General features: G+C 38.5%; 2 protein-coding genes and 1 gene segment (V, D, J or C); 2 read left to right on the plus strand and 1 right to left on the minus strand.

The window, feature by feature from the left end:
• The first annotated feature begins 6,165 nt into the window (after nt 1-6,165).
• LOC121399370 lies at nt 6,166-7,637 on the plus strand. The segment is given in 2 exon segments: nt 6,166-6,807; nt 6,884-7,637. Coding segments are annotated over 2 exon segments (393 nt in total).
• Nucleotides 7,638-28,352: 20,715 nt separating this feature from the next.
• Nucleotides 28,353-46,260, plus strand: XB5806080.S (immununoglobulin light chain S homeolog). The gene is given in 4 exon segments (NM_001094414.1): nt 28,353-28,414; nt 28,505-28,827; nt 42,906-42,942; nt 45,579-46,260. Coding segments are annotated over 4 exon segments (732 nt in total). The 5' UTR covers nt 28,353-28,368; the 3' UTR covers nt 45,905-46,260.
• Nucleotides 46,261-68,242: 21,982 nt separating this feature from the next.
• Nucleotides 68,243-72,089, minus strand: part of ndufa7.S (NADH:ubiquinone oxidoreductase subunit A7 S homeolog) — an 11,364-nt gene continuing 7,517 nt past the window's right edge. The window contains exon 4 of the mRNA XM_018243622.2: nt 68,243-68,566. Coding sequence (XP_018099111.1) covers nt 68,470-68,566 — 97 coding nt within the window. The 3' untranslated portion in view covers nt 68,243-68,469. The remainder of the gene's footprint in view (nt 68,567-72,089) is intronic.

The following is a 72,089-nucleotide window of genomic DNA, read 5'->3' on the forward strand; positions in this document are numbered from 1 at the left end:
TCCATGCCCAAGATACTGAATATATACCATTGGTACATGGCAGCTCAATTAGCATCAGCATTTAATAATCAGCCCTGTAGAATCAACGTATATGTTATATGACAGGCCAACCTTAGTTTCTGCTTAATGATTTGTGACAACCCCCAAGCTTAACTTCTCAACAGCTGCTCAGAGCCCACTGAGCATGTGCATCTCACAGACACTCCTAACAAAATCCAAGATGGGAAAGTCATTAGAAGGCCTAGATCATTACTACTGTAGAGACCCTGAACTTTAGGCTGATTTAATAAGTTCAGTACAGGTATATAAAATGTGGCATTATTGATCATATTCATTTTTAGGATTTAGTTTCCCTTTAAAAATGGACTGGATATATATGTAGGAAGCAATGTCTTTATATAATTTGGTGCCCATGCATTTTAAAAAATTGCTTATTTATACTATGAATGTGCAAACTTTTTTGCCATATTTTGCCATATCATCTTTTTTGTTATTCAGTTTTAAATTATTAAAGTATTATTTAAATGATTCAGGACTGTATTAGCAGCCACCACTGTGCTATGCATTAGTCAGCCACCTGTTCCTTTTGCTTCCTGATTGGTGAATGCACAATATAGTGTCTGTATATGCACCATTTGGAAGAGAGTTGTACCCCACATCTTTCTCAGCTCTACCACTAAATTTAGAGGCAAATGTCTGGCAGGACCCATATGAGCACCCAACAGCCACCACCCTAAAGCTGCCACCCAAGGTACAGGCCCACAGGTGCCTCAAAAAAAGAATGATAAGAAAGTTTCTGATATAAATGCAAATATGACTGATACTGTAACAGTTCAATACTCTGAAACTATGTAAATAAACTTTAAAAAAAAGACTTCCTGCCAATCAATAAATCTTGACATAAAGAACATTCCTTGCAAAACATATATTTATATCTTTCCAGAGTTGACATTAGGCAAATATTTAGACACATGAAGAATATGTATTCATTATTCCCTGTGACTTATTTGCATAGTTATCACATTTGCATTTCTGTTTTTCTTTATATGTAGGTTTAGCAAACCAATATTTCACTGAAAGAGAGCACGTTTTAAACCCCAGCAATGAGTTCAGTCCTGGTTACATATTGTTTATTGCTGTGGATTACATGTAAGTAGCAATAAAGTCCCTCTGTGTAGTATTTTATAACTTTATATCTGTTTGTTTCATGTTGTATTTCAATTCTTTCAGATGCAGAATCACAGACATTAAGTCTGACACCTTCAAATAATGCAGTTAATCTGGGAGAGAGGGCAACTTTCTCCTGTAATGTTGGAGCTAAGGATGGTGAAAGGGTACATCTTTTTAAGCAGATACCAGGGAATGCTCCACAGCTGATTTTATATAATCACCATTCATTCACCTCTCCTAGATATGGACCAGGGATATCTACTGACCGTTATACTGCCACCATTAATGCTGCAGCCACTGAGTATCAGTTTATTATTAAGAAGGCAGATACAGCAGACACTGCTCATTATTACTGTGTGAAATGGGTTGGCAGCATATCAGAATACCACAGTGATAAAGAGTTTGACAAGAACTGGCCACAAAAAGTGTTAAAAGAATACGGAACTGTTTAATGTCAGACTGCACATCTGTAGATACCGAAATGTAATCTGTCACTGATTTTCTGTGATGTTTCCCACTGAATACTCAACAAACCATTTGCATTTGAAACCAAAACATATCTTTTTTTTTACTTAGTGTTTTAGTGGCAGATATATATCGATTGAACTGAGGAATATAAAAAGATTCCCAGAAATTCAATGTAATTTACAATTTTTCAAAACCAACAGAATTTTTTTTACCAAGTTGACATGTTTATCAGAGCTACTTAGAGCAGTCAAAGACAATTCACTATGCTGGACATTGATGTTTTGGTGCCTTGGGCATATTGGGAACAATAGGTCACCTCATAAAGCACCCTCACATGGTGCAGAAAGCAATTTCTAAAATCGGATTTACCTTTTAACCTCTGGTCATCAAATGAGCGGATCGGTCCCCGATATGCCCACCTTGAAGTGGACGATATTGGGATGATCCAATTGTTCAGCCCTAGAATCACAACGGGCAGAATAGAGGCGGTCGGCTGCTTATATCTGCTTGTGTATGGGCACCTTAATGCTCTTAATGTTTCTTCTGCTTCTACTTTTCTATTTTCCTTTTCTATTTTCTTGCAGTTTTCTTTTTTACTGGAATGATATTTTACTCCTCACTATAACCAGTGGCAATTTGTACCTCCCCATCTCCCTTGGATGGCTTTCATGCTGCTGCCCTCTCCTTGCTCGCATCTTTCCAGGGGCTTCAGGGGGTCCACTTTGCTAGCGGACCCCCCAGAAACTCAGTTCTTACAGTTAGGGACAACAATCAGATCACAACGTGAATACAGAATACAGGTGGTCGGATCGAGGAACACATCAATGAACCGATGTGACCCTCGATCTGAAGGGATTTTTAAACCTGCCTGATCAACATCTGGTCTACTTTCGGCCAGGTATCGATCAGGGAAGCCCGTTGGAGGGCCCCCATGCACTGCCCAATAAGCTGTTGACTGGGATTATATTTTCCTTTTCTCTATGAACAGGGGAGATTTGTAGCTCCCCATCTCCCTGGGGCAGCTTTCATACTGCTGCCCTCTCCCTGCTTTCACCTTTCCAATGGTCCAGGGGGGATCCACTTTGCTAGTGGACCCCCCCAGAAATCCAGTTCTTACAGTTAAAAGAACAAGAAATTTGACTCTTAAGATTATCTGGAGTGGCTTTTTGCCAACCCTGGTAACTTGTGGAGTGCCCTCATTAGTGCAGTGCTATATCTATATCTACTGTCTACCTATGTCTATATCTACTTAGTTCTGGTTTCTTATTCCCATGCCTTTCCTTCTTCTTGTGAGGTACCATACTATCCTTATTTCCCTATATAGTATTCTTCCCTGTGTATTTCCTCTTTTTCTGCCAATTATTCCTGCTATTCTCTGTCATCGTTACTTGTTTTCAGTCTGCACTGGGGTACTTAGGGTTACTTATCATACCAGCTCTAACCTGCCGGTCACTCAATGGTGGCTAGACCTGACACGTCTGCAGATCTAGCTTGGTATTGTGTTCCTTCCTTTTCCATTATCGTCATTTTTGATAGACCCTGTTCCAATTATATTGGTTAAATTTACTATAAGGGTTAAACTTGTATAACATGCTTGATTTAGCCTACACAGAGTCCACCCACAGATTCATGCCCCCCTTCAGTAGTCGGTATGGTTCTAAGTTGCCCAGCAAGGACACAGTGAAGCGGTTATAAATTACCCTTCATGGATGTACCATGTAATAGTACTGTGTATGGTTTATTTATTTCACAGCTGTGGGGGCCACTAAGGGAGGCGCAACTCCTTTTGCCAATGTTCAAGGCTCAAAGCGGAAGGTACAGCTCCCACACCAATGTTTTTCTGCCATTTGCATACCTTTGTAGTAACGTGTGATGTAGAAGGGTATAAAATACCCCCTGTTCTTAATGGTGGAGAATACGGTCAGGCTCAAGTCGCTGACAGCACCCAACCACAGTGAGGGTCCAAAGAAGTAATGGGACAGGAGTGGCCACACGAGGTAAGGATACCTTGTTCTGTCCCCCCATCCTCTGCCGGGTCCACACAGACTAGGTGTTGCTGTGTGGGCAGTCTGACCTAGGAGATCACTCAAGGTATCTGTGTTTTGTCCTAACCATGTGTCCAGCATGAATGTGTGGATGAGTGGAAACTAAAAGAGAGGAGTGGTCGTTCTGCTCCCTTTTAGTTCCCACTCATCCGAACATTCATGCTGGACACATGGTTAGGACAAAACACAGATACCTTGAGTGATAGTCGCAGTGCGCAGGAATAGAAAATCGTCTTTTGGGATTGAATTTTCCTCGAGAGATAATCTATGAGAGCATATCCGTGGGCACTGATTCACCAAGCAAAATAGTTCCACCTTTGTTTCTTGCTGCTTCTAACACTTAGGACAAAGTTAACCCCAAAGGTACCACACAGTAGCCCAAGACAGCTCAGGACTTGAGGGAAAAGTGAACAGAGAGAAGTAATCTCACAGGGGCTGTTAGCCCCTTTGGGAGTCAGACTCTTCAGGAGAATCCTACCCTGCAGGGAAAGAAGCAGGCCTGGACTGGGAGTCAAAATAGGCCCTGCTATTCCAAATACACAGAGGCCCAAACAGCCACCTATCAGGCCCCTACCAGCCCACTAGATGGTAACTTTCTATGAAACTATACAGCAGCCCCTCTGGCATTTGCCAGAACCCACAGATTGCCAGTCCGGGCTGGAAGGAAGTGATTACTGGAGGTTCAGGACCTTCAACCGCTCACTGGTAGAGGTGATAGCAGAATCATAGGATAAGGACTTAGTGTCCTATGTGCCAAGGTGGCACTTGCTTACAAGTGGTAAGCCTTATCCCTTCAGAGGGTACTTGGGTTCATGAGACATGGTTAAAAGTTTCCAAAGACATATCTAAAATTGATCCAGATATAGAGAAAGTGGAAGCACTCGCCCTTGGGTAATTGAGGCCAGATACATTAACCCATCACAACCAGCCTCAGCCCCAACAGCACCACCATCTTATGCTATTATATATCCAATGACAACTAAGAGTAGGGGAGAACAATAATCTAAGGAAACAGCAGAGAAGGAAGAGAAAGACCAGGAAAATGGTTTAGAACCCCCCCGGATGGTTAATTGCCTTTACCAACCATCTGCTTACTAAAGTCGCAGTCCCTCCTAGAGTGCCTCTTTGGAGTATAGAATCCACGCTGCTTGTGCCAATAAACGTCAACTATTTACCTCCAGTGATCTCCTGCTTCATGTGAATTCCCATGACATAATAAAGAAAATGAAAGTGTTTTAAAGTAAAAAAATATATAATGTTCTGATACCCAGCATTGGTAAAATTGAGGTGTTTGTTTCAGAAAAAATACCCCCTTTTGGTCGTTAACTCATTCAGTTGAGATTACATATAAAATGGTACACAAACACTATCTGAACCCCCAAAATATTTTTTTACACAGATATACATAATTACTCAGATTGAAAGAAAACCAAAATACTCTGAACCCACATACTTAACTCCATCCCCCCTTAGCCTGCCAGAATTATTCAGAACTCCCTTTGCTTCCATTGTGAAATGATGGATTGTGGGAAGTGGGAAGTTATGGGACTTGAAATCCCTCTGATATCCATGGTGGGTGGTGTCAGGTCCAAGAATCCATCACTTCACAATGGAACAAGGTGAGCAAATAGCTTAACAACTCTGGCAGTCTAAAAGGGGGTTGTAAAGTCAAAAGTAGACAATTGTGGTTTCCTCCTAAATACAACAAATTGGGTATGTCTATGAAAAAACTATATAGATAGTGTTATGAACCTTTTTTTGTTTAAGATCCCGATTCAGTCAGCAGAGAAGCCTCAAATTGTGCACAAGGCCCTGGGCAGTATGTGTGCTACTCCACAGGAGTAGGAGGTCTCAGCAAACAAATTGGAGACCCCCAGTTTTATATGCTCAAAAACAATGAGCTCATAAACCACTTGGTTAATAACAGATCTCGTCTTCCATGCGCTCATCAAGAGCTGACCAGGCTCCCAAAAAGCACATTTGAAGCTGAGATCTTATAATTTTTTAATATTTGAGTAAATAAATATAATGAAGAAAGCTTCTATGAGTTCTTTCAGAAGTCAGAAACATATTAGGTCATTGATTAGTTGGGGGGTTCAATCGTTCTTTCCTTACAAAGCTTTCTAATACAAGACAATGGCTTCAACAGTTCTTTTCTACAAAGCTGTTTTATACAAGACATTTCTATAAAGGTATTACCCTGAGCCACCATTGTATAAATAAAAAACTCAACCAAAACCTCTCTCATTAAATAAGCTACCAGAAAAGTTATTTTATCTTTATTTTCAAATACAATTTTTCAGTATCAATATGAGTGAGTTCTGTCAGAATGCTTCATTGTCATCAATGTTTAATTATTAAAGCAGTTTTTATTTTTAATCCACATTTCAGTCCACCAGTCGAGCATGACTCCACACATTATTAAAAAGATTCATGGCTGTATTAGCAGCCAGGGCTACTCTAAGCATCAGCCAGCCCCATGTTCCTTTTACATCCCAAATCAGTGCATTTACAGTATTGTCTTTGTACATGAACCTCTCCCTCAGCTCCAACGCTGGATTTAGAGGCAAGTGTGTGGTGGGACCCATATAGGCACCCAATACCCACCTCTTTAAAACTGCCAGCCTTGGCCCCTCCAGTGCCTAAATGATAAATGTGCTCCTGAAAAACAATACATTTTTTGAAAAAATAAACAAGGAATGTAAAATTGATTAATACTGTAACCATTCCATGCTCTGGAATATACATATATTATATGCATATATATGTACATGAATATATACTATATGTAAATAAAGAATTCAAATAAAAATAGCTTTCTACCAATCAATTCACACTGGAGACCTTGACATAAAATCATTCTTTGAATAAATCAACTTGAGGGTTTGACATTAACATATTTATATCTTTCCAGAATTGACGATAATCTGCAAATATTTAGACATATGAAGAGTATGCATTCATTAATCCCCATAACTAATTTACATAAGTAAAGGATTACCATTTTTTTCTATCCTATATATGTAGGGTTAGCAAGCAAATACTTAACTGCAAAAGAGAAAGTTTTAAACCCCAGCAATGACTCTTATTCTTGCTACATGTTGTGTATTGCTATGGAATTCATGTAAGTAGTTATATGTTTTAAACAGAATTTTATAACTATACTGTTTTTATATCATGTTCAATTTCAATTCTTCCAGATGCAGAATCTCAGACATTGCTGACACCATCAAATAATGCAGTAAATCTGGGAGAGAGGGTAACTCTTACCTGTAATATTGGAGCTAAGGATGGTGACTTGGTAAACCTCCTAAAGCAAATACCAGGGAATCCTCCACAGCTGATTTTATATCATCACCATTCATTCACCTCTCCTAGATATGGACCAGGGATATCTACTGACCGTTATACTGCCACCATTAATGCCGCAGCCACTGAGTATCAGTTTATTATTAAGAAGGCAGAGACAGCAGACACTGCTCATTATTACTGTGTGAAATGGTTTTGGAGCCTTCCAGGGTTCCACAGTGATAAAGAGTCTGACTAGATCTGGTCACATAAAAAAGGAACTGGTTTATGGCAGACTGCACATCTACATTTACTCAGTCAGTTTTTACAGATATTCTGTGTTGTTTACCACTGAATACTGATAAACTGTTTGCACATGAACATATTACTTATCAATTTTTCAACTTAAGGGCAGATCAAATTTTCTAGATTAAACTGGGGAATTCAGAAAGATTCCCACAATGTATTTTGCAGTTTTTCCAGAACTATTAGCAGATCAATCAAACAACACTGATAGTGCCAGGCCTAGGTTTTTTGTTGCCCTAGGCATACCAGGCATAGCAGACCCCCTCCAAAAGCACCCCACTGGTGCATAAATCAATTTTCTGATTTGGTTAAAGAGGTTGTTTACCTTCCAAACACTTTCAGTTCAGTTATTTTCAGACTGTTCACCAGAAATAATTTTTCTTCCAAAATTCCAAATTTTCCAAAATTTAAAATGTAAAGGAAAAAAAATATTCCACGGCTTCTTCATCTAAAAAGAAGCATATTTTCAACATATTTCAGTTAGCAAATTAGTACCCTTTCTGAAAAGTAATCGATCTTCTGCAGCTCATTTAGGGAGCTAACACACGGGCAAATTCGGGGAGATTTATTCGCCTGGCGACTTATCGCCTCTTCTGAGGGGCGACAAACTAAGTCGCCCGAAGTTGCCTGACGTGGAAACTTGGGGCGACTTCGGGAATCGAAGTGCCTGGAGTGCATTGGCACTGGCATTTTGTCTTTATAGCAGAAGGCTAATCTTGATGAGAAACAATCCCCACGCTGCTTTCCTGCATTTCGGAATGCAGAGTATACAGTAGTTGATCGTTTCACACTACTATGGCCTGCCATGAAAGGATCTCAAAACAGCTTCCAGAGGGAGAGGAGAGAAACGGTGAATGAGGTCAAATATTTTACAGAAGGTGTATTGATTTGCTAAGTGAAGTATATTGAAAATCTACTTCTTTTTAGGTGAAAAAGCAGTAGATGGATTTTTTTTTTTTTTGCCTTTACATGCCCATTAATGATCCTGTCTCTGGTGTTTTAGACTAGCAGCTCAGTAATCCAGGTGCAGCATCTCAACTGTTACAATTTAATAGATCCATTTATCAGCAGCATCTGTGGAAATATTAGCAACTATTATATCAATTCTAACCGCTGTCTTTAATAAAACTCAGGGATTCTGCTCTGCAGGGCCAAAGATAAGAAATATATCAACTATAAATATAATGAACTTCAATACAACTGACTTGCACCTAGTTGTGCAATGCCATTTGTTTTTTAAAAGAACAGATTTTGAAAAAAAAATTTCGATTTAAGGCCACGTGACTTGTGTTCTGATAAACTTCAGTCACTCGTTACTGCTGCACTGCAAGTTGGAGTGATAGGCAATAGTGATGGGCGAATTTGCAGCGAAGTTCCACCGGCATCATCGGTTTTTTGACACCGGTGAGGGAATCGCCAGCGACAATTAATGGACGCCCATTGACTTATAATGGGTGCCGGGTGTCAACTATGAAGCTGGCGCCCATTTTGTCGAGTTTTGCGAATTTTTCGCTAATAGCCAATCATTAGATACATGATGGTTTGGTGCCCTCTAACCTCACGATAATTTGATGGATTTGTTGGATCGCACTAAAATTGGTCATAAGGGAGAAAAAAATCTTAATATCTGTAAGAGTGTAAGGTTTTCCTATACCCAAGGGAATGTGTTCGGTAGGTAGGCTGGGTCCTTAGTCCTTTTTCCCATAGGGGAAGGGGAGTAGTTTCCCAGAGGTTATAAAAAGGGATGTTGCCATGTGTTCTGCCTCTGTCCAGTGCACCCATTGGAAGTGGGGTGTTGCTGCTAGGGCCTGAGGTGGAGGTAGGCCTCAGTATAGGAGTAAGTCAGGTCAGAAACTATAATAGGTCATTATAGGAGTGACAGATCGGTTCAGGAAAGTTAGTGAGCAGCTAAGGCTCCAAAGAGTTTAGTGAAGGGTTAGCACCCTGCAGTGACAAATCCACCAGGTTAGGGACTCAAGTGGTTAAGCTCAGGGATAGAGAGATCCTTGGAGTGTAAAACCAGCTGTGAGGTACCTTCAATGGGGATTGTGCACCTAAGGCAGGAAAGGCGGCTCAATTCACAAGGCTGACTAATAAAGGATCAGACAGTATCCATGAGAAATAAAATTGTGTGTAGATGACCTGCTGCCACAACTTGCTTCGTGAAGTATACCATCTGAGCATACATCTTGAATATGTGACTGAGTATTGATAAGTGTACCACCAGTTCAATAAATTGTTGTTGTTGCTGTTTTAAAGAACCACTGACGCACAAAGTTTATTTGATCAAGAGTGAATACTGTATGTGCTTATATCAAGTGGTAATCCCTTCCTCCATACCATAAGCGGTGGCCCCTACCTGAGGATAAAGAGTCTAATTATATTAGGACTACCAGGGGTTGCTGGGATTTGAATCCCTTGCCCGGGTACCGAAACCAGTGGATAGTAACCCAAGGAAAGTTTTAGGAAGACCCTGACCCATTCACCTGTTATATTATGGCCACCTTTACCCATGGGGCAGCTTTCCTACTTAACAGCTGGAAGGGTATGCTGAATACTGTATATATCAAACCTCCACTTTTCCCCAAGCCAACTTAAGTTTTGTTACCTAAAAGGGTTCTCTCTTTAGAATTCTAATTTACTCTATTTGTATGTTTTTATTTATTTTTGGTGGAAGAAATGTATTACTTATAGAAATGCAGAAAAAAATCAGTTAAAATACATTTCCTGACATATGATTATGGCCACTGTTATGCAAATATTATAACATGGGATGAATAACTTGAGACTGTCATTAGTTTATTTGCATGTGTTAATAGTACTAGATTTATCCTTTCTGCTTTACTTTATATACTGATCTTGCAGATAATGATTTCACTGAAGGAGAGAAGAACAGAACATTAGCAATGAGTCTGGTCCTGCCAATCTACTTTATATTGCTCTGGATTTCATGTAAATATTAGAGCCTTTCTATACTTTATATAAATACTTTATAAGTGTAATACAATTTGTGTCTTACACAGGATTTACATTTTTCAGATTCAGCATCGCAGACATTATTTCTGACACCTTCAAGTAATGCAGTTAATCTGGGAGAGAGGGCAACTTTCAACTGTAATGTTGGAGTCAAGGATGGTTACAGGGTGCTGTTTCTAAAGCAGATACCAGGGAATGTTCCACAGATAATTATACATCATCACCATTCACTCAGCACTTTTGATTATGGACCAGGGATATCTACTGACCGTTATATTGCCACCATTAATGCTGCAGCTACTGAGTATCAGTTTATTATTAAGAAGGTAGAGACAGCAGATACTGCTCATTATTACTGTGCAAAGTGGTTTAACGGCATATCAGCATTCCACAGTGATAAAGAGTTTGACAAAAACAATGAGTAACAAGAATGAATCACATACATACAATATCAACGGAATGAAGGGCTGGGCATCATGTGTGAAATGGTTCTGTAAATTCCACAGCGATAAAGAACCTGACAAAAACACTGGGTAACAAAAATGCATTACACACGTAACAATTGGCTACCCAAGTTTTCAAGAAAGGTTGTGTAAATAATAATTTCTGTTTTATAATAAAGTTAATTTGTGTCACCGTCACAAATGACTGCACCAAACGAGGAAGGGGGCTGCATATTAAAACAGTTTCCAGAATTAAAAATACAGTATTGAGCCAGGGTGACTCAACTGTGGCAGCTATAACTTCTGCTTTACTAATTTGTTTGTTTTGGAGAATGATTTTATTTCATAGCATTAATACAACAGGTTTCTGAAATACTATGGGGAAGGACACATGTCGATTTTAAGGAAATGTTACCAATGTTTATTTGAAAATTGAGGACAGTGTGATTGTCATATACTTATCTAGAAATACTTTTTTACCATCCCTTTGTAATTCCAGCAGTTGTGAACATTGTGTGAGGTTTGTACAAAAAGTTTATTCAAGACATAACTTCCAAGAACAAATTAGAAATAGTGAAATAGCAAGAGAATGCTATAACCACAAAATAAAGAAGCCAAAATTAATGGAAGGGCCTCTATTAAACAGTATGATCTAGTTACTGTAATCTGTTTAACTCTATACCTCATTTAACCTATGTGAAAGGGTCATTTAACCTATGTGAAAGATTTTGATAAATAAGGTAAAATTGTGGCTTGGGGTTTGGTCAAAGTGCTTTTTATAAAACAATGAGAACATTTCAAAATGTTGTCCTGGTGAATGGCATTATGAGCAGCAATCAGCATGGCTTTAAGAAGGATAGGTCATGTCAGACTAATTTGATTACTTTTTATCATGAGGTAAGTAAGATGCTGGACAGGGGGGAGCAGTAGATGTGATCCATTTGGATTTTGTCAAAGCGTTTGATACAGTGCCCCACAAACGACTGCTTTCTAAACTAAGGTTTGTTGGGCTTAATGAAGTCATTTGCACATGGATAAGAAACTGGCTACAGGATCAGGTACAGAGGGTGGTTGTTAATGCTACATTCTCTGCTTGGAGTAAGTGGGTTCCTGGAGTAAGGTTTTCTGAATTTGGGTCCACTTTTATTTAACTTGTTCATTTATGACTTAGGGGATGGTATTGTAAGTAACGTATCAGTGTTTGCAGATGATACAAAATTATGCAGCCCAATTAATTCCATCCAGGATGCAGCATCCTTGCAACAGGATCTTGACAAACTGGCAATCTTGGCGGCTAATGAGATTCAATGTTGATAAATGTAAAGTAATGCACCTAGGATATAAAAATATCCAAGCCACTTATAACCTTAATGGGATTGCACTAGACAAATCCATAATGGAAAAGGACCTTGGAGTCCTTGTAGATAATAAACTTGGCTGTAGCAAGCGACGCCAGTCAGCAGCTGCAAGGAACTCTATTAAAGTGGACCTGTCATCCAGACATAAAAAGCTGTATATTAAAAGTCCTTTTTAAATTAAACATGGAATCCAAATTCTTTTTTTTTATTAATGTATTTTATTAATGTATTCATAGCTGCTGTTATGTAAAAAGCTCAGCTGTCAATCAAATATTTCCTGCCACTCCTCTATGCCTTAGGCATGGAGGTGGGACAAGCAATTACTTTCACTTTCCATTCAGCACTTCCCAGATGTCACTGCTCTCCCCACATTCCCCCAGTTCTCTTTACCATTTAATTGTGTAGTCAGTGCATGGGGATGGACATCAGGTCCCCTATTCTGGTGCACAAACAAGTCTGAGATGATGCAAGGCTTGCCTTAATAACAGTGTCCACAAAATGGCTCTTGCCTGCTTGCTATAATTATGACTTCCCAGACTGATGGAAACAAGATTTAATTAATTTATACAGTGTAATTAAAGTTAATTTTGCATGACTAACATGATAAAATATGATTTAAATAATTTTTTTTGGGTGATAGGTCCCCTTTAAAAGGGGGCATAGATTCATGGGAGAAGTGGGTTATTCTTCCACTATGAAGAGCACTGGTAAGGCTCCATCTAGAATATGCTCTACAGTTTTGGTCTCCAGCGCTCAAATGGGACATTATTGAATTAGAGAGGGTGCAAAGAAGGGAAACTAAGCTGGTAAAATCTCAGCTATGAAGAAGGACTGGCCAAGTTTGGGTTGTTCACGCTGGACAAGTTTATCTTTATTGTTTAACTTAATTAATTGCATCTTTGATTAATTGCATCCCTCTCTATCATATTTCTGTGTTGCTGATTAGTAATGGCCATTTTGCTTCACCGAAAAAAATTGCAAAACTCCAAAAAAATTTGCGAAATCGTGAAAAATTCGCAAAACGCATTATTTTGATGCACAACAAATTTTACATGCGTGACAATGCATTAAAGTCAATGGGGGTCAAAATAATTTTGACGCCTGACAATTTTTATGCACGCAACTCTTTTATCCAAATGCATTAAAGTTCATGGGCGTCAACATTATTTTACTGCGCGACGATTTTTTCACCCCAACTTTTTTGTTTTGCCAAAACATTCGCAGGTGGCGAAATGCGGAAATTTGCCGCAAATCCATGCCTGGCGAATAAATTAATCTATCACTATTGCTAATGGCCCTTAGCAATACTTGTGTAGCTCACCCTTGTGTGTGCGTTAGCAGTGTCAATAATAGCGTCGAGACAGGACAGTGTTGTTTGTGTTATGCTACTGACCCACTTGTATCCAGGCAACCCCCATTGACTCCCAGTACCTAATGTGCTTTTTTAAGAACCTTACTCTCAGGTGGACCATGAGTGTCTCCTGGTGCACATATCAATCAAGTTAGTAGTCCAGTGGGTTGCTTCAACAAATAACTTGTTTATTAAACAATGACAGTGGATCTGTTCACAGCAATCAGGCAATATAGCTCTTCACACATATTGCAAGTAAATTCCTCTCAGGGGGTAGTACAGCCTGTCTTGGTTATTTTCCACAGCACTAGGGATCCCACGGGGTATCTTGCTCCTTGTTTGTGGTAGCCTGCCTTGGGTTGAACTGGGGAACCTGGTGTTCCTGTGCTGTCTGCGGTGCCACTGCACTGTGTGAACAGGCAGCTGGGGCCCTGGTTTACTCCTATGGCTATGCCTTGTAAATTAAAGTAAGCATGACTTGTTTCACCTGTTGCCAATCTGGCCACGGGTGATCTGTGTAATCCAGTAGTCTGGTTATAAAAACCCCCTACTCTGCACCGATTAATTGCCCAACGTAGGTCTATTCCTGAAAGTTCCTGGGTGTGATTCTTGTCTTATCTGTTCCTGACCTTTGCCTGTTTTGACCGTTCTGTATTGCTGCCTGAACTGACCCTTGTCTACTTGACCACTCTTCTGGATCCTGACTTTGTACCGTGTTACCGATTGGTTTTGACCCCAACCTATTTATCCTGACTACGCTTCTGGTTTCTGATTCTGTACTGCGCTTTCTTACTGGTACTTTTCCAGCCTGTTTATCCTGACTACGCTCCTGGCTCCTGATTTTGTACTGTACTGTCTGGTTGGTACTGTCACAGCTTGTTCCACAACTTCACTCTCTGTTCCCTGATCCTCCTGTATATGTTATGGTTCACTTTCCTGCCCAGAAATTTCTCCCTGGTCCTCTCACTTAGGTCTCTCACTAAGACCTGGCGGCATCTGAGTAGCAGCTCCTCCCAAAGACAAAGGCGTCTGTTGTAGGCAGAAGCATCAGCCAAGACCGGGACTTTGGGGTTTGTTCTGGGTTTTGGGATGCCATACACCCACTCTTGTCTCTGGTGGCTTGATCGCCACAAGGGTGCTAACCCCAACTACTCTTCTTGTTGGAGCCAGAAAGCTGCTCACTAAACACACTGCCTCTAACTTTTGCTCCTAGAGTGACTTTTACACAAACTTCTTATGCTTTCCTTGTCACTGCTCAGACCCACTCTTGTGCCCACCTCATGCACGGTGGGATCCAGGAAGATGGAGCACATGTGTGCTCCCTTTTACACCTTTAAACACTGCCACCTACTGGGCAAACCTTGAACTACAATGGACCCAGGGACATAGCTGCCTGGGTGAATCAAAGGACCTCTTTAGGGGGCAGATTTATTAAAGGTCGAATTGAATATTTGAATTTTTTAAATGTTTTTGTGGTCAAAACTCTCAAATTCAAATTGTGAATTATACAAAATTGATTCAAGTTTTAATTCAAATTCGAATTTTGAGATTTACCACACTCTGGCCCTTTAAGAACTCAAATACGACTATTCGCCACCTAAAACCTGCCGAGTTCATGTATAAGTCAATGGGAGAGGTCCAGGGGCCAATTTCGACATGTTAGCAGCCTTTCTGACATTCAAGGTTTTTTTTCAGAGAAAAAATTTGAATCCAGTTTGATCAAATTCGATTCGAGTTATTGCGCTGGTAAAATTAGTGCGAGTTTAAGATATTTGATTTTTTATTAAATACCCCCCAATCTAATCTTGAGTATATTAAAATTGAATACAGTTTAAAAAAACTCAAATGAATTCAAAATTTGACCTTTAATAAATGTGCCTCCCCCTGTCCAAATACAGGGAAAACTGCCTGAGTAAAATATCTAACCCTCAGGGTCTCTACACGTCTAAAAACGACTACTTTTTTAATGCCTTCCATGTTGTTACTTTTACAGTAATGGACTTTTCATGCTTGGCTTCAGACTGTGGCATATTAATATCTTCATCATACATTAGTGCCTATTTTATGAGTCAATGTGAAATGTTATTTATTCATTCAAATTGTGTAAAAAAAATATTAAGATTAGCAGACAGTAGAGTTAGCAAAGTGGCGCATGAACAACTACAGTCCATATACAATTCTCCCTACTTCAACCTGACAAAGCAACATTTGCAAATCAGTCATAAGATAGCCACAAGAACATCCATGGCATAGAAGGAATATCTTTTCAAGCTATAATTAATTTGCATGGTGCAAAAGCCTTTCTACTTTGCTTCATATATATTGCTCTAGCGCAACATGACTTCACTGGCCGAAGTCTGCACCTACTAATAAATAACTTCTATCATGTCTTCAAGAAAGGTTGTATAAATACAGTACATCATTACTGCTTATACAGCTAATATGTATTGCAGTCACAGATTACTACACCAACCGAGGAAGTTTCCAGATTTAACAGCCCATATTATTGGCAAAGTCATGGTGACTAAATGGGGCAGCTATAATTTTTGCTTTGCCAATTTGTTTGTCTGACATTTAAAAGAAAGGTTTTATCTCATCAAAGCAATATAGCAGATTTCGGAGCTATATTAAGGGAAAGGACATATTTAGATATTTTAGGATATTTTCTCAATGTATATGTCAAATACTTATTTCAGAATACATGTCCACTATAATTTTGCAATTACAGCTATTTTCTGAAAGGGCAGTACATGAAAGCTGGGCATATAGGTTTCACAGAAGTAAAATATAACCGGGCAGTTGATGAACATGCTATGAGGTTTAACAAAAAAGTTTATTGAAAACATAAGTTACAATAATAGGCCAAGTACCACCAAAATGTTAATTACTACAAAAAGAATCAAAACCAGTGGATGGGCCTTTAATAAAAAAAAAAGCATGATCAAAGTAACATTTTAACTATAATTTATAGGCAGCGCCGGATTCGCTGGGCGGGCGCCCCTAGGCCGTGAGCGGTCCTAGCGCCCGCCCGCACTACCACACACCAGCATGCGAGCGCTGGTGCACTGAGCCCCACAGAGCGGCTGGGCGGCATGCCGTCCCCAAAAATGTGCCGCCCTATATGGCCTTGCCACAAATCCAGGCCTGTTTATAGGCAAGGGCCACGATGCCAGCCAAAAGTTGAATTTTGGCTTGTAATTAGACATTGTATTTTAACAAAGAGATGTGAAGGGCAGATCAGGTATTACATGGGACTTTTGTATTCAGGGTGGGTCCTTGCTACATGGTAGAGAAAAAGCAATGTAGGGGACTGATGAAATAGTTGCCCTTCATTCAGACAATCTGTCAAAGCTTGGCCTGGGAAATAGTGGAACCTAAGTTAAGTAGGGTTTAGTAAGTGTTAGGATATACTCAGACAAAGATCACACTAGGTGCGATAGATAGGAGTAGGGCTAGCTAGATAAGCAGCCTTAAGCTCCACCAAGGAGATTTAAGGATTAGAATCCTGGGTGCACAACTGCCCAGTGTAGGAACCAAGCGTGCAGGCATAGGGACTAGAGATGTTTGCCTAGGTTCCACTACAGAGGAATCCCCACAGCTGCGGTTACACTTCAGAGTTAAAATAATCCACTGTTCATTGACTGATCCCGAGGGCCAAAGTGCTGAATCCTTGAAGTTGTATTTGTGAGTATAAGCCTAGCAATTGTTTTCTATGCCTCGTGCTTCATTCTCTAATTACCCCTAAGTCAGGCATGCCCATACTTTACTAATGTGGGGTCTACTTTTAGTGATGTAGTCCCATTATGATCTACATTCATAATACCATTGTTAGCATTCTGTTCCATGGAAAATATTACTTAAATATTATACTGCTTTTTAAATATAGTAATATAAATTAATTTATAAAACAACTATTTCTTATGTAACCTTAACAGAATAAATATCTGAACGAAAAGCATAAAACAGAAGGGTAATTTAGACAAGCTGTTTGTTGACAGTGTCTTGAGATCTACTGATCACCAACTAAAATTCTACTGGTAGATCCTGATCTACCTTTTGGACACCCCTGCGCTTAGTGTATTTATGTTCAGAATTGATCGCATTTTTCTTTCCATTGTAGTCTGCATTGACTACAGAATGCTATCTTCATCATTTCTCTCTCTATTTAACTGATCTTGATCACTGCATCTTGATCACTTGGGTGTGCTGTGAAAAGGATCTAACTTTTACTCATTAATGTTCCTGGTGCCCTGGTACCCTGGCTTTATCAAGAAGATGAGGTCTCTTTCAGTCTCTGGACCTTTAGCACTTCCACCTGCCTTTCAGGTGGGGCACTAAGAGTCACATGGCAATGTACCATTAATGGCACATGAGCAGCTACACATCAAATACATTTCTACATTCTATAAACTCGCAAAGCAAAATGCCTCAATCTATCACAAGATATCCACAAAAAATCATCTATTTTTACCAATGGCAAAAGCTGTTTACTGGCATGTAACATATTAGGTTAAACAGTATGCAAATAATGTGACATAGAAGAAAATCTTGTGACATAGAATGAATATTTTTTCATTTCAGGCGATAATCAATTTGCATAGTGAAAAAGCCTTTCTGCTTTGCTTTATAAATATATTGCTCTAGAACAGCATGACTTCACTGCAAGACTGTAAAACTGAACTGTAGCAATGAGTCCCATTCTGCCTTTATATTTTGTATTGCTGTGGATTTCAAGTAAATTACAATTCGGCCAATGTGTATTTTAATATAAATAATTTTTGTCTGCAATGTAATTCATGTTTGTTATTGTATTAACCTTTTTCAGATGCAGCATCTCAGACATCACTGATACCTTCCAACAATGCAGTTAACCTGGGAGAGAGGGCAACAATCTCCTGTCATATTGGAGCCAAGGATGAACACTGGGTGTATTTTCTCAAGCAGATACCAGGGAATGCTCCACAGCTGATTATAGCTCATCACCATTCAATCACCTCTCCTAGATATGGACCAGGGATATCTACTGACCGTTATACTGCCACCATTAATGCTGCAGCCACTGAGTATCAGTTTATCATTAAGAAGGCAGAGATATCAGACACTGCTCATTATTACTGCGCAAACTGGGTTAAAAGCATATCAGCATTCCACAGTGATAAACAGCTTGACAAAAACACTTCATATCATACAAATGAGATAACAGAATTTTCTCGGAGAGACGGAGGCCCACCGGGTTTTTTCCTGTGTCCCATCGGCCCAGTCCCACCCTGATGCAACCGTTACTGTAGTTTATAAGGATATCATAAGTCACAGAGGAGCTCTGCAACTATATAAAAACCTGAGGATAATGCAATTCTAATAGTCCTTTTAATCTAGTACTGTTATGCAGGGTTGAACTGGTGGGTGCAGGGCCCACAGGGGCAGCTGTCCATGGGCCCCCACTGATCTGCCTGCTGCCCACTACAGGGCCACCGCCACCCACCCTACACCATCCCCTGAGCACACCTAAATTTAAAGTACCATCAGAGCATCAGGGGAGGGAGCGAGGCTCTTCTCTGGGCTGGCGGACCCACTAGGTTTTTTCCCAGTGTCCCGTCGGCCCAGTCCAGCTCTGCTGTTATGAAGTGAAGCTACTTTATGGCCACTGGATTTGCTAGTTAAAGGAACAGTAACACCAAAAAATTTAAGTGTATTAAAGTAATTAAAATATAATTTACTGCTTCCTTGCACTGGTAAAACTGGTGTTTTTGCTTCAGAAACACAACTATAGTTTTTATAAACAAGCTGCTGTGTAGTCAGGGGGACAGACATTCAAGGCTCAGGTTACATAGCAGATGCACTTTGCTGAATCCCATTGTATTCAATTACAGAGTATATCTTCGATCTGCTAAGTAAACTGTGCCGTTTCTCCTTTTTCAGCTTAAATGGCTGCCCCCATGGTCACATAGCAGCTTGTTTATATAAACTATAGTAGTCTTTCTAAAGCAAACACATAACTTTTACCGATGCAGGGCAACAGTACATTATATTTTAAATACTTTAAAATGCTTTTATTTTTTGGTGTTACTGTTCCTTTAAAAAGTTAAAATGAGATAAGCAGTCCTCTCAAAACTAGGCAGAGCCTACAAACAAACTGCTTCCACTGTAAAGTGTTGGAGATATTTACCGGGCCTAATTTTCAAGGGTCATTAAGAAGAAAAACCTAGTTTAGTAAATTTCCTGCCTATTTCATTCAGATCAGATTCAGAACAAAAGTATAAGCTTGTTTATATACATGAAGGCAACTAGATTAGAAGGAAATGTCAGGGCAAGGATCCAGCAGAAATATAAAGAGACTGGTGCACAGTAGAGAGTTGATGTTGGAAGGAAAGGAAAGAAGTCAGACGAGTACCTACTTACCATAGGTTTTTAGAAGAAAAAGTTAAATTAGATGGATATGTGTTTTTTCAACCTAAGTAACTATGTTCATTAATGTTACCTATTCCTGGAAAAACTACTGAAGTAGTAGGCACATTTAGTAACTTAATATTGATATGTTTATAAGTATTCCAATGAAAACACTACTAGTAGTAACATAACAACAAGTGGTTAAAGGAACAGAAACATCAAAATATAAAAGTATGGCTACACAGCAGCATATTTCTAAAAACTATAGTTGTGTTTCTAAAGCAAACATACCAGTTGTCCCAGTGCAGGGAAACAGTACATTATATTTTAATCACTTTAATTTTGTACTGTTAAAAAAGAGCCATCTGACATTGAGGTTATAAATATATTACTATGCATTCTATGCATATTTATTAAACATAAATATGACATTGAGTATATATATTGATATGTTTTGGGGCATGTAACATAGTTTTAGACATAAATAAATATTAAATATAAAAATATGTATTGTATGCATTCCAGGCCATTAAACATTAAGCTGGCACTACTTACAAACTGCCCTTTTGTCCTGGGAGCATTAAACATTACATTGCCACTGCATTTATACAGCTATAAATTAGGTTTGCATACATGAGTTGTGGTTACTGTGAAACGCCCTTTGGAAATACTGCTAGGTGTACTTGCTGATAAATGTGGGGTAAAGCTGTATTACATAGTAAATATATAGCTTTAACCTTACAAGGATGTGGCTAAAGGGATTGTGGTTAAAAGTGGGCATGGTCAAAACATTTGTCACGTGCCACACTTTGGCACATGTCTCTGGATTTCAATAAAAAATCTGGTAACCTTAATTTACTCACCAGCTATTTCGGCTCTATGTTAATTTTTGTTCCCTGAAAACTGCACCTGTATTTAAATAAATGATCAGTAATTCTGTATAGGATGATTGGCCCAGAAAGCCTTCTTGATTTAAATCAGCCACATTGTTCTGCAAAATTAGCTGAATCTGATCCCCAAACCCCTTAAATAGAATAACATTGGCCCTTTAAGATAGGAGAGTGCTGCTTCTATGAGACTGGACTAAACAAGGGCGGGTTAAGTTAAACTTTGTGCCCAGTTCTGCCAAGACAGAAAGACATGTGTTACTTACCGAGAGATACTCTGCACAAAATTCATTTAGAAAAGTAAGAAAACAAAGCAAAGAGAAAACCACATCTGGGAGAATGGCTTTAAGCATAATACAAGGAGAAAAGAATTAAAGTCTGAAAAGAATGCTACAAGGGAATGCTTGGAATAAGAAGAAGGAAATGATGGGAATAAGTAAATGGCACAAGGGAAAGGTGGCATTGGAACTATTATTATTTTATTAACATGTATTTATATAGCGCCAACATATTGCGTAGCACTGTACTAGGGTATGGACTTGTAATGTGCGAGTCACAGAGCACACTGATGAATTGTAATGTGACAACAAAAAAACAGTTGTTAGAGTTAAAGATGGGGTGACGAATGGGGGGAGATTGGGGTCTAAGGGGACAATGGACGATACTGATACATTGTGATAGGGGATGAGTGGAGGAGCTAATGGATTAGTGCACAGGGTCAGAAAAAAAAGATGCTGATGAATTTGTGTGTGGAAGAAGACAGAAATAGATTGCAGCTTGGAGGTATGGAACACACCACTATACAAAATAACATTCATAGAATTAAGCCATATGCTGAATGATTATCGTATTGGCCTTATCCAAATATGTCAGTATCTTCTACTGACACTATAACCCAGTCATGTTTTCTTTCTACCCTGCACTATTTTCTCCTAACTTAGCCCCCAAAAAACCCATTCCTGTATTTTGTCCACCACTCCCTGTTTTCCCCCATGTTTATACCTTACCTTATGAATGTTTTTCTTCCTGACATATTTTCTCATTTACTTTCATTGTCTCTTCATTTTTCCTTTCACTGCTACCTCATCTATTCTTCCTTTAGTTCCTCCTATGCGTTGTATAGTAAGAATGTTGCTATTTCCTTCTCACAGCTGCTGTCCCACCAAAGGCAACTCCAACCACTTATTAAATCTCTACATTTCTCAAAATCCATTCAAGTTCTTTGCTTATAATTCAGTGTGCATGGATTTTATCTCTCCTTTTTTTATTTGCCCTATAAATGCAATATTAGCATTACCAGAAATGGTAAACAAAAATGCTATCACAAAGCAAAAATAGGGCAGTCCCAAACACCCTATTAGGCTCGGTGCTATGCAAATACTGTGGCATAGAAAGACTTTTAATTTCAGCCTGTCATTCATTTGCATTAGTAAACAGAGGCCTTCCTGATTTGCTTTATATATTGCTCTAGCAGAGATCACTTCACTGCAAAAGAGAAAAATATTACACTTGCAATGATGAGTCTAATCATGCCTTCCTATTTGGTACGGCTCTGGATTTTATGTAAACAGCATTAACATCGTCCTGTATTTTATGTAAATGCTCTGTACCTGTAATGTATTTCACATCTTATGTTGGTTTAAATATTTTTAAATGCAGAATCTCAGACATTAAGTTTGACACATTTAAATTATAAAATCTGTGAGAGAGGGCAACTTTCTCCTGTAATGTTGGAGCGAAGTATGGTGCCCGGATACGTTTTTTTAAAGCAGATACCAGGGAACTCTCCATAGTTGATTATTTATTATCACCATTCATTCACCTCTCCTAGATATGGCCTAGCAATATCTACTGACAGTTATACTGCCCCCATTAACAGTGAAGCCCCTGAGTACCATTTTATCATTAAGAAGGTAGAGACAGCAGATACTGCTCCTTATTACATTGTGAAATGGTTTGGGAGTACGTAAGGTTTCCACATTGATAAAGAGCTTGACAAAAACACTAAGGCAGTGATCCCCAATCAGTGGCTTGCAAGCACTTTGCTCACCAAGCCCTTTGATGTTGCTCTCGGTGTATTTTTGTATTTTTGACTTGGACACAAGTTTTGGACACACAAGTTTGGCACTGCCAAACAGAACCACTCCTAGTCTGCCAGTTCACATAGGGGCTATTACAAATTACAGCCCTTGGGAACTTTTACATGCATGTCTTGCTCCATAACTTTTTTATATTTAAATGTGGCTCACGGATTCTATCCAGCGGAGTTCACGGGCAGAATTTGCACGGAGGGGTAAGTAAAGAGTTAGGGGCATTTTCCCGGGGTAGCAGCTAGGCTGGGGGGAGGAGGGAGGGGGTAGGTAGGGGTTTTTAACTTTTGGGTTGAATCCTTTAGTTAATTGATTGGTTGCTATGGAATCGATGTACTATAGGAACTTCTGACTTGACTGCAGAGATTGTGAAAGTTTTTTTTAACTCTTTTGAATTTAATTAATTGACCTATTTTTATTCACTTATGAACTGTGGCGACGTCTATTTGATTTATCATAGTTGATTTTGATACTTGGTGAATTTTAAGGGAATTGTTCCTCTATATTCACAAATGTCTTTTAGATCTGGCCATCCAGTTTTTTATTTTAAAAATTGTATTAATAAAAAGGGCAATAACATTTTTTACTTCCTTCTGCACTGCCTTGAATCTGACACATGATAAGCTCAGTCAGTGGGAGCACTCACTGGTAAACTGAACTGAACTTACACTGAAGGGAGAGATCTTCATAATCTGTTATCAAGCCACAATAAACATTTCTGCAATTGTGGCCTTGTCCTTTTCCCAAAATGGGTACATCCTAGGTAGGCACATCTTCTGCCTTCCCCTAGTTTAAAAAATGTCAGCTTCCATGTAACAGCGAAAAGTCCGTCATAAGGATAGTCCCACCCCTCTTGTTAGCTGAGAGTAAAAGTTTCCACCTACTAACAATGTATTTTGCTTTTATGTGAAAGACTGAGTTGAGCATTTCTGAGCAAAATTCTGTCTCTCACTGCTACAAATGATACACAGCACATTCCCCATGAATTGTTATGGGAAATGGCTAAAAGAGGCTTCCAACTGAAGATTACTGAAAATGGGGACAGAAAGGAAAGACTTGACACTTGGAACTTAATGAAGCATTAGATATTGTACTGTGCAGTTCATGTGTCCTGCACTGTTTTTTGGTAGCTGCTAGAATTATTGGTTGGTAGGAAAAGGTTGGCATTTCACAGAGGGAACAAAACAAAAATACCCCTCCTTCAAGCATTATGCCCCACACACCCAGAAGGATACTATTGTTTCACCTTACCAGAGTACAGACTCTGTTATGCCCCCAAATCCTAAATTACATACATGTCCATATGCATATTGGGAAGTTACGTAGAATTATATTTTATTGCATTATGCATTTTGCAGTTCCTGGATAGAGGACCCCTTTAACCAAATTCCTAGCTTATAACCTATTTATGTCAATAGTATACAAATATTGTGACACAGAAGAAACATCTTTTAATTTCAGCCTTTGTATAGGTAAATAGGGGATTTATCCGTTATACTTTGCTTTATAAATTGATATAGCAAAGCATGACTTCACTATAAAGAGCAGAATTAAAGCAAGGCAATAAGTCCATTCCTGCCAAACTATTGCTTTGGACTGCATGTAAATGATAATTCAGCCTTTTGTTACATTAGATATATTTATGTAACATAGCTATTTTATGTCTTGACTCTCAAATGTAATTCATGAATAATATTGTATTTCATTTTTGAGATGCAGAATCTCAGCTAATATCTCTGTCGCCTTCAAATAATGCCTTAATTATAGGAGAAAGGGCACCATTCAACTATTACATTGGAGCTGAGGATGGTAACCAGGTGCTTCTTCTAAAGCAGATACCAGGAAATTCTGGCGGGAAAAAATTCGCCCTGTTTCACCGTGAAATTTCGCTGCATGACAACATTTTTTTGACGTCCCTAGACTTTAATGGGAGTCGGCAACAATTCGCTAGCGGCAAATTTTTGGCTAAACGAAACGGCTCAAATTCACCCATCCCTAAATGCTGCACATGTGATTATATTTGATCACCATTTATTCACCTGCTCATTATTACTGTGTGAAATAGTTTAGCAGCATATCAGCATGCCACAGTAATAAAGAGTCTGGCAAAAACACTGCATAACAATAATGAATCACACACATACATTTAAAATCCACATTCTTTCTTACAAAATTGTGCCTCTTTGCTTGAAAAAACTTACCCCATAGAAAGGGGTTTACGTTTTGACTAAATAAAAACATTTTCAGAAGTTCTGTGTTTAAGGATATGGTCAAGCACTTCCTTCACCAACAAAATAAATTAAAGATATATAAAAAAAAATTTGCAACTAAAGCCGAGCAACTGCTTCACACAAATCCATGGTTTATGTCTGAACTTTAAGTTGTCTACAGTTCCCACCAATTGCCACTGAAATGAATAAGAAGCAAAATCAGATAGTTTGATGACTGTTTTTGTCTGGGAAGCTAAGTGCCTAAGATCATATACCACTGCCCTAAGGGCTTCATTGACCCCAGTTATCTAGACCACCACCCTAACTTAATGGCCACTGAAACTATACTTCTTTATGAATTTGATTGCTTTGTACCCCTGACAGAGGCTGCTGTCTAAAACATGCTGTCTGTATCTGCTACTACTTATTAAGGTGTTTTGCGCCATTACAATAGTTATTTTTATTACAGGTATTGCATATATTACACAGAAAGGTTGGGACCTGAGGTGTTCCAGATAAGGGATCTTTCCATAAATTGAATTGCCATACCTAAAAAATAATTTAAACATGAAATAAACCCAGCAGTGTAATCTTTCACCTCCACAATACCCTACAACCATTTGGATTGGGAACATTTAACAGATCCAGATAAACTTGAGTTTGGTTTTTGCCCAATATCAGAGCACCAAAGCCATAAGGCCTAACGTTGCCTTGCATATGTTTTCCAACTGATGATTTACATTATTGTCAATAAAAAAACATTTTTAGGAGATTGTAGTTTTTTTTAGTAGGGGTAAATATGCTCTACATCATGTGCCATTACTATGACACTAAAGAGGCTATTCCCTAAATCCTACATGTCCACACTTGGAGAATACCAACCATCTTCCCTTGCTCATTTCCTCCATCTCCCATTACATTCTTTCTGCTCTTTCTGTATTCATCTTAAGAAAGATTACACCATATCTAGAATATAATAATCATACAAACAAACACTTGACGCCTATTTATCATGCTGTGTAAAACATTGGAGAAAAACATCACCAGTGATGTTGCCATAGAATCACCATAATATTGATACTGTACTGAGATCAAGTCATAATGGCTATGATTTAAATCTCCACCACAGTTCCCCAATGTACTTTTTTTTAAAGGGGTTGATCCCCTTTCAACACTTTTTTTCTGTTCAGTTGGTTTCAGATAGTTCACCAGAACTAAAGACATTTTTTCACTTACTGCCTATTAAGTTTCTGTTCTTTCTAGTCTACTATTAAATATTCATTTTCCACCTTCAGCAACTCTGGGAGTGGGTCACCAATTTTGTAAACTAGTGATGTGCAAGTCGACAAAAACTTGACCCACACCTGACCCTAACCTGGCCAATCCATTTATAGACCTATGCCCGACCCACCCAACTCATCATGAAAGAGGGCAGGGTGGGGCAGGCGTATATCTATAAATGGAGGCTTCTGGAGCAGAGTAAGATCGCCATCAGGGAATGCAGAAGAAGAGCTCATACTGGACCCCCCTGTGACCGCATTTGTGTGGTAGTCAGCCCAAACCTACCAGACCCGCAGGTAAACCCAGAGGTCCTGTATGTTTTGAAATCCTGGCAGGGAAGGAGGGACTAAACACTGATGTTACCAATTGTAACAACTTCTCCACAGCTTACAGACAACATGCAGGAACTACATTACCCACTGCACTGTGATGTTCCATTCCTTATTGAAATCACATGTGCAGGGTTGTGGGGTTTGAAGGAAGCAGGCTGAGGACAGATAGCTGCTGATACAAAATAACAGTAGTCAGCCAGCTCAGCAAGGTAGTCAGACACATCAGCAGGAGAGCAGGGGGCTAGGCTTAGGGAACTGTTCCAAACCATAAAAAAACATGAAAAATCTGCATATTTTTTAACTGATGTATATTGCAAAGTTGCTTGAAATTATGTTTACTTTTCTAAAAGCTTAAGTTATGTTTATGTGGCATTCCCCTTTAAACTTTAAACTTCAATTTCGGAAAAAAAAAAAAGTACAAAAATAAAAAATGGAAAGGAATTGAAAAAAGTCTTTATTTCTGGTGAACAAACTGAAAATAAGTGAACTGAAAAGGGTGTTTAGAAGGTGAACAAACCTTTTGATCTGCCAAAAGGGTTATAATCCTCCCACTGTATTTTGATCTCTTCTTTCAATCCCAACTTTCTAACATAGCTGGTACAAAAATTTGGCAGAATAAAAGATAAAATATGAACTTCATAGAATAAGTTGTGTTAAATAAACTGAAAAAGGCAGAAACAGGAGAACTCTCTGACATATAATTTAGGCAATCACAGCTGCAATTGTGACAGAGGAAAACTACACAATTGTGTATATTTACCGCACTCATTCAAAGGTACTTGCATAAACACTTGCAGCCATCCTATCTGTCTAATAAGTAACCTGTAAGTTTGCCTACAGACATCCTGAAGGGGGCAGCAAATCCAGCATTCTTATTGCAAGTCATAAACAGTTTTACCAGAAAGATGAGAAATTACATATAATTATCAGTTGACCTTTCTTACTACTAGCTAAAAGAGAATTGCCAGGATCAGACTAGGCGGGACATCAGGAAAAAACCCAGTGGACCCCACTGGTCCAGACCTGCTATTGCTGCTACATTTTAGTTTTTAAGTGTCCATTTGTAACATGTCTCTACCTTACCAAGTTTAACTGAATATTTCACATTGGGTGCACACATACTGCAGGCTGCATGCATGATGTATGTAATTAGTAAGCTGGGCATTCGCTCATTAGACACATGCGTATGCCCCAACATGCCCCCTATACCTCTGGAGGAGAAATGTTTTTTATGTGATAGATGCCCTTTAACTTCAGTACATTTTCAGTTGTTTTAAATGTAATTGTATGTTGCAAATGTAGTGTCTGCTTAGCTTTTAACTTTCACTGTACTATTGGCCCTGTCTCTTTTAACAATGTGGCATGACACCTAATTAGAGCTTATTAAAAGACCTGGTAAAGACCAGGCTCTTGTTACATTGTTTTAAAAGTCAGAACTAGAAAACAGAAATGTATAAACCAACGCTGCTTTCAACTGCAATTACATTTACAAAAATGTGTTATTAATGTATATTACAAAATTGCTTAGAATGATATTATATAGTATATTATATATTACTTCATTATGCATAAAACATTTTTTTGGGTGGAGGACCCCTTTAAGAACCATCGTCCTACCATATAATATAGGTGTGTTAATAATTTGCAAATATTGTGACGTCTTTTTTCTATGTTCATTTACATAGGTAAATAGGCTGTTTCACCTTCCTGTTTTGCTTTATAAACTGATCTAGCAAAGAATTACTTCATTTTAGAGAGCAGAACTAATGCAAAGCAATGAAGCCATTCCTGCCTATCTACTTTGTATTGCTTTGGATTTCAAGTAAATTATAATGAAGTCTACTGTTACATTATATAAATCATTTATGTGCCTAATGTAATTCATGCCTGATATTGTATTTACATTTTACAGATGCAGAATCTCAGACATTATCTCTGACACCATCAAATAATGCAGTTAATCTAGGAGAGAGGGTAACTCTTAACTGTAATGCCGGAGCTAAGGATGGTTACCATGTGCACCTTCAGAAGCAGATACCAGGGAATGTTCCACAGCTGATTATAGCTCATCACCATTCATTCACCTCTCCTGTATATGGACCAGGGATATCTACTGACCGTTATACTGCCACCGTTAATGCTGCAGCCACTGAGTATCAGTTTATTATTAAGAAGGCAGAGACAGCAGATACTGCTCATTATTACTGTACAAAGTGGATTAGCAGCATATCAGCATGCCACAGTGATAAAGAGTGTGACAAAAACAATGGGTAACAAGAATGAATCTCATACATACAGTGTCAACAGAATGAAGGGCTGGGCATCATGTTAGATCATGTTAGATCAGAACTCAACATGTAATATCATAATGTGAAATACATCTGCCACAAATGTTATGCTCCCACTGAAGTTTGATTTTCTCTTTCATACACAATTTTGTATTCTGAAATAAAGATTTTGGAGAAGTTTTAGCATTACAAGGCTTGCCTCGAAAGGGTTGATATCAAAGATTTATAAGCTAATTTTTGTCCCCCCCCCTGTTTCATCTGCATATAAACATAGCTATCTTACGAAATGGGAGACTAGGCTTGGGCATGAAATCCATATGGAGGATTTGTTGATATTTGACTTAATGCTAAAAGAAGTGTTACCTCTATCAAGCAAAAAGAAACTATACATAAAATACTGATTTTCTGTTACCTTACACTCTCCAGGTTGCATAAGCTTTTTCCTACAGTCTGTCAACTATGTGCGAGAGGCTGAACTACACCAGGTACCCTGTTTCATATATTTTAGTACGGTCCACACATACACTCTCTGTGGTGAGAGGTACAGAGGTTATAAGAACATCTTGCACGTGATAGAATTCAATTGGATATCTTATTACTTTCCTACTAGGGAAACCCTTTGTAGGACTCTCCAAACAAACCCAAAAAATATTTAAACATGTATTAACATATATTAATCTTGTATAAAAAGTTACAAAAAAAAAAGATTTTGGAATAGAAGAGATAAAACAGACTTTAGAGTATTTGTTGTAGTACAGAGAAAAGCAGAAACAGAAGGCTCATACATAAGGGCTCATTTATGAGCAGAGTCGCAATTGTGGTCAAAATGGATACAATTTTTGCATATACTGATGGCACTCATTAATGGTACAGGTATGAGATCTATTATTCGGAATGCTTGGGAACTGGGGTTTTCTGGATCTTTTCATACTTCATCATCATGCCTTAATTATGTGAAAATAAATTTCAACATTAAATAAAGCCAATAATATTGTCACCAAAATGGATTCAGGTAGCTTTATTATGATCAAGTACAAGGTTCTGTTTTATTGCAGAGAGAAAGGAAATCGTTTTTAAAAAGTAGAATAATTTCCTCAAAATTTAGTCTGTGGGAGGTTGCATTCTGTAATTTGTCATTCAGAGCTTTCTGAACTATGCCGGGCAAAATCGTCCTTGAGCCCTAGGCAACCTGCCCAATTAAGTTGGCCCTCCTTGTGCACACACGGCAACAAGTGTGCATGCGCATGGACAAATGCGCACCAGGGATGCCATGCGCATGCATGGAAGAGTGCACATGCCTTCTACACAGCAATTGCTGCCACAGGTGGGGGACACAAGGGCCTGAAGAAGGGGAAGGGAAGACAGCAGAAAAGGTACGTGCCTGGTAGCCCTCTACCTTTGTGACTTAGGCACATGCCTTGTCTGCCTACCCCTAGTTCTGGCCCTGATTTTGGATAAGGGATCTCATAAGTGTCCTTGTGCTAAAACACTGTCCTTTCACTCATGTCAGCACTATAACACAGAGCACACTTTAGTAACATAGTAAGTTAAGTTGAAAAAAGACACATGTCCATCAAGTTCAACCAGATCTAACTGCAAGTTGATCCCGATGAAAGCAAAAAAAAACATTTGAAGCCTTCCTTCTCCAAGATAGCAATTGGACTAGTCCCTGGATCATCTTGTACTATGAGCTATCTTCCATAAACCTGTATTCACTCCATTGCTAAAAAGCCATCCAGCCCCTACTTAAGCTAGTACGACTGATTCAGGGAGAGAATTCCACATCTTCACAGCTCTCAATGTAAAAAACCCCTTCCGAATATTTAGACGGAACCTCCTTTCTTCTAATTGTAATGGGTGACCTTGTGCCAGCTGGAAAGACCACTGGTAAATAAAGCATTAGAGAGATTATTATATGATACCCTTATATATTTATATATAGTTATCATATCACCCCATAAGCACCTCTTCTCCAGCTCAAACAACCCTAATTTGGCCAATCTTTCCTTATAGCTAAGATTTTCCATATCTTTTACCAGCTTAGTTGCCCTTCTCTGCACCCCCTCTAATACAATAATGTCCTGTTTCAGCACCGAAGACCAAAAATGTATGGCATATTCTAGATGGGGCATTACCAATGCTCTATACAGTGGAAGAATAACCCTTCCTCCCATGAATCTATGCCCCTTTTAATACAGCTCAAGATCTTATTTGCCATTGATGCTGTTGACTGACATTGCTTGCTACAGCCAAGTTTATTATCTACAAGGACTCCAAGGTCATTTTCCATTATGGATTTGCCTAGTGCACTCCCATTAAGGGTATAAGTGGCTTGGATATTTTTACATACCAGGTGCACAACTTTACATTTATCAACATTGAATCTCATATGCCACTTAGCTGCCCAGATTGCCAGTTTCTTGAAATCCAGTTGCAAGGATGCTGCATCCTAGATGGAATAAATTGGGCTGCATAGTTGTGGAATCTGCAAACACTAATACAATACTTAAAATACCTTCCCCTTAGTCAGGAGTGCCCATACTTTACTAATGTGAGGTCTACTTTTAGTGATGTTGTCACATTATGATCTACATTCATAAAAGCATTGTTAGCATTATGTTCCATGGAAAATATTACTTAAATATTATATTGATTTATGGGGGAATTTATATTGCTATATTTAACAAACAACTATTTCTTATGTAATTGTCACATAATAAATATCTCAATGAAAAGAATGAATGAGGGTGATATAGACAAGCTGTTTGTTGACAGTTTCTTGAGATCTACTGATCACCAGCTAAAGGTCTACTGGTAGATCCAGATCTACCTTTTGGGCACCCCTGCCCTAAGTCAATAATGAACAAGTTAAATAAAAGTGGACACAATACAGAGCCCTGAGGGGCCCACTCTAAGAACCTAACTTCAAGTAGAGAATATTCCATTTACAACAACCCGATTCTTTAGCCAGTTTCCTATCCATGTGCACACAACTTCATTAAGCCCAACATATTTAGAAAGCTGTCATTTGTAGGGCACTATATCAAACACTTTGGCAAAATCCAAATAGATCACATCTACTGCTCCCCTTGCTGTCCAGCATCTTACTTACCTCATCATAAAAAGCAGCCACATTTGTCTGACATTACATTTTCAATGTAATCCCTTCAAAAAAATTTGCCCACCACAAATGTCAAACTTACTGGCCTATAATTACCAGGCTGAGGATAATTCCTTTTTAAATATTCGAATGACATCAGCTTTCCTCCAATTCATAGGTACAGTACCATACCAGATGAAAGCAAATCTGAGAAAATCAGAAATAGAGGCCAGTCTAAAACTGAACTAAGCTCTCTTAGAAACTGGGGGTATATGCCTTCTGGCCCTGGTGCCTTGTTTACATAAATTTTTATTAAAGCTTTATGAACCATATCCTGAGTCAGCCACTGACTTTTGGGAGCAGATTTATCAAAGGTCGAAGTGAATTAAAAAACTTTGAATTTTGAAGTAATTTTTGGGTACTTCGACCATAGGCTAAATTCGACTCGAATAGAAAATACTTCGACCATCCGAAAAGCGAAGTACTGTCTCTTGACTTCAACGTTTCGCCACCTTAAACCTGCCGAATTGCTATGTTAGCCTATGGGGATATTCTAGAACCTATAGCCAGTATTTGGCTAAGTTTTGAGAAGTCTAAGTATTTATTTGTAAAATCATACGATCGTACGATTAAATCGTATTCGATGTACAATCATATTCGAAGTACGATCGAATGAAAATACTTAAAAATACTTCGACTTCGAATGTCGGACCACCCTATTCGATGGTCAAATTTCAAAGTTTTTTTCACTTCAATATTCGACCGTTGATAAATCTGCCCCTCTGGGTTAGTCTTAGCCCCCCGCAATGTGCTCCTCATTTTCTATCTTTGCCTTCCAGACTGCAGTTTTACAACATTTATTATAGTTGTGTATATTTATTAAATGCAGCTTCTGTCCCCCCCAGACTTGTAGTTTTTAAATGCTTAAAATTTTAAATTCACTCCTATTAACTTCTTTACTTCTATATTAAGCCACATAGGGTGGCTCTTGGTGCTTCTACATTTACTTCTTAAGGGAATAAAATGAAAAAACAGAAATGTCAATTTTACTCATAGGGCTGGAAATAACGCTATACTAACTGTTTTGACAGTTTTGAGTGCAATTTGTCCAGGCTGTAAAAATGTGCAAGTGCAAATGTGCTTGTTTTAATGTACCTTACACAGACACGGCCATATTTATGCTGGAATTGTGCGGAAAGCACTGCATTTGGGTAAAAAGTCATGAGAATTTATGTATAAAAACATGACAAATTGTGCCCAAATTGCATATTGCTCTCGATTTTCATAAATGAGCCCTATAGTATAAAATCTTGCAAACAAAAGCAATTTTACTCAACTTAATTATTTCTTCCTTCCTATCACCTGCTTACTATTCTGCTGTATTTCATGCCTGTATTTTTTTTTATATTCATTTCTCCCAAATACCCTACTAAATACCCTCCTTTCATCTTCCTTGTTGCTACTTTTAGAAAAGGTTATAATAAAAGACAGGAGTGCCCATTCTTTACTAATGCAGGGGTCTACTTTTAGTGATGTTGTCCTGTTATGATCTACATCCATAATATCACTGTTATCATTCTGTTCCATGGAAAATATTACGTAAATGTTATACTGATTTTTAAATATAGTAACATAAATTCTCTTATAAAACAACTATTTCTTATGTAACCCTTATCAGAAGGGTAATTTAGCCAAGCTGTTTGTTGACAGTGTCTTGAGATCTACTGATTGCCAATTAAAGGTCTACTGGTAGATCCCGATCTACCTTTTGGACAGAAAACCAGACAAAAGAAATGTAGACAACAGTCAGTACGAAGTGTGCTGATAGCACATGTAAGCAACTACATTGAAATTAATTTCTTTATTTTTTAATTTTACATAGCAAAAGGATGGTTTGTCCCTTATTGATTGAAGATGGCTGCAAAAAGGACCTTCCTGCAAATTACTCATATACATATTTCATATACCAAACAAATGTCTGTTTTCTAGAACAGGAATTTAACATATGAGACGTAAAAATGGGTCCCCATGCTGTTTAGGGTGGGTATGCAAATATTGCAACATAGAAAACACATCTTTTAATTTTAGGCTGTTGTCAATTTACATAGGAAAATATGGCATTAAACCTTTCTGTTTTGCTTTATATACTGATCTAGCAAAGCATGACTTCACTGTAGAGAAGAGAACTAAACCGAGGCAATGAGTCCATTCCTGCCTATCTATCTTTTATTGCTTTGGATTTCAAGTAAATTACAAATAACCCTTTTAGTACATTATGTAACTTATTTTTGTATATAATGCAATCCATGCCTAATATTGCATTTACATTTTTCAGATGCAGAATCTCAGACATTATCTCTGTCACCTTCAAATTATGCAGTTAATCTGGGAGAAAAAGCAACATTCAACTGTCATATTGGAGCTAAGGATGATTACCAGGTGGTTCTTCTAAAGCAGATACCAGGAAATGCTCCACAGCTGATTGTATTTCATCACCATTCATTCACCTCTCCTAGATATGGACCAGGGATATCTACTGACCGTTATACTGCCACCATTAATGCCGCAGCCACTGAGTATCAGTTTATTATTAAGAAGGCAGATACAGCAGACACTGTTCATTATTACTGTATGAAATGGGTTAGCAGCATATCAGCATGCCACAGTGATAAAGAGTCTGACAAAAACACTGCATAACAAGAATGAATCATTCACATACATTGTCAACATTGCTGGTAAATGTAATATTTTACAGAAATGTAGATAAATGTAGTTAAATTTTCAGCAAAATATATATATATATAGAGGTGCAAAAAAAACCCTAAAGTTGCCCCTACACAGAGCAACCAAAAAATCACTTGTAATATATAATAGGTTTGCATGCTCAAAGAAAAAAATCAACTGAACCCAGGTGGTATCAGGAAAATCTTTTTACTATTTAAAATATAATTTTTTAATTAACAAACAGTATTGTAATTGCCAAATGATATTTTTAATACCACCTGGATTCATGATTGATTTTTTTCTTTGAGTGTGCAAACCTATTATATATTACAAATGTAATATTTTAGTATGGATGCAGATTTCTGTACTTTAATCTAGTATATATAAAATTCTTTCTTACAATATCCTACATCTTTGCTTGAACACACTCAGCTCATAGAAGGCTGATCAGGTTTTCACTAAATTAAAACATTTTCAGAAGTTCAAACCCCCTTTGCTATCAAGGAAAAGGTCAAGCACTTCCTTTACAACAAAAACATGAAAGTTTTATATAAGCTGATCACCCAAGCAACGCACCACCTATTACATTGAATGTTTACAAAACACATTGCTTAAGGGCCTATATTTGTGCACATCCCTCGGAGGCAGAAGGCTGCACCTACTATAAATCATAATTCTTTTTTGGCTATCATATTAAAGATGTTTTGTGTAGATAACTGCATTTATTTTACACAGATAATATAAGGTGGGGTCACAGATCACTGCATGAACTCAATTGATGAAGTTGGTGACTCATGGGGACAGCTGCTATTCTGTACTTTGCCAATTGTTTGTCCAGTATTTAAAACATTGACAAAGTTGTTACATATTTATATTAGAAGATGATGGACAGGAATAACTTGCTTCATACACAAAGGGGCCGATTCATCAAGAGTCGAATATCGAGGGTTAATTAACCCTCGATATTCGACTGGGAACTAAAATCGTTCGACTTCGAATATTGAAGTCGAACGATTTTGCGCAAATCCTGCGATCGATCGAAGGATTAAATCCTTCGAATCGAACGATTCGAAGGATTTTAATCCAACGATCGAAGGAAAATCCTTCGATCAAAAAATCACAGGCAAGCCTATGGGGACCTTCCCCATAGGCTAACATTGATTTCGGTAGGTTTTATCTACCGAAGTAGGTGGTCGAAGTATTTTTTAAAGAGACAGTACTTCGATTATCGAATGGTCGAATAGTCGAACGATTTTTACTTCGAATCGTTCGAATCGTTCGAATTCGATCGAATTTAACCAATTCGATGGTCGAAGTACCCAAAAAATACTTCGAAATTCAAATTTTTTTACATTCGAATTCTTCACTCGAATTTTGTAAATCTGCCCCATAGTCTGCCATGCATAGCAAGCCTACTTCTGAATTCATGGTAGAAGCATCCTTGCACAAAGTTCTACCATTTTTGTGTAAGGTATTCTATTATCTGCAAAACCATTTATCCAGAAAGCTCCAAAGTACAGGAAGACCATCTCCCATAGACTCCTTTTAATCCAATAATTTGAATTTTTAAAAATGATTTCCTTTTTCTCTGGAGTAATAAAATAAAATAATTAATCCTTGCAGGCATCCAAACAATCCTATTGGGTTTAATTAATGTTTAGATTATTTTTAAATAGACAAGTTATGGAGATCCAAATTACAGAAAGATCCCTTATTAAACATCCCCAGGTCCCCAGCATTCTAGATAACATGTCCCATATCTGTACAGCTAATTTCCAAAGGGGAATACGTAAAAGCAATAAATATTATTTCTACTACTTATTTATCAAAAGAGAGGCTGACCATGGTGTGTCCAACCTTGTGTAAAACCTGTGGGTTCAGGCCAAAAAATGAGCCTCCAATTTGGGTGTGGGTCACCACTTTCCAGCCGCTGCACACATCATTTTTCATTGGTGTTGTCAGAATTATGGCACTTCCAGCTGCATGTGACTTAGGTGTGTCTATCAGGGGTCACTCAGTCTCTTACACAACTTGCACACAGGTTAAACTAGCACAACAACACCCTAAAACCCAACCAACACCCCCAAAACTTATACAAAACTTGATGCCACCACTTACTCCACACTACTCCAGCAATGAAACATCATAGGCAAACTTATTACATTTTATATTTAATATTACAAAAGGTATAACAGTGCTTTTATACTAAAAGATGTTATCAGCCAGGGCTTGGAGCTAGGCATCACAGGCTGTGACTCCTTTACACATGGCTGATTCCAAACCTTAGTGAAGAGAGGCCTGTTACTAATCTAATTTTGGCAGAAATATTTTATCATGGCAGAAATGTTTTATCATGATATATTGGCCTGTTTTATTGACTTTTACAGGCCTTTATCATGACAGGTGAGCTTTGACTGTACTATAAAAAGCAGGGACTGCGAGCTGCGGGCATAATCTGGACTGTCCCACAGGAAACAGAACTGTTAGGAGGTATGCTTTTAGTCCTTTAGCTAAATCTAATTGTGTCCATAGGTACATTGTAGTAAATTCAAATCCTATAATACATGGAACATTTTATTCATGTAGTTCATTATAAGGACCTTGAAGACTGAATCAGAAGATCATATACTGTATGCTGGAAGCTGCGCAAAGGGCCTATCATTGGTTGCTCTTGAAAAAATAACATTGATAACATTGCCTGTCAAATATTACAACACCATTTAACATTTTATTATATACTGTATTATAGACTCTACTGGGGTAATGTAATTACAAGTCAAACATATGCCAATAACTAGTAACCCATAACAATCAAATCGAGACCAGTAAATGCTACCTGCTTATCAGATTGGTTCTATGGGTTACTAGACATGTATACTGAACTTTTTTTATATCTATGTAAGCAGAAATATCAGAGACAAACATTACCTAAAGGCAACTTTTAAAGGCGAAGGAAACCCTGTAGAAAAAAACCCTGTACCCACCACCCACGTATACCCCCCCTCTCCTCCCCCAGGCTAACTGCCCCCCCAGGGAAATGCCCCATACTTTATACTGACCCCTCGTTGCAGATTCTGGCAGCATACTTCGCGGCAGACATCTTTCGGAGCTTCGGTAAGCAGACTGGAAGATTGGCAATCTCCGTCAATTTCGGCGCATGCACAGTTGTCGGTAGCCGGCAAATTGCTCTAACTGCACAAGCGCCGACATACCAATCTCACAGTCTGCTTACCGAGGACCCCGGAAGATGGATGCTGTGAAGTCCGCTGCCAGAATCTGCGACTAGGGGTAGGTATAAAGTATGGGACATTTCCCTGGGAGGGCAGTTAGCCTTGGGGGGTGGAGTGAGTGGGTCTACATGGGGTGGGAGGTATGGGTTTTTATTCTACAGGGTTGAATTCCAGGCAATTAGTTCAAAGTGAAAAGAGTTCATTGTGTCCACAGCCTGATACAATAAACTCTTCACTTTGAACTAATTGCCTGGTGGAAGTTTGCCTTCATTGAGTGCCTGCTCCAAAGACTTTTCGGATTGTCCGCTCCCCGTGCAGAGGGCTCAGGGCACTGCACCTGGGCCTTTTCCCTCTTGTGGTGAGCAATCACTTTCTACCTGGAAGACCCTAACTTCAGACTTATGATTGATATTGTTCAACTTTTCTGAGGGGTTTTGAAAAAACCTGCAGACAATTTAATTTACCCTGCGAAGAGTGGGCAAATTTCCTGACCCCAGGGCTTAAGAGCAAACCTCTGGAAGTTTTTGCACACCTTTCACCAGAATATGATGGGGACTATGATGAAATTAAAAAAGCTTTATTTAGACACTTTAATATCACCCCAGAGGTACACCGCAAGAAATTCTACAGCGTGGACCCAATGACAGCTACACGGATGTGATTGGGAGACTGAGAATCACCTTTCATTAGTGGGTGCAGGGGTTTACAGAATTAGAGGACGTGATGATACTGGACCAGTTCCTGTGTATCTGTTCAGTGAAAGTTCAGCAAATTGCCCTGGACCGGGAGCCGAAAGCTGCAGGTCAAGCAGCATAGACCGCAGACGCATATACTGCCAACAGGATGCCAGCATACAGGAAGGGACAAACCCTACAGAGATCCCCAAGCAGGAAGGAGCATCATACAGGGGCTTCAACCCAGCACACCAAGTCTTCTTTTGGGTGGCCTAATGTCAACATGTATCGTGGAGCTACCTGCAAATATTTTTCCTGCGTCCACTGGGTACAGTGATGGTATCTTGGGGCCAGGTATAGCTCTAGTACCAGAACCAGTACTGGGAGGGGGCATGTAGTCAAGGTCCAGGAAGGACTGCTGACAGTACCAGTGCCAGTTGTTGTCCCCAAGGCAGCTAACAACAAGACAGTTTGCCCAGAGGTGCAGGACATGTGGGTAGAGCCCAATACTTTATGCCAGTCTAGGACTGAGCAGGTCAATGGAGACCAAGAGGGCATAAAAGGGGTAGAAGGTTGCCAATCTGTGTGCAAGTCTAGGCCCAGGGAATGGAGGACTAGGGCAGGCAAAAGCATCCTACAGGCACTGGGGAAACAGAAGAGAACCAAGTGGGAAAAAAAGGCCAGGGACCACAGGTGAGCAGTTACTGTTTGTGGCTTAGCACCCAAACCGGCACCCCCATGCAGTGACCGCACTAACTAACATGGGTGGGTAAAAAGTGTACCCAAGTTTTACCACAACAGTCCCTTGGATCATGCAGATATTGATCCCAGAGAAAGAGATTTAAGGCCTAGAAGGTAAAATAATCTCTAAGATTGTTCAGTAAGGATGCATTTTGGTATTGACCCAGATTTGTGTAATGGATTAACGTACCCTGCTAGTGCAAAGGTTGGTTTTTGGCTTGTGGGCCTTAAAACTTTGTGCACTCTTGAAGGGGGAGGTGTCATGCCAGGGCAGTATTGCTCTGGCATCATATGAGTTAACACAGGCTCGCAAAGAGACCCTTGATTGCATATCCCATCAGTGGAAAGGTAACATCCATATCTGCCTTCTGAGACAATTTGGAGTCCCACCATTTGGCCACGGAAGCTGGGCCAGTCAGTTCTTTGATCAATTGATCAAACATGAGGTCACATGCTTCCTAATGATACCAAACAGGGCCAGCCTATACCTATCAGTTAAGATGGATGGTTCCTGGGGGACTGGAATGTGAGACCACTTATAATATTGGGAACTGGCAATATTATATTGGGGAATCTTGCCTGAACCCCCCTACAGGGGGTTGTGAATGACAGGTTCCTGGGCACACCTACCTCATGCATAAGGTAATGAGGGGAATGTCCTAGCAGGCAATAAAAAGGTGATAGACCCAGTACCCCATGACATGCAAGGAGGCTCCATACCCGTGGTTTCCTAACTTGCCTCAGAGGACACAACAGGAAATTCTAAACTTGGTAAAGTACATAGGGGTTTCTTAGTGTTTTTACTCCCTTTTATTTTATGTACTGTTTTTGCAATTCCATGTCTTCTTTGTAATATATTATTTTAAATACATGCACTGTTATGAATAATATTAAGAATAATACATTGCAATACCTTTGTCCTAGTGCTCTAACAAACTCATCACCCATATGAATGCTTGTGCCTAAGTGTATGAACTCTTTGAATGTGTGGAAAGGGAAAGTTGCCTATGTATATGTTGAATAACTAGTACGGCTAGCAAGAAAGAGTGTTTGAATGTAAAATAACCCTTTGGCTGCTGGATTCTTGTTGAACTAGTAGGATCTTACCCTGACTAACTACCATAGGAGAGAGTGTTTGATGCAGTAGTGTAAGTTATTACCTGTTATAGAGGGCAGGGGAGTAGTCACATTAGGTTTCGTCATGTTAATAATAGATGGTGGCAGCAAATTCATTTTGTGAGTGTTGGTATGTTTTGGGGTGTCTGATGTTAGTCTAACCTGTGTGTAAGGTGATTGAGAGACGGAGTGTAACCCCTTTTAGCCAAACCCAAGAGTTATGTGTGGTTGAGCATCCAGTTTTCGTGACACCTCCATAAAAGTTAAAAAAAAAAGAAATACATTGGTGCCTGGGACCTCTATAAAAGTTTAAAAAAAAATTATTGGTGGTAGGGGCCTATAGCGTATTAAAGTAATAAATTAGGTGGTTTAATAAAATAAAAAAAACTCATTGGTCTTCAGTAGAACTGAACTCATCGTCTCCTTTAGTTGCTTCAGGACTTCAGCTTCGGCTCCTTTCATAGCTTTGCATCTTTTCAACGCTTCAGGACTTCAACTTCGGCTCCTTTCGTGGCTTTGGGTCTTTTCGCTTCTTTGGGACTTCAGCTATTCGGGACTTCGGCTATTCAGTACTTCGGCTCTTCTGGACACAGCCGGTACAAGAGTACCCCCTGAGCCCTCCTAATGGTGGCCCTGTACCACATAAGATCTAAGAAAGTTTGTCTCTGGTAAGTATATGGAGATAATTACAGAAATGTATGGTAGAACTTGTGAACTACTTTGAGTGTTAGCATAATTCGTTCAAATTTCATCCTGAAAAATAGCGGAAGCCAATGTACTGACAGAGACTGACAGACTGCATAGGACAGGGGACGTGCCTTTTTTATAGGGATGCACTGAATCCAGGATTCGGTTCGGGATTCGCCCAGGATTCGCCTTTTTCAGCAGGATTCGGATTCAGCCGAATCCTTCTGCCCGGCCGAACCGAATCCGAATCCTAATTTGCATATGCAAATTAGGGGTGGGGAGGGAAATTGCATGACTTTTTTTTAAAAAACAAGGAAGTAAAAAATGTTCCCCCTTCCCACCACTAATTTGCATATGCAAATTAGGGTTCAGATTCGGTTCGGCCAAATCTTTCACATAGGATTCAGGGGTTCGGCCGAATCCAAAATAGTGGATTCGGTGCATCCCTACTTTTTTATGCACTGAAGAGGTGACAATCTCTGAAAGGGAAAGTAAATTAACAGTTACATTAACCAATATGTGATATGATAAGAGAGTGAATCTGAATTTTGGTGGTGTGTTGGTGGGGAAAGACAACCATTTCTGTCATAGAGATGTTTAATTTAGGCTAGTGTTGGAACCCAGATTAATAGATCTGGGGTGGAATTATAAGAGAAGAGGTAAATTTGAGTATTGTTCCCAGGTTATATTGGAAACCATATGAATTTGTTTGCCAAGGGGTGATGTATACAAATAAAAAATAAGAGGTCTAGGACCAAGCCTTGAGGAATCCCAACAAAAAAAGTTGAGAGAAGGTGATTCTCCATTGTAAAAGACACTGAAAGAACAAATTGAAAAAAACAGAGCAGGACAGTACAACACAATGGAGAGAAGGTGAGGATGATCAGTGATGCCAAAAACTGCAGAGAGATTATGACTCCTTAATGTTTTTTATATTTTACTATAGCTTGGTGACATGCTTAAAAGACACAGCTGCAGCAAACCACACTCCTTGATGGGAGGCAAGTACTAAACAAACTGAACATAGGTTATAAATGTCCTTTTCAGGCCATCTTCATTCAGACCCAGGATAAGGTAAGAAAATAAACAAAGAAATAATAATATTAAAGCAATAAAAATCTATGCTTAAATTTACTTATTGTTATCAAAATTACAACTAGTAGGGGGAAAGATGAGCGACACCAGGGTGAAAGCTTTGTGTATAATTACTGAATAATTACTGGTTAGTTCATTATATTACTTAGCCATTAGCATGTTACTGGGCCCCACAATAAAATCATTTTAGGGCCCTCGAAGATCTGAATTTGAACAAAAAACATATATAAAAAGTTTTTTTCAAGTCAGTGTCCTACTAGGACCCCTACACCTTCTAGGCCCCAGAGCAATAGCAAAGTCTGCTTGCTCTGTAGTTACAGCCCCGTGCTCATCCAAAGACTAATGCAGGCTATAAAAAATATTTTAGAATTTCAAAAAATTACAGTGAATATGCTACCTTTTGAAAACTGAATATTAGATTCTGGTGGAATATCAAAATTTTCTCAAAATTCAGTTCCAGTTTTTTCCAATAGAGTTTTTCACATGATAAACAGGGAGACGAGTTTTTCTAAAATGAATTGTGTCTCAAATTTAATTTTCAAACTGAATAGGGCCCATTGAATGACAACAGTCAAGAAACATAATACATACTTTGTGGCTTGGGTTCCTACAAGCATAGCTTATTTGTTTAGTGATTCATAGAGATTGACTCATAGTGTATGTCTTCAGCCAAAGTAGCAAACTGATTGTTACAGGTAAGATTTTGTCAAATAAAAATGTATACCTGTATATATGTTTATAAATTATCATACTTAAGATATTGTTACAAAAATATTTGATCTAACAATTCTTTCATTAAATAATATTTTAAGGGGAAAAAATCTCAGCTGCCAATGCCAGTAACACACAATAGAAAAGATAATCTTTATTACACAATATAATAATCATTTATGTTGGATTAAGATTTTAGCCAAAATGTTATTCAAACATCCTTAGATGTTATAGCAAAATTCATCTTCAATCAGAATTTCATTATACAAGCTAAGAGGTAAGGGATTTTGAGTGGCAACCAATTAACAATTGGCTGCTGTGTGGGTTTTCAGTGAAAGGAGCAAACTCGTTGTTACAGGTAAGATTTTGTATTTTTGTTTCTGTTTAGATATTGTTACAAAAATATTTATCCGAAAGTACTTTACCTTAAATTAAAAAATCTCAACTACCAAGGTACAATGGAAAATGTAATCTTTATTACACAATATAACACATACTTTATAAAATGTCCACAAGTATCTTGTAAATTTAATAGATTCTCCCTTTTTTGTTTGGATTCAAATTTTGGACATAAAACTATTTAAATATCCATGTTATAGCAAAGTTTATCACCAATTAGAATGTCATTATATAAGCGAAGAGGTAAGGGATTTTGGGTAGTATCCAGTAGACAATGGGATGCTGTGTGGGTTTTCAGTGAAATGAGTAAACTCATTGTTACAGGTAAGAATGCAATGTATGTAGATCTATATTTCATTACATAATAATTTTCATATTATATTTTAGCCATTATCCAAAAGAGAATATTTCTTTCCAAATGAAGTCTTGTACATTTTTAAATTCATTCTTCTGTGTGTATGTAATAGCAGTGGGTTTTTTTAATTGGGAAAATAACATGGTATATTTTTCTGAGAGAAAAGAATATTCTTCATATTAAACAACTTTAAAAGGATGAATAAAGGTAGATATTTTGAAGCAGTTTCTAAAAATGTTTGGGGATTTTTTTTTCCTCCACTGTGGGAAATGTGAATTAAAGGTAGAAGCAATAAACTCATTATAACAGGTACCATAATATAATCTCTATACAAATTACCCTTTTAATGTAATGGCACTTATTTCTCGATTCATTTTATTACTGGAGTTTTATCTCTATACAAATCACCCTTTTAATTTAATGGCACTTATTTCTCAATTCATTATAATACTGGAGATTTATATATTTGTATTTTAGCTTTGTTTTTACCCTAATATAAGCTTTTATACAGAAAGGTGGAGCAAAGTCTACATTTTCAGCTTCACATTTACAGATTCTACAAAATGAGTTTTTATCTAATATAATATAAACTATATATATGTTTTCAAAGTATTGCAATAAACTAAATTAGGACATTGGCGTTACAGTCAGGAGTTATCACAAATGTTCATGATTATTGTAGAGTGCATTGTCATAAAATTATTTCACGAAAGATGCTTATAACCTTGTAGTTTGAAAACAAAGGATTTTTTAAGATGATATAAGTCATGCTACAGTATGCATTGGAATTTGCTGACTGTACTAGGGGTTTTTAGACAGGAAACAATGTAAGGTGACCATCTGTGTTTGTCTTCAGTCAAAGGAGCAAACTTATTGTTACAGGTAAGAAATAAAAATAATTCTTTGTTTAGAGCTGTCTAGTGATTAAATGCATACAAAATGTTTTCTTTTATGCCAGTTTATTAAACCGTACAGGTTACTTGTTGTTGTATGACATTTATTTCAAGATGTTTGCTTTTAGTAATTTTAAAATGCAGCATTGTTTTACATTGTTTTACGTGTTGTTACATGAATAGTATAAATTCATAGAAAGATAAATAGAGTTTATGGGACCTTAAAAGTTGCAGGAAAAAACTGAAATCTGAGATCTGACCTTATATGGTTAAACTTAACATTTTGCAATAAGTTGTGGCAACATGTATTGTATTTTGCTGCCATGCGTAAATATAGATCAATGATATGGCTGTTACATCAACAATATTTTGTAGATATTATTAAGTCTTCCTGAGAATGACACATTCTTTATGAATCCTAGCTTTGTGATTCATAGATCAGTATATTGTGTAGGGCAACAAAAGTTGATCATCATTTAGTTATTTAAAAAATGAGATACAAAACAATACAATAATTTTAATTTCTTAGCATTGTCATTTTTACTGGTACAGATAACTAAAAGTCATGATTTTTATTGTATTAAAGACCTCACAATAAAGAATTGTTGTATTTATTCATTGCAATAACATCACATATATACATGTTTTGTATTTTCAGGAGGGGCATGTGATATATATCGGTATACATAACACTCTTTATTTATATAAAAGTGTAGACAGTGGAAAATATATGCAAGTTATTCAAAAGTATTGAATAACAGTGTTGAATAACAGTGTTAAGATAACATATAGGTCATTATGATGGTATGAGAGAGAACAAGTATGGCCTGTTGATATGTGTAATTTTAAGAAATTATAATTTCTTATAAATTGTTTATGAAGCATACAAGATGGTTTTATAGATTAGAACTCAATGTGACAAATATGATTTCTAGATTTTTAACATTACTTTTTCTCTAACTTTCCTTCTAAGTGGATAAATTCCCTGAACCTGCCCTCCTGGTGTTTCCACCATACAATGACGATAATGAAAGTAAGGACAGCTCTACTTTGACTTGTCACATCAGCAAACTTGAAGTAAGCCTGGTCAACGTTAATTGGCTTATAGATGGCACAACAGTTCAAGATGGAGTCACAACAAGTAACCCTGTCCGGGAATCTGACAACACTTTCAGCATGAGCAGTTACTTGACCCTGTCATCAAAAGATATCAACAAAGACAGATTGTATTCATGCATGATCAAGCAAGAAGGTTCTTCTGCCTTCATATCTAAAGGTGTAAAGTTATCACAGTGTTAATGCACTTTGCACTTCTCATCAATCCTTGAAACATGTTATATTCTTCTTACTGTTTAAAAAGCCAGAATTAACAAACTTCTTCTTGTACACTCATGAAGTACTTAAGGGATTGAACAGCAAAATGTTCTTCTATTTTCTGCTTACTATCAAATAAAATTGCTTTTCATTCATTATTTTCATCATCTGAAACTCTGTAAAACTAGAAAATGTTTTGTTTATTAACTCTATGTATATTAGTCTTAAGATCTAATGCTTTTGTCATATTCACACTGTTTTGGCTAAATGTCCACAGCATAAAATATATACATCTTCTGTTCAACAGGGTTTTTTAAACACCAATAAAAAGCATACTTCAACTAAGTTTCATATCTCTGTTTATTGGAATATTAATATGGTGAATGTTGTATCTGGGTTTTAAACTAATAACTCTAATAGTAATAAGCAAGCAAAAAAAGAAAAAGGCCAACAAACTTGTAATAAAATTCTGTATTGTAGCTACTCACATTCTGTACTCAGCAACTAAGTATTTTATTCTTATGTAGCAGTATCTTCTATTCTAACCCCTTTATCTAAAATATATCTAAAGCATAGCAACAAACAAAGTCAATATCTCACACATTACAAGAATTAGGAGGTATTAACATGGGTTATCATTTGTTTTTCTAAATTTTTTTGTGCATAGCGTATGTTTTAGTTTCTTAGCTAGTTCTAAAATTTCAGCATACTTAAATACAACACTGTAAATGGAAAGTTAAAATCATATTTTATATTACTCTGCTGGAACAAATACTACAGTAAAAACCTGAAACAACCACTGGCTCAACAATAGCAGAAGGGAAAGCAAATGTTATATTGTTAGGGCTGCAATGCAGTCTAACATGTGGCTGTAAATCTTAAACCCTTCCACTAGAATAAGAGAGCAAGCCTGTCAATATTTCAGTATATCATATTAACAAAAGTGTTTCCCATTACAAATGAAGTAAAAAGCAGGGGCTAGGGGGCATTTATGTATTTTCTCTTTTTTCTGCTTTATTTATTTTATGTCTAGGACTTTTAGCTCATGGTTATGTATATTTGTAATTTACTCATAAATTGACACAGATTACATATCACAGGAATGCTGAATCTCTTTATCCCAGGCCTCACATTTTATCTTAGGGACAGCCTTCGCAGATTTGAAACAATATTCTAATAATTACTGTTATATCAGATTCTCGATGTTAAACCAGAATGATTACAACATTTTGCTACTTTAGATCTCTGAGGGGAATTACTTGCAGATACTGCCATGTATAGGTAGCAAGCTCAGAAAAAAGGAAAATCTTAAACCTACTGTGAACATGCTGATATTGGCAAATTAGTCATTATTACGGTTTAAGATCGGCAATAACACAGTTCAGTTACTGTTGAGAATCATGTCCATATTCTAAACCTTTTTTTTTAAATGTATCTTTAATCACAAAACATGTGGTTATCATTTGTTTTTCTAAACCTTTTTCATGCAACACTGTAAAGAGAGTTAAAATCATACTTTATAGTAAAACCTTGGAACAACCACTGGCACAACAATAGCAGAAGTCATATTGTAGGACTGCAATGCAGTCTAACATGTGGCCATACATCTTATATCATTCCGCTTGAACAGGGCTGTCCAATTGATGACCCACAGGTCACATACAGCCTGCGACCCCCTTTCTGTGACCCCCGCATGAAAGCCTGCCTGCTGTGATTTCTTCCCTTCTGTAAACTTTAAAAGGTATCAGAGATTAACTGGCCCGTGCATTGTTTAAACTTTAAATTCAGCACTACAATACTGCATTGTTCACACCTGTAATCCCCCCTGCACTGTTCACACCTGTATCAGATCTATTGTTCACACCCCTAATCCCGTGTATTGTTCACATCTCAGACCCAGACTAAAAGTACCCACATTGTTCATCTGTTCACACCTCAGACAAATTGCTGGAGGTACAGTTGTTAGGGGCACCTAAAGTGTTTAATCATGTGCTGGGGAGTGTTATCTACAGGGGAGCAGGCAGCATATGTATTTAAGGGTATAGTTATGGTATATTTAAGGGTATGACTTACATTTTTCACATATGAGTGATGAATGATATTCCTGCAGAGATGGTTGGATGGTTAGTTTTTTTGGTTTTGTTACCACCATAAATGTGGACATGGTCTTACAATTTCTTGAGATAACATGGGGGTGGTTTAAATGGCTGTGTTTAAAGGAGAATTCAAACCTTTAAGAAAAAAACTCTTACTGGATAATGAGTTTCTGGATAACGGAACCCATGCCTGTACATTCAAAAAAATACACAAGAACTTAAGAAATGCAAAGGAGAAGAGAACTCTAGTAGTATATTTTACTGCTATTGCAGAAGTTATCAGATCACTGACCTTAGAAAACATCTTCAAAGCTTGAAACTGTGCAGTTTGACTTTAGATAAGAAGACTTTAGGTTCTCAAATGAAAATGCATGATTGTACGTACATTTTAATACATATACAATTGTAGTGTCTTATTTTTGTTGTTATTATTATTATTATTTTAGCACCTGGTCTATAAAAGCATCTATCTTTTCCTGGTGGCAATGAAGAAAATGGTTGGGCATTATGAATCCACCTTTTTTTGTTTGTTTGTGTTTTAAAAGTTCTCGTATAGTGAGGGATTTATAAAAGGTTTGCTTTTGCTTAATTTGCTTGATGCAGTACTAATAGCAGACGCCAAGAAGATATGCTCTTGTTTATATTTGAGCAATGGTTTTTTCCAAATAAAATACAGCATAGACTTTGGTAGCTAGTTTTTAAGAATTAACATTATAGGGGCAATACCATCAGAAAACATCAACAGTTTTTCTGATTTGTAAAGATTTTCATCCAAGTTTCTAATTACTCAAATACACAAAAGAAGAAAGTATTATTGTGCATAGCTTATTTATTATTTGTTAGTAAAAAGTTGAGAATATATTGATTTTCCTTTTCTGTATTCCTCAATTTTCTGAGAAGGGTTTCTGTTTAAAGCATCCCTAAGCAGCCTGTCTTACTGGTTCTACACCATCTCCTATTTCTATATTTAATCCTATTACAGAAGCCAGAGAGCCATGATCTGCAGTCAGGGATTGTGACAAGATGTCACGGGGTGCATATATGGTAGAGACAACTCTGTGGGTCTTTTCAAAGCATTTTATACAGGTATATACTTTGCTAATAGCCCAATTCTAGAGGAAATTGTTATGGTATAGGAGGAGACCTATACAATCTGTTCTAAGATGTCGCTTACCTAGGCTCAAAACATAAACATCATTGCTGACATCTATCAGCTAGTCCTCTCATATCTTATCTATTCATTATTTATAAGAGGTTGAGTGTAGTGACTAAAAATGGAGCCCCATAAGGGCTGTATGGGTAACCTGACACATGGAACCAGTATGGAGGTTTTGTTGATTGGGAGCAATGGGCTGTTAGAAAGGAAAAAGCAGTGACACCAAGTCTGGGAGTTTTTTGATTGGGAAAAAAAAGGTTCTAGGGAGATCATTCTGGGGATTGTTTGTTTGGAAGCAATAGGCTAAGGGAGAGGCAGGAACTTAAATGGTAGAATACAGAATGCGATCAAAACTATTTTTTCTCCCACCCTCCTCCCTACGTTTTTTCTAAGATTTTCATCCAAGTTTCTAATTACTCAAATACACAAAAGAAGAAAGTATTATTGTGCATAGCTTATTTATTATTTGTTAGTAAAAAGTTGAGAATATATTGATTTTCCTTTTCTGTATTCCTCAATTTTCTGAGAAGGGTTTCTGTTTAAAGCATCCCTAAGCAGCCTGTCTTACTGGTTCTACACCATCTCCTATTTCTATATTTAATCCTATTACAGAAGCCAGAGAGCCATGATCTGCAGTCAGGGATTGTGACAAGATGTCACGGGGTGCATAGATGGTAGAGACAACTCTGTGGGTCTTTTCAAAGCATTTTATACAGGTATATACTTTGCTAATAGCCCAATTCTAGAGGAAATTGTTATGGTATAGGAGGAGACCTATACAATCTGTTCTAAGATGTCGCTTACCTAGGCTCAAAACATAAACATCATTGCTGACATCTATCAGCTAGTCCTCTCATATCTTATCTATTCATTATTTATAAGAGGTTGAGTGTAGTGACTAAAAATGGAGCCCCATAAGGGCTGTATGGGTAACCTGACACATGGAACCAGTATGGAGGTTTTGTTGATTGGGAGCAATGGGCTGTTAGAAAGGAAAAAGCAGTGACACCAAGTCTGGGAGTTTTTTGATTGGGAAAAAAAAGGTTCTAGGGAGATCATTCTGGGGATTGTTTGTTTGGAAGCAATAGGCTAAGGGAGAGGCAGGAACTTAAATGGTAGAATACAGAATGCGATCAAAACTATTTTTTCTCCCACCCTCCTCCCTACGTTTTTTCTAGGATTATTAAGGTATCAAATATAGCAAATCAGCAGGAGAACAGTCTCAATGCAGGCCCCATGTGGTGCTTAGCAGGCCCCTGGAACAGTGTGAGGCAACCACCTGGCACTGATTTTGCTTTCCGGCCTTGGTTATAAAGCAGGCCAAGGCCAGTTTTGCAGAGGGACAACCACTGAGGGGCTCACTGGCACTTGTTTTGTTTCTGGGTCGGGGGTACCGCTAAAGGAGAAGCCCATACATGTCTACTATAACAACTGCATACATGTCTAATTTAACAATTTGTGGTGGGCCTGCCCATTTGCAATGGTGCAAAATATGTTTTCCCTTAAATAGAAATTATTTTGGGGGCCCACATTTGTGAAAGTTTTAAATAAACCTGATCTCCCCTTTTTCCAAAAAATGTTGTTGTCTGAGTGACTCATTTGATATGGTTTTATGGAAATATTTGGTTGTGAGGGAATTCTACTTTTGAGTGACAGGACCTTAATGTGCATTATTTTCCTGTTGCAGCCTATTCATCAGTTATTTACCCTTGCTTCCTGTTACCATATTTTCTGGGTTATAATCTTAACTGTCTGTTTTTATATAACTATAACAGAGCAAGTTTTCCACTTTACAAATTTTTTATGCACCATTTTGCAGCAAACTTTGTTTGATGGGACATATGTGAGCCATCAAAATCCTTAAGTGCCTGCACCTAATCCGGTAACTTTCAGGGTGTACGGCCAATCTTGGCCATACATGGCGTCTTCGCGTTGCATACACCCAACTTACATACAACTCATACTTACAAACGTAGGCTATTACAGAAGCATACTATGGTTTGCTTGACTTTTCTTAGCATTCAACTTTAATAAACCATCTGCCCCAATCCCCTTTCGTGTGTGCTGTCTACTGTGGAGCACAGAAAACATCTGTCTTTTTGTATTTAATAAGTAAATGTATGTGTTTCAACTTATATACAAATTCAACTTAAGAACAAACCTACAGACAATATCTTGTACCTAACCCGGTGGACTGCACGTTTTGTGATGTGTCTTTTTTATTTATGTACACACACACACACACACACATATATATATATATATATATATATATATATATATATATATATATATATATATATATATATATATATGTATATGTATATATGTGCAAAGCCAGCAAGACTGATAGACATAAATGCTAAATTAAAAATTGGGAACCCTAGAACTGTAGAGCATTTTCAACAAATGAGGGAAATATACCTTTAATGAAAAAACTTTTTGCAAGACAGGTGTAAGTGACAAATTACATTATATTCCAGTTAGGCTAATATCTAGTTAACCATGAAAATTAAACAAATTTTGCACTCATTTCTTGTTCCAAGACTGATTTTAGAATTTCAGTTCTCCAGGTGTCTCTGTATACACTGAACTAATTCATGCAAAACAGTGACCACATCTGTTCATTTAGTGTTAGCTGTGAGCTGAAGTGGAAAAGCCTCTTCTTAAAATATCATGTACTTTCCTGCCACAGTCTCAGAATGTCTATTTTGAGTGTATACTAGCAGCAGGTGTTCCAGATCTGGGTAACACCCTTCAAAGATTACTGTATATCTGAAAGCAACCGTGTATCATAACCTTTAAATTAAGAAGCAATAAACCAATAAAAAAGCACATGGAACCATTCTATAATTTATTACCTCATTATGGAAAAAATTATAGATACATAAATAGACAGATAGATAACACGGGTGATCTCTTCAACTACTTAAGTTTTTCTTCATTTAGCCACAATTTTGGAAAATATATCAAGTCAAACAGTAGCCAATAGTCATTACAGTGGAAGGGGCAATTAGAAAGATATTGGGGGGGGCAATTAATAAGGAGTGGAGGATTAACATGATATGAGGCCCCTAGGCTACATTTTCCAAAGGCCCCCTTTCTAGGCTACAAAAATTTTCGAAATATACAACAATTAATCAGGGTCATGGATGCATCTGGGGATACAGGTGTTCATGATCAAGCATTCAAAAGCCTAGAACCGAAAGCATCTTAGAGAACTCAGGCACACACCACACACACATATTGCCTTGTCTGCTGGCCCGGATTTATGGAAAGGCCACCAAGCATAGGGCATAGGGCGGCAGGATTTTAGGGGGCAGCATGCTGCCCAACCATACCCACATTGGTTCAAAAACACTGGGGATGCACTGGAGATGAAATCATTTTTTAAACTCCCATGTGCCAATCCCCATTGCTCCGGTCCAGATGATGAAAATGTGTACGAATAAAAGGGGAGGGGACAGGGACGATGAACAGCAGTGGGCCTAGGGGCGCCTGCTATGTAAATCCGGCCCTGCTTATCTGGCTGCTTAATCTTCTCCCACCAGGTACCGTGCATCATCCCAATAAGACCCAGGCCCAGAAGTTCAGATAAAAATAATTTTTTAAAGAAAATAAAAATTGAAAATGCTAGATTGGCACCCAATTACTTTGGCCCCCTAGGCTATAGCCTAGGATAGTCTATTCATTAATCCACCCCTGTAAATAAGGGTAATAAGAGAAGATGGCTGCATATATAATTAAACTACTGGATGCCAGTACAGCAGTACTTAAAGGAACAGTAACACCAAAAAATTAAAGTGTTTTAAAGTAATGAAAATATCATGCAATGTTGCCCTGCACTGAAAAAACTGATCTGATTGCTTTAGAAGCACTACTATAGTTCATATAAACAAGCTGCTGTGTAGCAATGGCGGAAACTGAAAAAAGGCTACATTTTAAATAGTGGATAAAAGAGCTTATCTGCTATCTGATGTAAAACCTGATCCTTTTATGGCTGCCCCCATTGCTACACAGCAGCTTATTTAAAGGAATTGTTCGTATAAAAATAAAAACTGGTTAAATGGGACGTAAAGTCTAAAACAGAATAACGCTAGAAATGCTGTATTTTGTATACTAAACATAAACATGAACTTACTGCACCACAAGCCTAATCAAACAAATGATTATGCTTTCAAAGTTGGCAACAGGGGGTCACCATCTTTGTTAAACATCTTTGCAAGACCAAGACTGTGCAAATGCTCAGTGTGGTCTGAGCTGCTTAGGGATCATCATAAATTATCAAAACAGCACAAGTCAAATAACATCTGCCAGAAGCCGATACAGCAAGACTGATTAATAATCACAATAGGCAGACTGCACTGGGCCCTGTGTTGTCATGTAATCTAATGTGGATTTTATAGTTTTTGTATTGTTTAATACAAACTTTCACCAACTCTGCAGAACCAGTGGCTGCAGCAAAATAATCCTCCAAATAGAATTCCAGTTGAAGCTGGAGTTGGAAACAGTAAAGGGATAGTAAAGGGAAAGATAAAATCCAATACAAATCAGTCTGGCAGATTCTGGCATCGGAGTTCCACATAGCCATCTTTCGGGTCTTCGTGTCTTCTTCCAGCACTTTAGCAAGTTTCGTGAGTTTCAGCGCATGCGCAGTTGTCGCAGACCGGCAACTTGCTCCAACTGTGCATGCGTCGACATGCTCATCTACCACTCAGCTTGCTGAAGACCCGGAAGATGCCAGAATCTGCGCCGAAGGGTATGTATAAAATATGAGGCATTTCCCCAGGGGGGCAGTTAGGCTGGGGGGAGGAGGGAGGGGGGTCTCCGTGGGGTGGGGGGTACGGGTTTTTTTCTTAAAGAGTTGACTTCTCCTTTAAGGCCAAATGTTTGAAAACTGAAAATCTAGTCCAGAACTGACCAATTTCTATTGTCAAATCGGGTCAGCTGTTCCTTAGTGTGGCTCATGTTAAACTTGTGTATTATGTCTATGATAGACAATTACGTGGAGCAAGGGAACGCAATAGCTGGTGTATGGTATAAGAAGTCTATGCCTGTTGCTCAAATAATGAAAGCCAAATGGAGCAAAGCGCATTCAGCAGCAGGGAGGCACTGCTGGATAAAATCAAAGACATTTGCTCACAATAAATTAAGTAAGCCCACAAGATAGACCCTGCTTTTGTAATAACAAAACAAGAGCAGTGGTTTTCAGATTTGTTAGGTTCAAGCTCCCCTTTGTGGTGAACACTGTGCTCATGCACCACTTAACTCATACCATAATGCATAAAAGCAGTGACATATTAATATGCTTTATTTTTTGCTCACATATGTTGCAAAGTGCTTTACAAAGGCGTTGTAATTCCAACATGGATATTGTAGAGGAAGGGGATAGACTACTTTAAATGACTAGAGCAGTGTAGCATAGCATTACAGGAGAATGAGGAATGGGAGACAGAAAAGGAATGTAATGCATTAGACAAGAGAGAAGAGAAGGAAAATGGCTTGTGATGGAGAGTGGTTAATAAAAAAATTAAATAGGGAGGGTCTCGAAAGTAAAAAGAGGTTAAGAAAGATGTAATACCATATGAGAGAAGGGTACAAAATGAATAGGAGAACATATTTATACATGGCAAGCATAAAAGGATAATACAGAATTATGCAGAAGGTAGGAGAAAACTGTGTAGGTTTGTAAATATGGTGTGGGGTCATGGAGAGGGCTTACAAAGGGGTTAAGCAGGTAAAGGGGTGGGAGAATGGCTCTTGTCTTGTACAAGTAGCTAAACTGGTGTAGTACAATAGAGTAGCATATGGTAAGACACGGGCGTCCGCAGAAAATTTTCCTGGGGGGGGGGCAAGTAAGAAAACATATTACACAAATTACTCGTACCCATATTTTGGTTTCCCCACAAACCTAACAACAGCTTTTCTGTAAATATATAAAGTAGTAACTGTTGCACATGTATAGCATTGCTATTCTGTTAGTGACACACTGTTGGACTGGCCCACCAGGATACCAGTAAAACTCTCGGTGTACCCAGGTGTCAGTGGGCCCTCCTGCTTCTATCATTTCTAACAATTTCATGTTCATGTCCCTGATTCTTTATGGAAACAAAAGGACCAGATAGAAGGACAATTGAGTATATCATATAAAGAGGAATACTAAGAAAATAAAAAGGTTGAGTGAGAAGTGGAAGAAAATTAGCTTGGAGAATGGGTCCATGGTCTAATTTGTTTCCCATGGGCCCCTGGCATCCCAGTCCAACACTGGACACAAACTCCTTGTTTGCAGGGAAGCACTTGGTATTTTCTACTTTCTTAGCACAATTACTAGCCAGCGGTTTGTAGAATGTTATTCCCAATAGAATTATAGTTACAGCTGGATACATACAGTAAAGCCTCCATTTTACATACCCTAATTTTAAGTTTTTCCATATTTTATTCCATTTTTGTGGTCCCACCAATATATAATGAATAATACCTGACCTTACACCATTTTTTCTGGTCCCCTGGAAAATGTAAAATGGAGGTTCTACTGTACATAAAGTGGAGTGACAGGAATAGGTTGTGCAAAATGTCACTAGTATAGAATCTATGTTGATACATTCTATTTCAATCTAAGGGAAAGCTGCCTTGTTCCCAAAGTGGCAGAAGGGTTAAAAGATAAGATTCATCTTAAGGATGCAATGAGGTGGATACAGGAAAGGAGCAGGAGAGGGTGGTGAAGTGCAAATATAAATATTATAATATTCAAGATATTTCTATATATACAGATAAGTGATGGGCGAATTTCTCCTGTTTCGATTTGGCATAAAATTTGTGAATTTCCCGTGAAATTTGCGAAACTGCAAAAACTGCAAAATTATCGACAGAATTGTCACTGGCGTCAAAAACGGGGAAATTCACCATGAATTCATACCTGGCGAATAAATTCGCCCATCACTAATACAGATATATAGAATGAGGCAGAGACTTATTAGAGACAGAGAAGTGAGTGTGGGGGTAATTTAGCACAATGAGAATGGAAAGGGTAAAAGAGGACAGTGAATAGAGTGAGACAGAGGGTTATAAGAGACAGAGAGGTGAGTGTGGTGCAGGGCCGGACCACATCGCTCCCTTCCGGCGTGCTCGTGTACATGAGCGTGCGTGCATGCGTGCTGTCCCACCGGGTTACTCCCCTTACCTCACGTACATGCGCAGCGAGCCTGACTCAACAGACTGACTGGGGTAGGCTGCAGCGAAAGGTACGTGCCTGGCAACCGCCAAGCTTTGTGCCCTAGGCATGTGCTTGCTCTGTCTACCCCTATTTCCGGCCCTGGTGTGGGGGTTACTCAGCAGATTGAGAAGGGAAAGGGTAAAAGAGGAGAGTGAATAGAGTGAGGCCATGGATAGGTGGGGGATTCAATGGAGCAGCAGGGCATGGAACCGTAGGGGTTAATGTGCTTTGTGACAAATGCACTGGGAGAATAATTGTAGGCAAAACACACAGGCAACCTGTACCTATAGGATTCAATAATGAATGTAGTTACACAGCTATTGACAGGTTCATTATAGTCTCTATAACTCACAGTTTGTCAGACCTTCTTAAACACCGTTTCCCTTGCACACATTAACATCCCCAACCCTTTGAACCCATGAGCAACATTCGGATGTTAAAGGAGTTGGGGAGCAAAGCTAGCATGAAAAATGTTCTTGGGGTGCCAAATAAGTGATGTGATTGGCCATTTGGTAGCCCCTATGTGGACTATCAACTTACTTGAGGCTCTGTTCTGGCAGAATATGTGGTTTTTAAGCTATCAAAGTCAGTAATTCAAAAAGTAAGCGCTTGGTTTTAGGCCACTGGGAGCAACATCCAAGGGGTTGGAGAGCAACATGTTGCTCAAAAGCCACTGGTTGGGGATCACTGCTCTATCCTTAACTCACCGACAGATTCACACTCCTCTGCCCTGGGAAAGAAGCTGCTTCATCAGCAGGAGACACACACAGTTAGGAAGAAGAAAGCATCTCACAGAGGGAAGGGGCAGAGCTAAAGCCGAACTGCTACTCTGAGCAGTAGAATAGGCATTAGTATGGTCAATTATTTGCAGGAGTGCTGGCCATAAAATGGTAATGGTAATTTTAAGATATGTGTTCACATTAAAAAAAAGAACAAAGCAATGTATATATACATATAGCAAGAGAATATCCGTTTTTATAAAGTACAAGTCCAGGGGGGGGGGCAAGTGCCCCCCCCTTGCCCCTATCTATGGACGCCCATGGCTGCATGAATCTATATTTGTAGCAAAACCACCCTGTTTAATGTTTCAATGATTTTTAGTGGAATACTGAAAGAATAACAAGTCTCATACCTGTATAAGCCTCCGTTTGCAAATATGCCCCAGTAATGAAAATTTTATATGCTTTTCACCCAAAATGAAATGATACATCCCAAAAAATATACAGTATATTTATTTGTAACCTGCCGTCTTAAAGGGGTGGACCTGTCACCATGACATAAAAAACTGTATAATAAAAGTCCTTTTCAAATTAAACATGAAATCCAAAATCTATTTTTTATTAAAGCATTCATAGCTGTTGTAAATACATTTAAAAATCTCAACTGTCAATCAAATATTGTCTGCCCCTCCTTTATGCCTTAGGCATAGAGGTGGGGCAGACAATTACTTTCACTTTCCATTCAGCACTTCCTAGATGTCACTGCTCTCCACTTTTTCCCCCTTTCTCTTTAGCATTTAATTGTGTAACCAGTGCATGGGGATGAACATCAGGATAGGCACGTTTCAGGGGCTGCTGCCCCCCCTCCTGCTCCGCTCTTCTAACTTCCAGCGTCGGAGCGGGTGGAGGAGGGGCCGCATCACTAGTGCAGTGAGCGCTATTGCGCTCGCTGCACTAGAAGAGCCGAATTTCCGGAAATTTGTCTCTTAAAGTTATCAGAGGCGGCTTTTTGCTGCCCTTGGTAACTGGCCGCTCCATGGTGCCTGAGACAAGATTCTCACCTTGCCTCATGGCTGGAGCGGCCCTGCATCAGGTCCACCGTTCTGGTGCACAAACAAGACTCTGAGATTATGCAAGGCTTGCCTTAATAACAGTATCCACTAAATAATTAGGATATCCCAGACTGAAGGAAACAAAATATAGTTATTTGCCTTTTTCTTCTGACTCTTTGCAGCTCTTTGCAGCAAACAAATGCTCTGTAAGGCTACAAATATATTGTATTACTGGTCCTTCTATTCAGGCCCTCTCCTATTCATATTCCAATCTCTTATTCAAATCAATGCATAGTTGCTAGGGTAATTTGGACCCTAGTTACCAGATTGCTTAAAATGCAAATTGAAGATTATCTTGCTATAAGAGCATATCCCTGCAATTTCCCCAGGTTTCACTGCCCTAAAAAATATAAAATAAAAAAAACTTGATCACAGTTCCGAAGATTACCAAATGAATCAACGCTTTATCTGGAATCCCAACCAGAGATACTATTATAAATACACATCTTAAACTGTGACGTTGACACTAAGTCTGGCCCTGTCCAGTCTAGCTGGCTTTGTCATACTATTGCTGATACTGTAGAAGACTCACGGCCCCATAGCTAACATTCTTCTTTTTACAAGTTACAAGCATACCCCAACAATTTATCTAAAGCTATCTGGGACACCGAGCAAAAAATTGATCACTGTTCCTCTGTTCCATAGTCCTTAAAGGAACAGTAACCTAAAATAAATGTGTTTTCAAAGAATGACAATTTAATGTAGTATTGCCCTGAACTGGTAAATCTTGTGGTTTTGCTTCAGAAACATAAATTATAGTTTCTATAAACAAGCTTCTGTGTAGCCATGGGGACAGCCATTCAAATACAGGATACACAGTAGATAACAGGTTCTGAAAATAGTTCTGAAAAATCCCATTGTATACTACAGAGCTTACCTGTTATCTACTGTGTAACCTGTGCCTTTTTTTACCTTTGAATGGCTGACCCATGGTTACACAGCAGCTTGTCTATATAAAGTTTCTGAAGCAAATCAGTTTTACCAGTGCAGCACAACAGTACATTATATATTCATTACTGTTCATTATGGGTTCTGAATGTTCAAGAGACATCAACAATGGGTTTGGATGTGTAAAGGTGGCCATACACGGATAGATCCGCTCGTTTGGCGATGTCGCCAAACGAGCGGATCTCCCTCCGATATGCCCACCTTGAGGTGGGCAATATCGGCCTGATCCGATCGTGGGCCCTAGGGCCCAACGATTGGATCCTAGCGTTCGCCAAACGGGCGGTCGGATCGCGGGACCGCATCAACGAACAGATGCGGCCGCGATCCGACGGGATTTTTAATCCCATCCGATCGAGATCTGGCCGACTTTCGCCAGATCTCGATCGGGGAAGCCCGTCGGGGGCCCCCATACACGGGCCAATAAGCTGCCGACTCGGTCTGTCGGCAGCTTTTATCGGCCCGTGTATGGCCACCTTAAGTCATGCAACTAAATTCTCAGATACATAGATAGTTACAATCTTAGCAATAAATCATACCAGCACTGATTTCTGATAAGAAGTCTTAGCCACAAAAAGGAAAACTGTACTATTCAAGCACAAAACTATACATTTTTAAAAGTTTCACAACAAAAGTTGCCACCTCTATGGCAAATGTGCATTATGTTACGCAGCAGGTGAGTTGAATAAAAGTCAAAACGTAATGGTTCTAGTGCAATTATTGCTGCAAAATACTGAAATAAACCGTTTTCCTAATTCTTTTTACATGGATAACCAATGGTGGGACAACATATTGACATGATATAGTGCATAACAAATAATAGACAGCTCCTACTTCAGAATTCATATACAGGGACAGAAGTCTTCGTTTATAAAGAGCCAGTCTTAAACTAGTTAGTACGTAAATTTAACCCATGAATCAGTGCCCATTTCTGTGCAATACTTCTATTACATAGCATGGCATAGACTGAGCTCATCTGTTGTAAATAACTACTATAAATATATTACATAAATAAGAAACTTCATCATCTGTCATTTTTTGGGAAGCTTTACTAACTGCAAAACAGTTATCCATTTTATATCATTTTACTTTTATATGGGTTTACTTCTATCATGCGTTCAAATTGTTGCCATGCAAAATTAGGGAAAGAGCATAGTATGTCTGTCCAAGTGCAAAGTGACTGTGTGCAAAGAGCGTGCAAGTCCAACTAATAATATACCGAACGCCATACACTTACCTGCAGCAGGGTCACCGTTGAATTTACCGAAAAAGTTTAATTACCCAAATTAAAGTATTTTGCAGTATTTATTATGTTTCATTTAAAATAAAGTTTATGATGACCTGTTAGTTTTTTAACATGAAATGGTAACTCACCATTCAATCAAACTCAGTCAAAAATCTTGCATAAGGGAAGACATATTGCTGAGTGGGGAACACAGAATAATAACTTGATTGTTTCGGAAACTGTACAAATTCTTTAACAGATTAAATTTCGAAAGTTACTAATTTCCATAGTATACAACTCATTTACCAAAGCACTCAGCATTTTAGCAGGAATTCTAACATTTCTCAAGTGTTCTTGATATTTCAGCAGGATCTCAGCAGGATAAGATGCTGCACCCTAAAGAGCAGGGTCAGGCACAGAATGTTGCCAAACACCACAAGTATAAACGTAATGCTTGTCCGACTGTAAGCAGTTGGACTTCATTATGACCATAACTGCATGTTGCTTTATGGCTAAATAGCGATTTACAATTAAAAGCAGATAAGGCAGAATTTCACCTGCAATTGTCCTGTATATGTGCTACCTAATGCAATATACCTTTTGGCAAGTCTTACTTTGTTATATCAGTTCAGTTATTTTGTATTTATTTTTAAGGGAGTTCTTTCTCAGACATGAATGAATACCTTATTATATGACATTGATAGCCTACAGTGCATTAATTTCATTATTGTAGTCATATACTTTGTATATAGTGACACCTTGTGGACACTACAGTTGATTAATGCCTATAAGGTTTGTATGAATTAAATAAATTGGGCAAAAAAAAAACAGTTTTAACCTTTTTTAATGGTGATAGTTATGTAAACCTTTTTGGAATCTTTTGTACATTTAAACAATGTAAGCAGAGAAACAAGGACTCATTTATAAAAGCAAGCACACTGTAAAGTGCTTGTTTGGATGCAAAACTGGGTCTAAATTGATGCTATTTACTAAGGTATTTGCACCCATACATGTTCTGCATCTCAGGCCCACCCTGTCTGCTCTGATGAAGTGTATAAATTAACACAAGGGAACTCTGGAATTACCAACAAGCTGTACATTTCAGGCCTATCTTTTTGGGTTACATTAATATCATCATACCCATCTGTATGCATTTATTTAGTTATACTGTATTTATTGAGAAGTCTGAATTTGACTTGTAGCAAGAGAGTAGAACACTAATGCTGCCTGGCAGAAGAATTCAAGTACACTGTATCTTTACCACAGTTTACCATAAGAGACTCAAATTAACATTGGTATTAGCACATTTCACGGAAGTTCCAATGGATAAAACTAGAATAGAACATGGTGATTTCAGTCTAATCTAGTGCTTTACGTTTGCCCTTGTGCTTGTATTCATAAATCAGCCTCAAAGTCTTCAACATTAAAAACCCACTGTATTATAGGTATAGATTCAGAGGCTGGAACTGTAATACTGAATATTTTGGGCCGGGGCTTACTAAAGAATCTTTAGCTAACATCAAGCACTGTGCTTAAGGGTGCAGGATTTCTCTTACATCAAGTATGTGAAATAGGAATGGCATTGCTGTATTTTCAAGCATTCTGCATAATGAGATTCTTTTTTCTGAATAATTAAGTAATTTTCTTCAGGTGTTATGAAATATTTTGTAGATTTTATCTGCATGGTAAAAATTACTTTTGACTGCTGAACTAATCTCTATTTTTACAACTCTATTACCCCTATCATAATATGTGGGATTTGTTGATGCATAAGAAAAATTCACACTATGGTACTAAAATGGATGCACATCAAGCAGAATTTGAACAGTTTTGCCTTTCCCATAGTTCTACTGAAGTTCTCCTGCAGCTTACTCACAATGCGCCTCATAGTGTGCAAAAAAAAAAGGCAACAATGAGGTTTTTTTTGCACATTGGCTACTGCTTGGGGCATTGGGCAAATATCAGCATCCACCTGGAATCAAGTGCTGTCTGCATTCAAATGATGCAGGTGGGAAAAAGACACGTTGGCGCCACCCTTCCATCCCTTGTGCATCATTCAGACGCTTTTAGAATTGCAAATGTGTTGTTGTTTAACACACTGATTCCTGCAGAAGTTGACTAAATATGTAGTTTGGCATATTTAACTTTAGCGTGAGCTGTAACTAACATTGTGTGACTGTGTGCTTATTTTTTTGCAACAGGTTGTAGTTATACTTAAAATGGCAAGAGCACACTTAGCAGATTGTCCCTTGAAAGCAAGCCTTAATGCTTAATGATATACCTCTTCTATTTTTGTGGCAACAGGTTAGAAAAAGTCCTGTTTTGTGATGGGCGAATCTGATGCCAAATGCATTTAAGTCTATGGGCAACAAATGTTTATGCTACGCGGCAATGTTTTTGACCTATGCAAAACCTGGCAAAGCCTGCTCATCACTAGTCTTGTTCAGAATCAGCACAATAATGTCCAAAGTGTGATCCATATAAATTGGGTTTGCTGAGATGGGAGTGGATGAACTTGACTAGCCTGTACAGAGCTCTTTCATCGATCCAAATAAACACTGTAGTGGTTAATTGGAATGGCAATTTTAAGTGTGACTTAATAGCTGAACATGTAAGTTTCCTGAACATCTGGGAATTCACAGATTGTCCTGCTATACTGTGCATGCCAATCCTAAAGGACCAAGTCCCCCTCATATCTGCCAGCAGATTTAGCAACATGAAACTGGCAACAGACTAGATTTTTTTTGTGTGTGTTTTTTGACATATAAGAACCCAAGGCCTTTGAGTGCCTATATGATAAATATTGCACTGGCTGAATCCCTTTGGTAGTGTTCCAACACATTTAAGGCTTTCCCAGAGTAGTAGGGTAAAGTAGAGTAGAGGAAGAGTCAGCAAGAGACTGTCTTCATATTAATACACTTGGTTTCAAAATATGCTGGAGAGGCAGGGATGACACTTTTGGCCATAGTGTAGCTAGACTGGTATGATTATTGCACAGCTGTAGCATTTTTATTTGCTTTCTTACTAGTGATGAGTGAAGTTTCAACGCAAAAATTACACCCATACACCCATTACACCTCTTTTTGGGTGAAAAAAATTGTCACCCATAGACTTTAATGCATTTCGCAAGTTTTTGCCGTTTTGCAAATTTCCGACGAAGCGAAATGGATCAGGTTCACCCATCACTATTTCTTACCTACCACATTCATCAAAACATGTATGTAATTTGAAGGACAAATATTGCGCTATTTTAGAATTATTATTACTGCAAGATTACTTCTCACAGTCCCTATTTAACCATAAGTTACTTTAGCATGGTACTCTTCCTCCTGTAAGGCCAAGATGTAACTCATGGTCAGCGTGTGCCACACTGTGCATACACTTTGCCCCAGAAGAAGTGGAAGTAGATTGCTGTACCAGAAAAACCCTGCACTTTTCAGCAATGGAATGGTTATTAAGCTCCACAACAAGGTTTTTCATTTCGCTAATTTTTGGTGAGGTGAAATGGGACAGATTCACTCATCACTAGCAGTATCCCATCATCTCAGTGGAAGGAACAGTAAACCTTTGTGTTTGGAGGCAACAGACACACTTGAGTTGAACTTATCAACTAGTATTTGAAGAGCAGAGTTTGGCAGATGTTTCTATCGAATGGGCAACAGGTGAGTCATAAAACAGGAATAACATGAACTGGGTAAGAGATATTTTGTTATAGCCAGTAGCACTTTTAAATCTAAATTAATTGTTTTTTTTTTTAAAGTACTTATCAACTATGGCCACATTTGTAATGAAATATTTGATGGGTCTTCTCTCATTACTATTTCCATGTTTTTCTTCTCCTATTCTTTGTGCTCCTTTCTTTTCTTACTAGGGATGCAGAGATATAATCTGGGGTGAAGAGGAGTGGGGGCTTGTGTGAATCTGTGCAAGGTATTGTCAATATTTTAATTGCTAGCAGGACCCTCAGCCCAGGCGACACATATGACCCACCTAACCAATGGACCACTGAGGTCTCCTGTGGGGATGGTCCTGCAAGCTTCATAGTATGGGGCCGTGTGATTCCTGCTGCCCCGGTTACAAGAAAACGTATTGGTTTGAAAGGTACTTTCCACATGGAGGCCCGTTGTCTATATGTGGCCCTCCAACTTATTGTTATGCCTATAAATTCCACAGAGATCTTTATAACATAATTTCAGTATTGACTGTCCCACAAACAGACATTTTGTAAATGAGATAATCAACCCACAAAATTGAAAAAGCTGAACAATGCTTGGATAGTGACATAATTATTAGGGATGCAGAATCCTCCACACAATACCAGACCAAATAACCTCTTTTTACATGCCCCCTGCTCCCCCTGGCCCTCCTTCAGAGGCATCCTCCATCACCCCCCCCCCAAAGGATTGCGTGCATGCGCATCCTTTCTTCGTACCAGAACACTACCAGCTAGTCACTAGTGCTCTGGAATCAAACAAATCATCTATGCGACTGAGAGGCATGCCCGGGCCTTTGTGGCCTTGCCACATATCTGGACCTGTGTAATCTTTATAGTTAAACCAATGGGTATGGCTGAAGAAGAAGTTTGCAAAAAATGCTGGCATTTGGCTGAATCACAAAACAGATCTGGATTCAGTGCATACCTAATAAATGGAATAAAATGAAGGCTTGGTTAGACATTATTTAAATAGTCATAAGGTCGTAGTGCTACTTTCCATAGCCAGCTCCACTATGCCATTGCAGTAAAAATATTAACTCCTGCAATACTCCTAAAGTTGGCAACTGCCAAATGAGCAGATCTCTGCATGAGCTAGCCAACCACGGGATGGTCTGACATGGGAGCCAAGGATCAGATTGATCATATAGAGGTACCCATAGTCTCCACAGATATGACTGCACCAATACATCGATGTTGTCCTTGCACAAAGGGATTGTCAAACCTGCACAATGATATCTGCCTGACTTTTGGGAGGCCCCCATACAGAGTCAGTCAGAAGGAGCCGACTCAGTACCTTATGTCAGCCTGTGTATGGCCATCTTAAGGAGCAGAAAACTGCTGAAATTCCAAACTAAGGAGCTACTGAATCTAAATCTAAATTATCACAAACATACAAAATCTAAAAAATTAAAATAAAGGAACTGCTCAGTATAAAAAAAAACCTGGCTAAATAGAAAGGCTGTGCAAAATATAAAATGTTTTCAATATAGTTAGTTAGCCAAAAATGCAATGTATAAAGGCTGGAGTGACTGGATATCTAACATAGTAGCCAGAACACTACTTCTCGTTTGGTTTCCACTGATTGGTCACCAGGCAGTAACCAATCAGTGATTTGAGTGGGGGCACATGGGTCATAACTGTTGCTTTTGAATCTGAGCTGTATGCTATGGATCAATTGCACACTTACTGAACAATTATTTCCCATGTGGTCCCCCCTATAGTCGCTGACTAACTCAGAGAGCTGAAAAGCATTTTTTATTTTGCACAGCCTATCTATTTACAGTTTTTATTTTCACAATGAACTGTTCCTTTAAATTCAACTTTAAAGTGGCATAAGAAAATGGCCCCTTATGCTGATAACAGTGAACATGTTCTGGCAGGTGGGTCGATTTACCCAGCTGTTAAGGAGAGGGGCAGGGAAGCAATCGTTTTCTACCAATAAACTATAGAAGAGTGTTGCAGTAAGTTATATGTGTCTATTTTACACAGACCTTTTATATGAAGCTTTATTATTTTCTGTCTTTTATAGTCCTTTAATGCTGAGGGGTCACTTTATCATCTTATGGTGCAAGAAAGCCAGACTATGTACAAATATATGTAGCCAGTCACCTATGGCTACAAAGTTGTATCCAACTGTTTAGTAACCCCTGTGCATTTGTATAAAAATGCATTACTTGCATGTTATTAGTACTTTAGCTCTTTACCATGCATGTTAACATCCGTGGGCTCCTTTTCAGTCACATAATTAAACTAAACACTGAACATAAATCTGTTTGCTCTGGTTTGAAGATAAGGAAGACAGTGCCTATGTTGCTAAGGTAATATCACTCCTTTATTAGTTATTATATGTAAAAGTGCAGAGAGAGGGAGGATTTTGCGCCATGACATGCTGTATTCAAGGAGAGAAAAGCCTTATTTGGACCCATAATATTTAGTCACTTTACCCTGAATATCCAAGTTGGACAGCATACTTATTTTTCCACACAAGAGAGGTTTTATATCCATTACAAGTCTTATAAGAATAGCCCTCCACTCATGTCTTCTCTGTACCTGGAACCACTGCATTAGTTTGGGATTGAAAAGTGGATTGCAGCGCTGAAACCTTTCTGTACAATCATGTGCTTGAGGGGGGAATGTGGACAAACTGTTGCAACATAAATTGGATCATGGCCCAGGGGTTTCAACAACCACTTATGGCTATTTTTGAAGAAAAAGAATACAAAAGTATTACCATTTGACTAGTATGAAGTCCCCCTTTGCTTTTAGTTGGTCATTCAGGCATAATGCCTGATAAAAGATAAGAATTAGCAGCTAGAAGGATAAACCCTTAGGGCTAGTTCACGTTTTACATAACTTTCGGTATAAGTACATTAATAATCTATTTGCAAATTGATTTTCATATTTTATTGTTCTTTAATTACTTAACTTTTTGTTTGATGGTTCTCCAGTGCAGAATTTCAGCAGCTATTGGTTGCTATGGTTCATTTTACCCTAGTAACCCGAGACAGTAGTTTAAATGAGAGACTAGAGCAGTGATCATCAACCAGTAGCTTGTGACAATTGCTCACCAACCCCTTGGATGTTGCCTCAAAGCAGGTGCTTATTTTTAAGACAAGTTTTGGTTCCATAAAAATCTGATGTACTGCCAAAAAAAGCCTGGCTGCCAGTCCACATTGGGGTTACCAAATGGCCAATGACAGCAATTATTTTGCATCACCCAGGAACTTTTTGCATGCTTGTGTTGCTCCCCAACTCTTTCTACATTTGAATCTTGCTCATGGGTTAAAAAGGTTGGGGAACCCTGGACAGGAGGATAAAGGGGAAAAGGTCTGAACAGAAAGAAAAGTAAAAAGCAATAACACAATAGCCTCACAGAACAACAATTTCTTGGCTTTCAGAGTCAGCAACCCCCATCTGACATAAAAGGTAGAAGTAAAAGACAATTCAAAGACTAAAATTGATTTAAAACGTTGATTAAAATAGGACATTGTATAACATACTAAAAGTTACTTTGAAGGTGAACAACCCCATTAAAGTGGCCATACATCAACTTCACAAAATAACAATTAATTTGTTGAGACAGTGCAAAATACTTGAGATCGAATTCAGCAGGTCTATCAAGTCACTGGATGTCCCAAGGGCAAGGGCAGCAATGAAATCGTCAGTCAGCAGACCAGCGCAATCTGTCCACATGAGATTTTTAGAAATGCATTTATCAATGGATGAAAGTTTACCAATAAATATGCTTCTAAAAATCCCATAGGAATGATCAGAAAGTAGTGAGTTTTTCTGTGGTAAATCTAACCCTTACTATGTTTTGATAGTAGTCATCAAAGACAATTTGCAATGTATTTTTTTTTTTTTATACTTTTTTTTTTATACTTTATTCTCACCTTTGAAACTTAATTGCCCAAGCAACCAGGCAGCATTTTGTAAGTCAGAATATAAGATGGGGAAAAAAGAGAGGCTGCAGAGATGGATAAACAATAAAAATAAAACTGTGAAATGAAAGCTTCATCATTGGTTTGTGACCTGCTAGCACACATGTGCATGTCTGTAGGGGCTAAAGTGCCCAGCCTCCAGCTGGAGGCTAGTTGCATCTTAGCTGTTGCAGTAATCATTGGGTAGCCACCATCAATAAGTTGCAATAGAAAAAATGTATTTTAATGTCATCTATACCTTTCACTAGCCCATCAATATTTGTACATTACACACCAAAAGCGGCAAGAGTAGTTGTAAATGAACAGAGTACTTACATTATGTAAGTATAAACACACACTTATTTCAAAATGGAAGAAATACTTGATTTTTGCAGGCAACTTTCTATTTACATTAAAGTTTATTTGATAAACAGTCTTCCATATTTTATTTAGAGATATGGTTCATCTTTAGATAATTCCATTTTGGGAAGAGGATGTCCAGGAGACACTGCCTTTTTTGCTGCTGTTGCTACTGCCGTATCAGTACTATAAGGAGAGGAAACAAAAAGAAAATATTAGTACTCTTTTCTTTTTTTCAATGGAAATATATTCATTGCTACATATACAATTATAGGGACCTCTGAACTAGAGCAATCACAGTCAGAGCCTGAGCCTCTGGATCCATTGGAATCACTACATGTAAATACAGTGGTGTGAAAAATTATTTGCCCCCTTCCTGATTTCTTATTCTTTTGCATGTTTGTCACACTTAAATGTTTCTTCTGCTCATCAAAAACCGTTAACTATTAGTCAAAAATAACATAATTGAACACAAAATGCAGTTTTTAAATGAAGGTTTACGTTATTAAGGGAGAAATATAAACTCCAAATCTACATGGGCCTGTGTGAAAAAGTGATTGCCCCCCTTGTTAAAAAATAACTTAACTGTGGTTTATCACACCTGAGTTCAATTTCAAAGGTTATAAAGCCATTTCTAAAGCTTTGGGACTCCAGCGAACCACAGTGAGAGCCATTATCCACAAATGGCAAAAACATGGAACAGTGGTGAACCTTCCCAGGAGTGGCCGGCCGACCAAAATTACCCCAAGAGCACAGAGACAACTCATCCGAGAGGCCACAAAAGACCCCAGGACAACATCTAAAGAACTGCAGGCCTCACTTGCCTCAATTAAGGTCAGTGTTCACGACTCCACCATAAGAAAGAGACTGGGCAAAAACGGCCTGCATGGCAGATTTCCAAGGCGCAAACCACTTTAAGCAAAAAGAACATTAAGGCTCTTCTCAATTTTGCTAAAAAACATCTCAATGATTGCCAAGACTTTTGGGAAAATACCTTGTGGACCGACGAGACAAAAGTTGAACTTTTTGGAAGGTGCGCGTCCCGTTACATCTGGCGTAAAAGTAACACAGCATTTCAGAAAAAGAACATCATACCAACAGTAAAATATGGTGGTGGTAGTGTGATGGTCTGGGGTTGTTTTGCTGCTTCAGGACCTGGAAGACTTGCTGTGATAGATGGAACCATGAATTCTACTGTCTACCAAAAAATCCTGAAGGAGAATGTCCGGCCATCTGTTCGTCAAATCAAGCTGAAGCGATCTTGGGTGCTGCAGCAGGACAATGACCCAAAACACACCAGCAAATCCACCTCTGAATGGCTGAAGAAAAACAAAATGAAGACTTTGGAGTGGCCTAGTCAAAGTCCTGACCTGAATCCTATTGAGATGTTGTGGCATGACCTTAAAAAGGCGGTTCATGCTAGAAAACCCTCAAATAAAGCTGAATTACAACAATTCTGCAAAGATGAGTGGGCCAAAATTCCTCCAGAGCGCTGTAAAAGACTCGTTGCAAGTTATCGCAAATGCTTGATTGCAGTTATTGCTGCTAAGGGTGGCCCAACCAGTTATTAGGTTCAGGGGGCAATTACATTTTCACACAGGTTTGGATTTCTTTTCTCCCTAAATAATAAAAACCCTCATTTAAAAACTGCATTTTGTGTTTACTTGTGTTATCTTTGACTAATAGTTAAATGTGTTTGATGATCAGAAACATTTTGTGTGACAAACATGCAAAAGAATAAGAAATCAGGAAGGGGGCAAATAGTTTTTCACACCACTGTACGTATGTTGTGATCCCAGGTAATTTTGCAAAATTGTGGAGAAAGGAATTTTTGCACAATTACCCAGGATTGTCACATGGAAAGTACAACAATCATATGCAAATTCTAACGGATTCTGAAGGGCAGGTATATTTAAGCACTTTGCTGAGTGTGTGAGAGGAGATTTCACCTGCATACAAATATGACTGCAAACACCAAATTGGTCTGGTATAAAGAAGCCTTTCAGTTGGTAAGGCTGCAAATAAGGTAGAGATTTTGTCACCCTCTTCATGTACCAATATGGCTGATCAAGTAATTTGACCCCCGGGACAATATTTGTATCTGAAAACATGCCTATGCAGAACAGTCTAATGATGACAACATCGCTGTGCAAATGCAGTCCTTTTCTAACAGGATGCAGCTTGCCTTTTAGCACAGGTTCAGTGTTTCATTGAATGTGGTCATGGATATCCTGAATTGTATTAAAGTCATTAAGTAGAATACCGAATTATTCTTCAAGAAAAAAAAAATCTTGTTTTGAAAAGTCACCTCTTAATTCACCTGGATGTGCAAGAAACAACTTATGAATTCATGTTTTTTTTAAGGTTTTTATTGCTTTTTGAACACAAACACAAACTTAATTTAAATTGTGATTGCAAAAAGGGAAACAGTAGGGAGCACTCACAGACCCATCGATGTGCTGCTACGTGAAAAAAACGCTCCCGAAGCGTGTGTCCATCAGCCAAGTCTTGAAATCACGGAGCACCAGCAAATTTAAAACATCAGTTTATTTAGAAACTTGTTAAAAATTAACAATTAACAGAGCATAGTGAGCCCAATAGCTCCATAGCTTTTACGCGTTTCGTGGTCAACCCACTTCCTCAGAAAGCTTTCTGAGGAAGTGGGTTGACCACGAAACGCGTAAAAGCTATGGAGCTATTGGGCTCACTATGCTCTGTTAATTTTTAACAATTTTCTAAATAAACGGATGTTTTAAATTTGCTGGTGCTCCGTGATTTCAAGACTTGGCTGACAAACTTAATTTAACATACAAACACAGCAGTCTATAGTGGCAGGATGTCAAAGGTAATTTCACAGTACCGTATATACTCGAGTATAAGCCGAGTTTTTCAGCACCCAAAATGTGCTGAAAAATCCTACCTCGGCCTATACTCGAGTCAGTAAAAAAAAAACTCTGGTAGATGAAACAGGTATATTAAGACAGCTGCCTTACCGGTAAATTTGCAGAGAACTATTAGGAACTTCGAATCTGTATCCCACATGATCTGTAGCTGTGCTACTGACCAGAGTCCCGTGCCCTGCACCCTGGATGGGGCCGGCAACCCATCCATCGAGCCCCGATCCTAAGGAGCCAATGGGGAACACCCCCCTCCCAGCCAGAAACAATGGCGTTGATTTTCGGTGCAGGAGGAGCAGCGGTGCGGAACTTTGTGGCGCGCTGCCGGCTGAAGTGCGGGTGGTGCGCACACTGACGTCATCATGTGGGTTTTCTCAGCGACGTAACAACTCCGGGCCCGGACCCCCCTGCGAAAAATCTTGAAGGGGTACACCGCCGGCTGCAGGAAGTAGTATCTCCCCTCCTGCCCACCAGTAACTCAGGGCCGCCCCTGACAAAAAATCTTGAAGGGGTCAAGCGCTTGCTGCAGACAGCAGTATCTCCGGCTCTCCCCTTCCGCCTGCCAGCATCTCCGGGCCGCCCCTACCCCAGCGAATTGATTAATCTTTGAATGGGCCAAGCAGCAGAGAGCAGCTTCCCCTCCCACCCGCTAACAACTATGGGCAGCCCGGCCCCACCGGCGGAAAATCTATGAAGGCGCTCGGCGCCTACTACAGGGAGCAGCTTCCTCTCCCCTCCCGTTGGCGCAAATTTACCGGTAAGGCAGCTGTCTTCTTAATATATCTATTTCAGTATATTTTGTCTCAGCTGAA

The sequence above is a fragment of the Xenopus laevis genome, chromosome 1S (assembly GCF_017654675.1).
Source record: "Xenopus laevis strain J_2021 chromosome 1S, Xenopus_laevis_v10.1, whole genome shotgun sequence".
NCBI classification, from domain to species: Eukaryota; Metazoa; Chordata; class Amphibia; order Anura; family Pipidae; genus Xenopus; species Xenopus laevis.